Source organism: Dromiciops gliroides, chromosome 2 (genome assembly GCF_019393635.1).
Source record: "Dromiciops gliroides isolate mDroGli1 chromosome 2, mDroGli1.pri, whole genome shotgun sequence".
Lineage (NCBI taxonomy): Eukaryota > Metazoa > Chordata > Mammalia > Microbiotheria > Microbiotheriidae > Dromiciops > Dromiciops gliroides.
This window is the reverse complement of record NC_057862.1, coordinates 350,281,710-350,353,727: the sequence shown is the minus strand read 5'-3', so window position 1 is coordinate 350,353,727 and position 72,018 is coordinate 350,281,710. Positions and strand designations below refer to the sequence as shown.

General features: G+C 37.6%; 1 protein-coding gene and 1 pseudogene across 2 annotated transcripts; one reads left to right on the top strand and one right to left on the bottom strand.

Moving 5' to 3' along the window:
• Positions 1-22,177: 22,177 nt before the first annotated feature.
• On the bottom strand, positions 22,178-64,228 carry SFXN1 (sideroflexin 1). Of its 2 annotated transcripts, none has more exons than XM_043984163.1 (12): positions 64,148-64,228; positions 42,632-42,707; positions 41,670-41,837; positions 40,797-40,967; positions 39,894-39,992; positions 35,977-36,052; positions 34,435-34,520; positions 33,246-33,373; positions 32,147-32,196; positions 26,276-26,325; positions 25,872-25,919; positions 22,178-24,475 (listed from the first exon to the last, which is right to left on the bottom strand). In XM_043984163.1, exons 3-12 carry the CDS (start codon positions 41,831-41,833, stop codon positions 24,379-24,381), a joined length of 969 nt encoding a protein of 322 aa, XP_043840098.1. In that variant the 5' UTR covers positions 41,834-41,837; positions 42,632-42,707; positions 64,148-64,228; the 3' UTR covers positions 22,178-24,378. The 2 variants fall into 2 exon arrangements, with proteins under 2 accessions (XP_043840098.1, XP_043840097.1); XM_043984162.1 differs by lacking the exon at positions 64,148-64,228 and adding an exon at positions 63,123-63,259.
• A 6,622-nt stretch (positions 64,229-70,850) lies between these two features.
• Positions 70,851-71,636, top strand: LOC122739832 (annotated as a pseudogene).
• Positions 71,637-72,018: the final 382 nt, after the last annotated feature.

Below are 72,018 nucleotides of genomic sequence, written 5' to 3'. Positions count from 1 at the left end.
TCTTATATTGGATCCTTATTACCCTCCAATGAACTTTGTTCTCGCATTGACAATGATTCCTCTTTTAAGTAGAGAGATAATCAATGGAACAGAGTAAACATACAATTTAGAGCAGCAAATACATGTAATAATTTTGTATTTGACAAATGTAAAGACAAGATTTGGGATTGGGAATTCATTGTTTAGTGAAAATTGTTGGGAAAACTGGAAAGTGATATGGCAGAAACTGGGCATAGACCAATATACACCAAGATAAGGTCAAAATGGATAGATGATCTAGATATAAAGAGAGATATAACAAGAAAAATTTAAAAACACGAAACGTATTACTTATCAGACTTATGGAGAGGCAAACACTTTATGAATAAACAAGAGACAGAAAGCAAAGTTAGGTGTAAAATGGATAATTTTGATTACATTAAGTTAAAAAGTTTTTGGGGCGGCTAGGTGGCACAGTGGATAGAGCACTGGCCCTGGATTCAGGAGTACCTGAGTTCAAATCCGGCCTCAGACACTTGACACGTACTAGCTGTGTGACCCTGGGCAAGTCACTTAACCCCAATTGCCTCACTAAAAAAAAAAAAAAAAAAAAAAAAAAATTTTTGTACCAATAAGACAAATTTAGCCAAGATCAGAAGGAAAGCAGAATATTTGGGGGGCGGGATTTATGGATCATTTCTCAGATATAAGTCTCATATCTAAAATATGTAAAGAACACATCAAATCTATTAAAATATGAGTCATTTGCCAATTGATATATGATCAAATGATATGAACAGGTAGTTTTCCAATGAAAAGATCAAAACAATTTATAGTTATATGAAGAAATGTTCCAAGTCATTATTGATTAGAGAAATGCAAATTAAAACATCTCTGTGATATCATTTTATACCTATCAGATTGACTAAAGTGAGTGAAGGGGAAAGTAACAAATATAGAAAAATTGGGACACTTTCATTGTTGGTGGAATTGTGTACTGCTCTAACCATTTTGGAGAGCAATATGAAATTATGCCCAAAGAGTTATTAAACTGCCTATACCCTTTAAACCAACAAAACCACTACTGGGTCTATTTCCAAAGATGAATGTATATGTTCTAAAATGTTTATAGCAGCTCTCTTTGTGGTGGCAAAGAACTAGAAATTGAAACGATGTCTATCAATTGGGGAATGGATGAATAAGTTGTGACATATGATTGTGATGGAATACTACTGTGCTATAAGAAATTATAAATTCAATATTAGAAAAACATGGAAAGACTTTTATTAAATGATGAAGAATGAAATGAGCATAATGAAGAGAACAGTCTCTACGGTAACAACAAAATTGTTTTAAGAATGACTTTGAGAGAATAAATCATTTTGACTCATAAATATCCAAATTAACTAAAAAGGACATACGAAGAAAGATGCTAACTTCATCCAGAGAAAGAACTGATAAATAGAAGTGTATAAAGAATAATTTTACATGCACACACATATATATGTATATGTATGTATTTATATACATATACGTATACACACATACTTATTTGTGTATAATGGTAACTGGAAAAATTTAAATGATAACTTTATCACATATTTAAGAGGAATAGCAAGCTGTATATAAGAGATTTGTAGTTTCTTGTGCAATTATCTTTTTTAATATACCATCATAGGAATGCTTATTTTGTTCCATAAATAAATAATCAAACAAATTATAAATAAAAATTAAGTATGGAGGTACACATTGCCCTCATTTATGAAGACTTTGATCTGGTATTAATGATGACACAAAGTACTTCCCAAAACAACACTAGCTCATTTATAGTCTATCAACTCACTTGCCTTGTATGGACATAGTCCCTTTAATACCACATTAATACTGATTTGTTGATTCACAGTTAATACACCTCAGAGTTTCTTAGAGTTGGTCATTAAAAGGAAGCTGGATGGAGTCTACTACAGCTTTGGCTGTCCAGAAAATTCTTAATCAAGCAAGATAAGAGTTAGTGAGAAAAGATAAAATAGTTCATTTTAAATACATTTGAACACTACTTTCAGTAATTTTTCCTATAGACAAGAGAGCAGCTAGGTGGCAGAGTGGACAGAGCACTGGCCCTGAAGTTGGGAGGGTCTGAGTTCAAATCTTACCTCAGATACTTACTAGCTGTGTGACCTTGGGCAAGTCTCTTAACCCCAATTGCCTTAAACATCCAGGGTCATCTCCAGTTGTCCTCATGTATATTTTGCCATTGGAACCAGATGGTGCTGGAGGAGAGAGTGAGGTTGGTGACCTTGCTGCACAGCCCTCCATCACTTAAAATTCAATTTAGTGTGAGGCATGACATCACCCCAATGTCATGGTGCTCTTCATGAATGAAAGACAGACAACCAACCTATAGAAAAGAGATACTGCTACTGTAGCTGTATGACCCTGGGCAAATCATTTAACCCTGTTTGCCTCAGTCCCTCACCTGTAAAATGAACTGGTGAAGGAAATGGCTAACCACTCCAGTATCCTTGCCAGAAAACCCCAAGTCAGATCAGAAGATTCTGATATTACTGGAAAACAACTGAACAACAACAACCAAAACTTTAAAGGGCTTTAAAATCTTGGGGCTACAAACTGTATTATCATTTTAAGCAGGATTGAGGATGGGGATTTGGAGAAACTGTGAGAAAATGAATTTCTCTCACTCTTATCTTGGGAAGAAACAAAGAATTCCTGAAAGAGCCTATGAGGAGATCTAGTTTTAAGAGTTATTTGTAAAGAGTGTTAATTGTCCCAAAAAAGAGAAAAAGGCCTTTTGTACAAAAATATTTATAGTGGCTCTTTTTGTAGTGGCTAAGAATTGGAAATCGACGGAATGTCCATCATTGGGGACTGGCTAAACAAGCTGTGGTATATGATGGTGATGGAATACTATTGTGCTATAAGAAATGACAAGCAGAATGACTTCAGAAAAGCCTGGAAAGACTTGTATGAACTCATGTATAGTGAAGTGAGCAGAACCAAAAGAATGTTGTACATAGTGACAACAATGTTGTTTGATGAAGAACTGTGAATCACTTAACTATTCTCAGTAATACAATGATTCCAATTTTCTTATACAAAATGACTAATATGGTCATGTTTTACGTAAGTGTAGATGTATAAACTGTATCTGATTGCTTGCTGCCTCAGGGAGGGAGGAGGGGAGGAAGGGAAGGAGGAATAAAATTTGGAACTCTAAATAACATGTTTATTACTTTTTTAAAAGAGTACTAATTGTCATCTTTAAAAATACTATTTTCCCATTATGGTTGGAAAGAGACTGTGAAAAGACTAAGAGAAAGAACATGTTCCTCAAGAGGAAGAAATGTTAGCCTTATTTTGTGAATAAAACCTCCTAAACAAAAATTCTGTCACTCATTTATTTCACCTGCTAAATGGAGATAATACTCCTAACACTGCTAAGGTTATTGTTAGGAAAGTGCATTGCAAACCTTAAAGTGATTTATTTTATTTTATTTCATTGTTTTGGTGAGGCAGTTGGGGTTAAATGACTTGCCCAGGGTCACACAACTAGTAAGTGTCAAGTGTCTGAGGCCAGATTTGAACTCATGTCCTCCTGACTCCAGGGCCAGTGACCTTAAAGTGCTTTAAATATAGTTACTAGTTAATCATCATAATAATTATTAATACAGCATTGCATTTATAATAGGGGCATTTGAACCTAGATCTTTCTAATACCAAATTCAGTTCTCTTGTCACAGTAAGTATCATTACACCAAACTGCCTCCTCCCAACATTGTAGTATTAATATGTGCATAGCATGTGCGTGTGAAAGAAAGTTATGCTCTTTACTTTTGCCTTCTAGGATCAACAACTCATAGATTCAGAGCTTGAAGGCACTTTAGAGGTGATCTAATCCATCTCTTTCATTTTATAGATGGGAAAAATGAGGTACAGAGAGGGAAAGTGGAACTTGTCTCTAACAGGAATAAGATCAAGCATTTGTTTTGTTTTGTCTTAACTGCTTGCTTTTATTTGGGATTAGGCTTGCTACCGGGCAGCTTGGTCACACAGTGGATAGAGCACTAGAGTGAGGAAAACCTGAGTTCAAATCTGGTCTCAGACACTGAGTGTATGACCTTGGGCAAGTCACTTAATAAGCTCTTCCTTAATCCACTGGAGAAGGAAATAGCAAAGCAGTCCAGTATCTTTGCCAAGAAAACCCCATGGACAATATGGTCCATAAGGTCACAAAGAGTCAGATACAATTAAACAACTAAATAACAATAACAGGGGTCACTCCCAATTCCCTTCTCAAGTCTGTATTTGTATGTAAGGGTTTAGAAAACCAAGCAATAATAAATGTGTCAGGAAGGTGTAATGATTGGAATGACGCCACCTGCTGGAGACTTACTGTAAAAGAGCTTCGCCCATGAGGTGAAGGTCTTTGAGGGCAAGAACATGCGTCTTTTCTTTGGCGTCAGGAAGTGACATTTGCTAGTGGGAGGAAGAAGGAAGAGCCTGGGACTCTGACTGGGGCTTTTTCCTGAGGACTCTGGAGGAGAAAGGAGCTAGAAATGCGCTCTAACTTTAATAGATAGATGAATGTAGGCCTTTCTCTCTCTCTTTACCAAATTCTTATTCTCCTTAATAAATGCTTAAAAGTCTAACTCTTGCTAAAACTTGTAATTTATTGGCAGCCACTCATTAGATATTTTAGATACAGACTAGCTAGAATTTTAGCCCTTAACAAAGGGTATCAGAGCAACATCTTGTGTCCCATAATGTTTTCACCTTTTTGAAATGTTTTCATATCTGTCATTTCAAGTGAAGATGACTTTGTGCTTGGCATGAACTGAAGCCCCAAGTGGATGAATGGGCGAACTAGCACAAAAATTTCTTAGTGTGATCACAAGGTAATGGATTTAGATCTGGAAGAAACCTCAGAAGCCATATGGATCGATACCCTCATTTTATGTATTAGGAAATGTCATACCAGACAAGTCAAAGGACTTCCCAGGGTCACCCAGGCAGTAGGCTGGGATCTGAACCCAGGTGATCTCATTCCAAATAAAACACTCTTTCTATCCAACAGAGGGCCACTTAAGTAGAGAAAGGAAGATTCCATTTTCCTGGGAGGATCACTTAATCCTAGAAGGTGAAGACGAACACGGTTCTGATTTGTAAGGAGATTTAGAATAAGAATATCAATCAGCAAGGATTTATCATGCTCCTACTATATGGGTTAGTTGTTGGGGATACAATGACAATTGAAAATCTCTGCTCACAAGGAACTTAAAATTTAGCCAAATAACATACATAGATACTTATATGTAATCTTTCCACAAGATAACTTATGGGGTAAGGTGTTGACCCCTGGGAGAACAGGAAAAGCTTCACGTAGGAGGCAGTGACTGAACTGAGCCTTGAAAAAAACTAGAAATTCTCAGAGGCAAAGGTGAGGAGGGAACACAGAGGAAAAGAGCTGGAAGGGAGAACATCTGGTCTGAGTGACTCATCTTATAGATGAGGATATTCATAATACTATGGGTTGTGATCACACAATTGGTATATTCGTAGAGCCATGACCAGCTCCCCATACAGGGGAAAGTGTGGTGAAGAAGAAAGGATATAGGATTTGGAAAGTCTTAGCTTTCTATTTCTGGTTGTGCTGATTAATGCCTTTATGATCTCAGTCACTTCCCTTAGTGACCAGAAGTCCCTTCCTTCCCTTGAGCCTCAGTTTCCTCCTCTCAAAATAAGGGGGTTGATCTAAATGGTCCCTGAGGTTCTGACTAGCACTGGGTCTTCTTAAATCATTGCTCTTGCTGCTGTATGCCTCAGATTCAAGTCCAGGGTTGGAAAAGAGCTGCTTGCCATTCACACTCAATCCTTTTCTACAGCTAATGGGCTATTTGTTTGATTTTCATCTCTCCTCTAAGCAAGAAAGAACTCATTGAACAACTCCATCAGGCTGCTGGTCTCTAGAAATGTTTACTACTAGTAGCAATAAGAGTGAACTTAACAGCTCTGTGATTTTTTTTCTTGGATCTGAACTATAGCTGCACTTATTTAAAATCCCTACATAGCTTGTCTGTGGCTTATGGGAGGTTCAGTTCAAGCTTCATTTACATGAGGCCTCTCCTGATCTGCCCTTCTCCAAGCTAGGCCCCTCCCAAGCTACCCCACAATCACCTTGTATCTATTTTGCATATACCTACATATACCCATCGTGTCTCTCTAACAGAATCTAAGTCCCTCAAAGTCAGGGAATGTTTTACTTTTTTCTTTCTATCCTCAGCTCCTTACACAGTATTTGGCACATAGGAGGTACTTAAATGCTTATTGATCAATTGAATGTTTGCCACTCTCTGTGGTACACAACTCAATCATTTGGGGCAGCCAGGTGGCACAGTGGATAAAGCACTGGCCCTGGATTCAGGAGGACCTGAGTTCAAGTCCAGCCTCAGACACTTGACACTTACTGGGCAAGTCACTTAACCCCCATTTCCCTGCAACCCCTCCCCCAAAAAAACAAAAACCCCAAAACCACAACACAACTCAATCACTTACAATCCTAAAATAAATGAATTTTAGGGTAGAAGAATAATAGATTGAATCCTTGACGAATGCAACAAACACTTAAGTGCTTATTGAATGGAGAACACTATGCCTATATCTCCAGGATGTACAGAAAGACATAGCCTTTCTTCTCACAGAGATTATGACTTGGTAGGATATAATTATGAAAAACCAAATAAATGTAAAACAAAATAGTACATGGTAACTGTATGAGAAAAATACAGAACAGAGCGCTGTGTAAGACTGGAAGGACAGGGCAGCTAGGTGGTGCAGCGGATAATGCACCGGCCCTGGATTCAGGAGTACCTGAGTTCAAATTCAGGGAAAGTTTGTTGTAATGGTTGACATTTGAATTTGTAAAGGAGGGATAGATAGTAAATAAGAGGGAGCATGGTATAACATACATACACACCTAAACACATATACATACACATCTATCCACATACATATATATAGTCACATGCATGTGTATGTATTTGTGTGTAGATAACACATATATACATTCATATACACATACATACACATATATCAGTATAAAGCAGAGGTGTCGAACTAGCAAAATTCCTAACGAGACACTTAGAGTATATATTCTTGTATACATACGAGACCCTGCATAATGATGGGGGGTACTGAAGTGAAGGAGTGAACAGGCAGGTTCTATAACTACCATAAGTTTGGGGTTGTGTGATCAGGAAGAGCTCACTTTTTCCTTTTCTGTTTTTAATAGGATAAATTTGGGGGGGGCATGTGCTGCAAAGTGCCCTTTGATGTAGGGTGGTCCTTTATTTTAGGCTATACACATTCACAAGTGACTAAACCATGAAGCAAGAAGATCCATTTGGCATTTTGAAGCAGTTAGCATCTGGAAAACTCCAGGGAAAAAGGTTAGGCCTGCCAGACTTGGAAAAGTTGGGATAATAAGCACTGCGTTGTCTTTTCCTTAATATTGGGTATGAATTGTAATTGGGTGCAAGGGCATCTAGATGGCACAGTGGATAGAGCACTTGCTCTGGAGTCAAGAGGATTTAAGTTCTAATCTCACCTCAGACACTTACAAGTTGTGTGACCCTGAGGCAGTCATTTTACCCCAACTGCCTTAAACATCCACAGCCATCTCCAGTTATTCTGATCTGTATCCTGCCACTGGAGCCAGATGGCTCTGGAGGAGAGAGTGAGGTTGGTGACCTTGCACAGTCCACCCTCACTTAATTCCAATCCAGTGCAAGTCATGACATCACCCTGATGTCATGGTCCTCTTTCCGAATGAAAGACAAACAACAATACCACCACCACCACCACCAACAAACCCTATGTAGTTAGCACTGTATTTCTATTTCTGGTCCATTTCAAAATCACTGAATAAAGGCATGAGAAGATCATTTTGCTGTATATTAGGAGATACTATGCCATTTATTTTTCCACTTTTTTATTCCAATGACAAGTGTTTTGGGGGGTTGGGGAGAGGCTTTTGGAAAAATTGGAAATTCAGAGAAGGCTGTCACTGTATGTCCTGAACCTCCTCCTTTCAGTCTTCCATGTTTCTTTGGTCACTGAAAAAAGAGTTTAGATAATCTCATTTAAATTTCCCTGCATCTGGAATAGCAGAATTGTCCAGCTAGAAGTCACCTGAGAGGGTTAAGTAAAGAGAAAAAAATAATGTGGGGGTAGGTGGAAGGGAAAAAGAAGAGAATAAGTATTTACTCTGTGCTAAGCACATTTACAAATCATTCCTCTGATCCTCACAGCAGCCCTGCAAGGAAAGTGTTATTATGATCCTGGTTTTACAGATGAGGAAACTGAGGTTGGGTGATTTGCCCAGGGTCACACAGTTAGCAAGTGTATGAGGCTGGATTTGAACTCCGGTTGTGTAACCCTGGGTAAGTCATCCCTGTTTGCCTCAGTTTCCCCTTCTATAAAATGAGCTGGAGAAGGAAATGGAAAACTACTCCAGTATCTTTGCCAAGAAATCCCCAAATGGAGTCACAAAGAATCTGATATGTCCCCCCCAAACAAAACAAAACAAAACAAAGAATCTGATGTGACCAAAACAACTCAACAACAACTTCCTGATCCCAGGCCCAGTGCTCTATCTACTGCTCCACTAGCTTGCCTAAACGGATCACTTAATAGTATTATTTAGGAATAGAGGAGATATTGTTGGCGAGGGTAGTGTTTTCTAGATCTAACTTTGTGCTATATCTGTGATCGTGGCTCAGCCCAATTAAATGTGGAGAAGTTCATCATTAAGTGATGCTTTTTTTTTCAGGCATAGCAATTCATAAATAAGGCCATTTACTAAGCAGTAGAGAGGCTGAGATCTAGACAGGTGGAGAAAGATCAATTCCATATTGATTAAAGAACAAAACATTAGAGAACTGAATAAACCTCTAAAATCATCCATGCATTCATTCATCCAACCATTCATTCAACTAGCATTTATTAAGTACCTACTATGTGCCAGTTACTGCACCAAACCTGGGGCATGCAAAGATGTGCAGATGAGTGAATGCACAGTATATAAGTGTAACTGGGAGATAGGGCACTAGTAACTTTGAGTCGGGGCAGAGAATGTGGCATGGATCAAGGAAGGTTTCCTGCAAAAGGTCAAATCTGAACTAAGCTTTAAAAGAAGCTAGGAGGAAGAAAAAAGCTAGAAAAAAAAACATTTTTAAATAGGGCAGCTAGGTGGTGCAGTGGATAAAGCACTGGCCCTGGATTCAGGAGGAACCAAGTTGAAATCTAACTTCAGACACTTGGCACTTACTAGCTGTATGACCCCGGGCAAGTCACTTAACCCTCATTGCCCTACCCCCCAAAAAATAAATAAAAGAAGCTAGGGATTCTAAGAGGCAGAAGGGAGGAAAGAATTTATTTTAGGTATGGGATAGAGCTACTGCAAAAGTATAGAGGTTGGAGATGTACTGTTTATGGGAAATAGTAATAATACCATATAGGCTACCATCCTATAAGCTTGTCTATAAGGTCAGCCCTGCCTATGCCTTATGACATTCTAGGTCAGAACCTCAGATCTCCCAGAAGGGGTGTGTGTGTGTGTGTGTGTGTGTGTGTGTGTGTGTGTGTGTGTGCAGGAATACAAACTTGGTTTACATTTGGATCTTTCAAATATGTGTACCATATCCCTCTGAACCTCTCATCCCTACAAATACACAGTAAGGCATTAATGGTATTGCCTATATTTCTTTTCATTTCAATTTTTCTTCAACCCATGTACCACTTCCCCTCCAATAAAATATTTCAATAGCCTTATTTTAACTTCAGGTTTTCAATTTGCCTCCTTTCCCCAGTTAGCACTTTCTGGATCTCTTATCTACAATTTGTTTTCTACTTTTTCAGTTTACTGCTGTTTGTCTTGGGTCTTTACAGAGACTTGATGGGTTATAACAGATAGCTTCTGAGATTCCTTAAAACTTTGGAATTCCATGATCCTTTCATCTTTTGCCCCTGGAGCTATTTGAATACAAGATCAGGACAAGAACTACTGGTTAGGGTATATTACCGATCTTCCTGATTCTAGGTCCAACTGCCTAGACATGAGCTACACCAAAGCTTTAAAAATAATAATAATGGAGGCAGCTAGGTGGCACAGTAGATAGAGCACCAGCCCTGGATTCAGGAGGACTTGAGTTCAAATGTGACCTCAGACACTTGACACTTACTAGTTGTGTGACCCTGGGCAAGTCACTTAACCTTCATTGCCTCACCAAAAAAGACAAAAAACAAAACAAAACAAAAATCATTAAAAAAGAAGAAAGAAATAGAACAAGGGAGTAGGGGCTTGAAGAGTAGAGTTCAATTGATTAAAAGAAGAGTATAGATTAGGGAGGGAGAATAGATAGCCAGAGTAAGGAGGTAATATCCTGAATATGGACTATGAGGTAAAGGGACAGGAGGTCACAGGAGAATAAAGAATAAGTTTAGGAAAAGCATAGGAGAAATGGAATGTAATTACTGATTAAAGGAATTTTATATTTATTGATCAAGGCAATAGAACACTTTTGGGTGATATCCAGATCAAGGATGTGGCCATTACTATGTGTGAAGCTGAGGTGGAATGACAGATCATGGGAACTGAGTAGAATAAGGAACTGCGAACCAGATGGCATAGTGAAAGGTGGAAGGTGCTAGCTTATCTGGAGTGGGACATTGGAAGTCTATTGAAGTAGATGGAGATGAGAGAATAGGAAGTAGGGATGGTTAGATGAGTGGTTTACTCTTTTGTAACTGGGAATTAGTATGACTGGAATTGAGAGAGTAAGAGGTAGGATTTTATTAATTATTGGGGAGTAAGTCCAGGTAGAGGGGAAGCAGATACAAGCAGTTCCTCTACTTAATGCAAATGAGTCTAGGTTGTGGTTCTGCCTGCCTCCTGGTCTCTGATTGCATTCTTTCTTTTTTTCTTTTTTTGGGTCAGGCAGTGAGGGTTAAGTGACTTGCCCAGGGTCACACAACTAGTAAGTGTCAAGCGTCTGAGGCCAAATTTGAACTCAGGTCCTCCTGAATCCAGGGCCGGTGCTTTATCCACTGTGTCACTTAGCTGCCCCCCCCACCCCCTGTTCTATTTCTGCTTACACCTTGCCAACTCCCAAACCTGTAACACTCCAACCAATAACCAGCCTAATCATGTGCTATGGAAAAAATCTGGAGGATGTCATGTGTTACCCACAGCTGAGCCTATATTTAGAAAAAGAGTATGAACCACTAATAAAGGGGTCTGGACTCTGGGTTCACTTGGATCAGGTTCGGTCTTGCACAAGCTTTGATCCCAAGGACAAGGAATTAAACTCTTTATTTCCCCATTCTCTCTTTATCTTCCCTCTCTAAACTCACATGTAAAAAATCTTCTTAAAAAACTTTGGCATAACTACTAGTTCTATATCTCAAAGTTCATAAAAAATGGAAAGTACCTACATGTACCAAAATATTTATAGCAGCTTTTTTTATGGTGGCAAAAACTGGAAATTGAGGGAATGCCCATCAGTTGGTGAATGGCTGAACAAGTTATGGTATATGAATGTAATGGAATACCATTGTGCTATAAGAAATTATAGACAGGCAGATTTCAGAAAAACCTGAAAAGACTTGCATGAGCTGATGCAAAGTGAAGTGAGCAGAATCAGGACAACATTGTATACAGTAAAAGCAACATTGTATGATGAACTGTGATAGACTTAGCTCTTTTCAGCAATTCAATGATCCAAGACAATTTCAAAAGATTAATGATGGAAAATGTTCTCCACATCTAGAAAAAGAACTATGGAATCTGAATGCAGATTGAAGTATACTATTTTCACTGTGTTTTGTTTTGGGTTTTTATGGCTTTTCCCTTTTGTTTTGTTTCTTCTTTCAGAGCATGACTAATATGTTTACATGATCGCACATATATAGTCTGTATTAGATTGCTTACTATTTTGGAGGGGGTAGAGGGAGGAAGGGGGAAGAAAAAAATTGAATTCAAAATCTTATAAAAAATGAATGTTGAGGGGGCAGCTAGGTGGTGCAGTGGATAAAACACTGGCCCTGAATTCAGAAGGACCTCAGTTCAAATCTGACCTCAGATACTTGACACTTACTAGCTGTGTGACCCTGGGTAAGTCACTTAACCCTCATTGCCCAGAAAAAAAAATTCTATTTTCAAAAAATGCCACCTACCTCCCAGGGTTGTTGGGAGGATAAAATGAGATATTTGTAAATGTTTTGTAAATCTTAAAGTACTATATAAATTCTACATATTATTATTATTATTATTATTATTATTATTATATTTTGAGGGGTTTTGGTGGGCAATGAGGGTTAAGCAACTTACCCAGGGTCACACAGCTAGTAAGTGTCAAGTGTCCGAGGCCGGATTTGAACTCAGGTCCTCCTGAATCCAGGGCTGGTGCTCTATCTACTGTGCCACCTGGCTGCCTCCATCATTATTATTTTTAAAGCTTTGGTGTAGCTCATGTCTAGGCAGTTGGACCTAGAATCAGGAAGATCGGTAATATACCCTAACCAGTAGTTCTTGTCCTGATCTTGTATTCAAATAGCTCCAGGGGCAAAAGATGAAAGGATCATGGAATTCCAGAGTTTTAAGGAATCTCAGAGGCTGTTATGACCCATCAAGTCTCTGTGAAGACCCAAGACAAACAGCAGTAAACTGAAAAAGTAGAAAACAAATTGTAGATAAGAGATCCAGAAAGTGCTAACTGGGGAAAGGAGGCAAATTGAAAACCTGAAGTTAAAATAAGGCTATTGAAATATTTTATTGGAGGGGAAGTGGTACATGGGTTGAACAAAAATTGAAATGAAAAGAAATACCATTACCATTAATACCTTACTGTGTATTTGTAGGGGTGAGAGGTTCAGAGGGATATGGTACACATATTTGAAAGATCCAAATGTAAACTAGGATCTCTTCTACTTTCGTAGTTTTATTATTTATTTTTTTATCAATTTTATCATGATTTCAGAGCCCAGTCTTTAAGGTCATTTTATGAATGGCATTCAAGGAGAGACCAGATGACTGGTCTCTCCTGGATCCTATGGAAGGTATTCTTGCATTGGGTGGCTGATGATATCAGATGACTTTGAATGTCCGTCCCTATGCAAGCTTCTATGAGTCTTTGATTCTTTGATACTGAGCTTGAAGGCAAAAGATCCCTCAGAGGTATTCCTATATTGCAGACTATTCATGAATAAATAAAAAAGAATGAGATGTATAATTTATATAAAATTGTTTGTTTGTTTGTTTTTTTGCTGGGCAATTGGGGTTAAGTGACTTGCCCAAGGTCACACAGCTAGTAAGTGTCAAGTGTCTGAGGCCAGATTTGAACTCAGGAACTCCTGAGTCCAGGGCCAGTGCTTTATCCACTGCAGCACCTAGCCACCCCAATTGTTTGCTTTCTTAAGGAGGGAGGTTGGAAGAGAGGGAGAGAACTCGGAACTCAAAATTTTAAAGGACAAATGTTAAAAATTGTTTATACAGGAGCAGCTAGGTGGCACAGTGGATAAAACACTGGCCCTGGATTCAGGAGGACCTGAGTTCAAGTCTGGCCTCAGACAAACTTGACACTTACTAGCTATGTGACCCTGGGCAAGTCACTTAACTCTCACTGCCCCACCAAAAAAAATTGTTTATACATGCAATTGAAAAAGATTATATATATATATATGTATATATATAATCTTTTTCATATATATATATATTTAAATATAATGAAAAAGCAATTAAGAAGTGCTAAGTTCTGGGGGATGCAAAGGCCAAATCAAGATCTTCCCAGCACTGAAAGAAATTAAAATCTAATGGGAAAAATAACATGAATACATATGGGAGTATGCAAAACACATAGAAACCAGATAAAAAGTAACCTTGGAGGGAAAGGCACTGGTAGCTAGGCCTGCTACAAGGTGAATCTTGAACAGATTCTTGAAAGAAATCGAGGATTCCATGAGGCAGATATCTGGAGGGTAAGCACTCCAGGTATGGAGGACAACCAGTGCACAAGCATGGAAACTGGAGAAACAGCACAATGTAGTAAGACCACTATGGCTGGAGAGTGGATGTAGAGTTATGTGTAAGGCATAGACGATGTGGAATGGAGTTATGTTAAGGAAGCCCAAAGAAGTAGGAAGGGGTCAGGCTGAGAAGATTTCTAAGTGCCAAACAAGGAAGTTTATATTTGGTTCTAAAAGCTGATGAGGGAAAAAATGAAGAATCTGAGCTCATGAAACATCTTCATTTACCACTAACTCCAGAAATTCTACCACATAGAGAAAGAAGAAAGAGAAATAACTCTGGCATGAAGGGATTTTGAGGAGATGGGCATATTTATACTGGAATTTTGAAATGCCCTTTTGGAGTCTGACAGCACAAATGCAGCTAGACTATACCAAAATAGAGTAGTTTGAAAAAGCTGGAAGTTGCAATAACCATCATGAACGAACACATTATTCCACAATATTTGATAGTAAACATGAAAATACGTATAACCTGCACACAATGATACATTTTAAATGCTCTAGGGAGTATTTCAAATAACTTTAAGCATTTAAAGGAATGCTGTGGGCAATGTGAAATGAATAATCACCACCCATTCAGTTTATGTGTTTTTATTTTCATTTACTGGGTTAGCTTAAAAGAGGGTAGATTCCTGTCTTCAAAGGAAACCTTTTATAGGAGACTTTTCAGCAGGATACCTATTATGTTTAGGTTGCATAGGATACTGGAAGATAGATATGAGAGAAGTTAAGTTCAATTCAAGTCAACCCGATTCAATCCAACACAATGAACATTTTATTTTAGGAAGCTGGAAGGATGTTTGTAGACATAGAGTGCAGAGCACAGGAGCTCTGGTTTGACTTTATATAACATACAAAGGAACAGTTGGTTGTAAGGGAAATTCTAGTGTAGCCTCTACTCTCCCTAAATCCCCTTTGTGATTTGGAGATTTAGAGTAACCGAATTATTATTTCTTGGTCTAAGTTAACTCTTCTCCTACCCCCACATAGCAATGGTGGAAATCAATTACATTATAATATATCATGGATCAGTGGGGAGAGTGCTGGGCCTGAAGTCAGAAAGACTCATCTTCCTGTGTATAAGTCTGGCCTCAGATACTTGCTAGCTGTGTGACCTTGGGCAAGTCATTTAACCCTGTAAAATGAGCTAGAGAAGGAAATGGCAAACCACTCTGGTATCTTTGCTAAGAAAACCCCAAATGGGGTCATGAAGAGTTGGGCATAATACAACAACAACAACAACAACAACAGCAATAAGTTATGGGTAGTTCAATCTAACAAGCATTTCCTAAGCACCTACTGTATGCAAAGCACTGTGCCAGGCCTTAGGAATACAAATGCCAAAATGACAATCTCTATGCTCAAAGGACAGTTTTGAATGAGGACTAATTGATTTCAAGAGATATTTCAAGGACTTGGTACTGCCTAGTTCATAAGCTCCTTAGATTTAGAGTTGGAGGAACTGAGGCATAGAGAAAGTAAGTGATTTCCCCAAGTTCACACAGGTAGTAAAATAGCACAGCCTGGATTTGATCCTTTGGGTCTAAACTAGTGTTCTTTCTTTTCCCCCACCCCCACCCCCACTCCCAGTAGAACATTCTACAAAGATGCCATTACTCAAAAGCATAGTGCTAGAAAGGACCTCATCTGAAAGTCCATTTAGTCCAACTCTTCAATTTTACCTAGAAAGAGACTGGGGACACAGAGCAGGGAGGGGATGGTTTGCCCTAGGTCACACAGAGTCTGCAGCAGGAAGACTGGGACCCGACCCCAGCTCTACAGAGTTTGAGGCCAAGAAGAGCCAGTACCCATACTTCTTCCAAGGAACAATGGAACCAAATATGTAACAAGGAGAGGTTAGATGCAAAAGCAGTGGCAGACAGAGAATCCAAGGTCAAAATCTTTTGTGAGGAAGAAAAGCATAAGGATACAGAGCTCCAAGGGCAGCTAGATAGTGCAGTGGAGAGAGCATCAGGCCTGAAGTCAGGAAGACCTGACTTCAAATCCGGCCTTGGATACTTACTAGCTGTGTGACCCTAGGCAAGTCATTCACCCTGTTTGCCTCAGTGTTCTTCATCTGTAAAATGAGCTGGAGAAGGAAATGGCAAACCACTCTAGTATCTTTGCCAAGAAAACCTTCAATAGGTTCACAAAGTATTAGACATGGCTGGAAATGACTAAACAAAAAGGAGTCTGAACTTGGCCTTGTCCCAGAATCTTTCATAAAGTTTTGGCTCCTCAGTATTTGCCTTCTTTTTTTAATTCAGATCTCCTCAGAAGACCTAGGGACCAAATGCAAACTTCCTTGGGAAGCTAAAACTGTCTAACTAACTTTTCTTGTATGAGTGGGTAAAGGCGGAAATGGCCTTCCATCACCCTGTAGCATGAGGTCAATGATCTCACAGACATTGAAAAGTGTCTAGGATTATTTAACTGTATCATTAATTTTTGTGGCAATGATTTCATGCTATGATTCTGGCAAAGTCTCAATTAACTCTCTTTCCTACTTAGACTTAATAGTAGATCCCAGATAACAGCAAATCCTTTCCTTTACCGCCCCTCCCCCCAATGTTGTTATCTAGCTCTCAAGATATTTGATTTGGGGCACCCAAAATTCCATCACCTGAGGAATCTGACCACTTCTTTTATTTCAGTGAGGAGTGGTTGAGATTGTTGTGTAGATAGTAGAGAGAAGGAGGGTGGGTAAATTCTGCAGGCAATACTGTCCTCTGGTGGTTGCCTTCAAAGGTGCCTGAGGGAACTCAGGAATTTATTTAGGCGGTTTATTCTTACCAAGAACAATGAGGAAGAGGAAGGCTTGTAAGCAGGTCACTTGGAGATACAGCAAAGCTTTCAGTCCTGGTAATGTTGTTGTTGGTTGTTGTTTATACTTTGTTTTTGAAGAGGACCAATGACATCATGGGGTGATGTCTTGACTTGTGTGTGAATTGTATAGTACAAATGTAGGTAAATACACAAGAGCATAGAATTAGAGATGAAAGAACTAGATTTGAAATTTAAGACCTTAGAGGACATCTGATCTAATCCCCTCACTTTACATATGAGGACACTGAGGCTGAGAAATGAAGGGGCTTCCCCAAGGCCACACAGGTAGCATTAGAAGTAATATTTGAATCCAAGCCCTCTGATTCCAGTGCCAGTGTCCTTGACCTTGCATCCCCACTGCCTTAAGCCTTTTGCCTCTTCAATTTTGCGTCTTAGAGCTGGACTCACCATTAAGAAACATCAGAAATACATGGAATTAAAAACATTCTCATTCCTAAGGGACTTCTACTTTAAAAAGACACAGGTTCAGAATAATTAAAGCTGGATATGTAGGTGAGATATAATATAGGTGATTGACTATAGTTAAGAAATATTTGTTTAAACAGGATATAGTGTATAAGGACTTCTTCACAGATCAGCATGCATGTATGCATGTGTTTATGTGTGTATGCATGTATGTAATTTTCCTTTCCAGGCAAACTACAACAATCCTGTTAAAACCAAGATGGAGTTATTTACGTTCATAGTTAAACTCCATTTCAGTACCAATGAAGTTCTCTGTGGTAAACATGCCAGAATTCTTCTCAAATCAGAAATGAAAACATAGACATTGCCATTAGTATGACACCAATGCAACTGGACCCATAGTCATCTACCTGTTAGAGGGAAGCCTTTGCCACCAAGAGCTGTTCCCTCAGACCTCACTGGGGGCATCACTACTTTAACCACCTAGGTAGCAAGGGATAGTGCACAGCCCACTGGATTGGCAACCTAGAGACCTAGGTTCATGTTCTGGCTCCTCCATTTACCAAACGAGTCAAATTAAGTTCTATCACCTCTCCAAGTCTCAGTCTCTTCATCTGTTAAATGGTGACAAATGAAAACAAATTTATTAAACACTTCCTATGTGCAAAACACTGTGTTAAGCAAGGGGGATACAAACAGAAAATTAAGACAGTCTGCTCAGAAGAAACTCACATTCTAATGGGAGGGATACAACACAAATAGAAGGTTCTGACTACATGTCAGATGGAAAGGTTCCATGGGCCTTATGGTGCTATGACAAATCAGGAGGTAAAGCAGCCTCTTTAATGTCATTTCTACAGACACAATAATGTTAGTTTCTGATATTAAACCATTTCATAGTGCCAAAGACTTTGTTGATGAGAACTTTCTTTTCTAGTTCTTCAGGACAATAGTCAACAAGAATTTGTTGTTGAACTGATGGTCTTGACTCTAGAAGGTATTGCCATTCCCAGGATTATTGGGCTTACTCTCCTTGGTAGCAATTGCTTATGGTGGATACTTGCATTTCTTGTAGAGTCCTTGTGTAGCTCAAGTGACCTGACAGTTATCACAATTATTTTTCTAGGATGGCAAGTGGGAATGAATCCATTCCCATATTAACTGTTACTCATTAAGAACTTTGGGGCTTATGCTTTTCTTTTGGTCATTACAGATGGTTTTGATGTTTCTGCTTATCTGATAGGAATTCTTCATTGGACTAGAAAAATTCATAAATGAATTTCCCCAGGTATTCATCTGACTTTGGGTTAGTACATGGTCAGAATTTAGGAGCTTGAATGACTATACTTTAGACAGTGGATCAAAAATGGTTGGTATGGATAGATCATCTTTTTATTCTATTCAGAGAGAAAAATGCAAAGACAATACAGGCTCCTTGCTCAATTAAAAAAGTACTTCAGTTTTGTGGGCTATAAAATGGGGCGTCTGGATTGGATGACCTCTAAAGTCTCTTCTATCTTTAAATCCAAGAAGCAGAGATTTAAGTAAACCAAATAAACAGCAATTTAGGGTTGAAAGAAACCTTATAAATCTATCTAATCCAACCTTCTCAGAAGACCATAGATTTAGAAATAGGAAGGCCTTTAAAGATCATACTGTCAAAGCCTTTCATTTTAGATGTGTGGAATCTGAGGCATAGAGAAGGGAATAGGCTTATCTATGATCATACAGTGATTGTTGGTACTGAGATTTAAACCCATGTATTCTGACTCCAGATCTCAGTATATCATTGTGGTAGGAACAAAATCCTAACCTAACCTCCCCCCTCCCACAAGTTAGGCTAGTTTTTCCTTATAAGGTATTGAGGCATTGCTCTAGACTTAGTTGATTCTGAGGTTTGTTGGCTCAGACTGGTGATGTCACCTCCTCATTGCCTTAGTACAGAGTAGCTACAAGGACTTTCAGGGAACTTGAAGTTTGGTTGGTGGATTATGATTGAGGACTAATGGGTAATACAGGCAAGGGAACTTGACTCAGCCGAGTTAAAATTTGAGGTGTTCTTAATATTGATCTTTGTGGAATATCATTCTCCTACTAATGGCGAATTAAATCTTTTTGTTAGCTGTTGAATGACTTATGAGGGTCTCACTTTATTCCACTATTGAATCTAAACTACCAGGGACTAACCTGGGTCAGGCCCAGCTTAGAACAATCTTGGTACCTCTAACAACACATGAACACTGAAGACATCCTGAAATAATTTCCAAGAGTTTTGCACCGTGTGTGTGAGTGTGTGTGGAACTTGGAAAGTATGGTGGCTGGTGGTGTGGACCAGACCCGTGATTTAGTCAATGTTGGGAATTCCTGGTGAAGAAACTATGTCCTCATTCCCACTTCCCATCCCAGCTACCACCAAAAGATTTGATCTCCTTTGAAACTGTCTTAAAATGTTCAATGAGGGAAATGAGAATGTAAATTACTTGCCCAGGGGTACACATCATTAGCATATGTAAAGAGCTGGAATTTGATTTTGACTGAGACTGGAAGGATCAATGGGTTTACTGAGCAGTCATAGAGTTAATGAGCATTAACAGAAGTCATAGAATTAAATTAGGTCAAACTGAAGCCATTTTGACAGTTTTCTAGGCAGCAGAGGTGAATCATAGAACTTCAGAGATGGAAGGGATCTCAGAAACCATCCAGGCCATATCATTCATTTTATTGTATTTCATTTTTTTTTTTTTTGGCGGGACAATGGGGGTTAAGTGACTTGCCCAGGGTCACACAGCTAGTAAGTGTCAAGTGTCTGAGGCCAGATTTGAACTCAGGTACTCCTGAATCCACTACGCCACCTAGCCGCCCCCTATTGTATTTCACTTTGATCACAGGAGCATAGATTTAGACTTGGAAGGAAACATGGAGGCCATAGTCCAATCTCCTCATTTTATAGATGAGAAACCAGAGGCCCAGAATGATTAGGTGAAATGCTGGGTATTACTTCATTATAATATTTATAATTGTATTATAGTTACCTCAGTATCTTCTGGTACTAGAAGAACCTTTTAGTCACTACCTTATTTGAGTGCTGTGATCCACCTCATCTTTTGAGGTGCTATTACTATATGAATTGGCAACTAGGTGGCAGTGTCAATAAACAGAGCACCAGGCTTGGAGTCAGGAGGACCTGAGTTCAAATCTAGCCTCAGACACTTACTAGCTGTGTGTCCCTGGGCAAAACACTTGACCCTGTTTGCCTCAGTTCCTCATTTGTAAAATGAGCTAGGGAAGGAAATAGCAAAGCACTCCCATTTCTTTGCCAAGAAAATCCCAAATGGGGTCAGAGAGAATTGGACACAACTGAAATCACTCAACAAAAACATTGTTATGAATTTCTTCCTGTAGAAATATAGTTAAATGATGAATCATGTCCACGTGTGTGACTAGATCCATTTATCCTTGATTGTAACTGAAATTGCAAGAGCAACTCCCATTTTCAGAGACTTTTCTTACATTTGTATTAAATATTGTTTATTTTCAACCTTTTTGCTGGCACTGGGGTTGTTTTTATTTTTATTTTTTGAAGAGCCATGGGGCTCTCATATAACCTTATAATTAGCTCCAACTACTAATGCAGATGAACAACTCTTCTCTGAAGTCCTCTATGGCACTGAAGGGTTAACTGACTTGCCCCAAACCACACAGCTAGGATACATCAGAGGCAATGTTTGAACCTAGGTCATCCTACCTCGAAGTCTAGTGCTCTACTTACTACTCCACACAGCCTGGAATAGTTTTCTTATGAAACTGAAGAGGGTTTTCTCTTTCTGTCAAATGATGGGATTGGCCTAGAAGACCTCTAAAGTCCTTTGCTAATGTGATATTATATGACAATTCTTACAGGAATGGGAAAAAAACTGACTGATTCTGACACTTATGTTGGTTTTATGTTTGTTTTTTTCTTAACTCTTACTGGGATTTTTTAAAGTCAGAAGCAATTGAAATGCTACATTGGCATTTGGTCAGTGCACCCAGCACCCAGGTGGTACAGTGGATAGAGTAGGGGACCTGGAATCAGGAAGACTCATCTTCATGGGTCCAAATCCAGCCTCAGACACTTAGAAGCTATGTGATCCTGGGCAAGTCACTGCTTGCCTCAGTTTCCTCATTTGTAAAATGAACTGGAGAAGGAAATGGCAAATCACTCCAGTATCTTTGCAAAAAACAAAAACCAAAAAAACCCCAAATCGGGTCATGAAGAGTCAGGCAGGATTAAACAATTAAACAACAATAAAGCCGGCATCCCTAGAACATTTTTTAAAAAATCTTATGGGGGCAACGAGGTGGCTAAGTGGATAAAGCACTGGCCCTGGGTTCAGGAAGACCTGAGTTCAAATCCGGCCTCAGACACTTGACACTTTTTAACCCACATGGCCCACCCCCCACAAAAATCTTAAATAAGCATCACAAAATAGATGATAAGTTTGACCAAAGGAAAATATAACAATAATTCCCTTCTCAATTTCTTCACACTTAAGTTAATCTGGATTTGTTCTGTTAATGACCATGGTTAGGATACTGGCTTTACTGGAATTCAAACATTTAAAAAACTAGTTCTTTTCACAGACATTTTTTGGTCTAAGAAAATTTCATTAGGAAAGAAATGGGGAGAATTATTACCAAAAGCAGAAACATAATCTTCAAAGAATATCCAACACAAAGGTTTATTTCTCATAAGGAATTTTAAGCTACTGATAGTGATTTAGAATATTGTGCTTGAAATGTATGCACCATTAACTAAAATATAGGATTACATTTATCTGGAATACACAGTTAAAAAAAAAGACAATTTCATTTCAATCTGAGTTTATTTAATATTTTATCCAGTTGAATTTAAATAGTACATTGACTCCACCAACACTGGCAAGACATTGTGCTAATACTGAAATTAATAATATCAGTCACTGCCATTGCTTAAAATTATATTCCTCTTAAAGAGCATTAATAGAAATATTAATAGCCATTCATCTTTACCAGCTTTAGGATCTTATTGCACTTTATTTAAAAAAAAAACATTTTTTTCTATAAGACCAGCATAAACTGCCTGAGCTTTGCTCATTTGTTCTTCTTATTAATACCATGAAACTGTACAGATAAATGATCTGTAGAAAAGCATTAATAGTCTGAAGCTTCAATAAACTTAAAAATAGGTATTTCCATGATATTTGTCATCTTGATGTCTGTGCTTTGGTCACATTTTCTTGGTGTGTATAATTTATCAGTCTTCAAATGAATGTATGTCTCTTACTAGTGAAAGACATACACTTAATATCTGTTAGATTGCTGAAATGATGTTGCAAATTTATTGCCAGGGAGGCTTTCAAGGTCAGCTGAGGCAAATGTAATATATAAAAATGAGTTCATTTAAGTAGAAGTATATCATCATGAATATGTTAAAATGGGATTTCTTTGCATCTTTATTTGAGCTTATGTGTGTAACTAATTAAAGAGCCACGAAGCAAACTACAAAGGTCTGTAGGGAATGTCAAGGTTTTTTAGACATATTTATTGCAATAAAATATATCCAATGTCAGAATGCACTGGGGAAGCCATTTTTCTCCATGTAGACAGTTTTAAGACAAAAATGTAAGGTGAAAGAATGATGGAAGAGATATAGGTAAGGATCATTCAAAGAGACTAAAGCTTCAGATCTGTTAATCCTTTCAGATGAAAAACAGAAACAAGTAAAAAAAAATCTCATTTGTGAGAAAATTTACTCTGATCACAAGGTAAAAATATCTCACTATCCTACTTTTTATAATTGTCTAAACATTAGCTATCTTTAGTCTCTGCATAACAAGAATCTACTTTCAGTGATATACTCAACCATCTTGTATGTTACTTTGAACACTCACAAACTCAAAGTTTAATGTCTAATCTTATACCAAATATATTAATCACAGCCAGTTGTTACAGATGATATAAACAGAGTGATATGCATACTGACTATATTCAAACAGAAGATGGAATGTAATAGAGAATATTCAAGTACAGTTTGTAAGGTCACTAACTAATAAATACACTGTTTCTTGGTCTTTCTCAAAGTCGAGAAGAGCTTGAAATAGAAGGCAACACAAGGAACTGGACACATAAGCAAATGCTTGCTGAAATACTAATTTTAGAAAATCAGACAATCTTGATTAAATATCATTGTTTTTAATACACTTTTAAAATATAGAACTGATAAACTGTAATAGTTTGATAGCTTTAAGTGATTTAAAATAATGTCATTTAAGTAATTAGTAATAATGTAATGTAATTCCAAATAATATCAACTATTCCAAAGGAAGGTGGATGTGACTCCTTAGGAATTTAAGAACAAAGGGATATACCAAAAGAAATTCATTATCCATGACTGTCAAATGAAAAAAAATTACCAAGAGGAGAAAGCTTACAAGTTTAGCCTTTATTTCATTAAATAAAAAGGCCTGCAAAGTATCTTTTGATTTTAGCTGAAAGAAAAAAAAAGTAGAAATCTGGGTCTGTACTACATGTAACTGAGGCGGTGGCAAGCTGAATGTCAAGAGTGATGATTTCAGCATTGTAGGGTCTTAATCTTTGGCCTTCTCTGAATCCCTTCTGTGTGTGGAGGTCCTCCTGACCATAGAGGGGGATGCAAGCTGGATCTATTTTTTAAATCACCTTTCATTGCTTGATATCTAATGTAAACATTTTTGAATCAATTGATCAACAAATATTTCTTAAGTGCCTACTACACGCCAAGTCTTGTGCTGGTTGTGGGCTGTTAAAAGTTTCTTCCAAAACGGCAACCATGAAAGCGACAGGATGGGTTTTCTCACAAGGATAACAAGATCCTTTGAATTAGGGTATAATTTTAAGTAACAGATTTAGTCAGTAAGGTAAATTTGGATACAATGGAATAATTAACTAGTGCTAAGAACACAGGTCAAAGAGTTCTCTTGACTGACACTGGTATAATGTGTTTGGGTTTGCATGATTATCCTTAAGGTGTTCAAGTCTTCTCCCAATTTATAATCCCTTGTTAAAGTACACACATTCTAATTCAGGCCTGGTCTCTTGAATCTTGGCTTTCAATTCTGGCTCCAAGCGTGTAACAGACATAGAACTGAATGTGAAAGAAATGGTAAAGTTATGAATTGACCAGAATGCAAGAAGTGAAATAAAACATTTATATAGATCAGGGAGTCAGGAATAAATTGATATAGGTTGAATATTATTTGATTTTTGGTAAAAAAAAAAAATCCTCTTTCCCTTTTTCCTGTTGAATTCCTACTCTCTTTTAAAGCCCAACTCAAATACCATGTTCTTCATGAGGTTTTCTTTCATTTCATGTGGTGATCTTTCCTCCCTCAGAGCTTACACACTACTTTGTTTACTTTCTATTGCACCTATGAAATACTGGATTTTTACAATTCCACTGTCTTTTCTCCTTTTTAGACTGAAAGTCGCATGAAATTAGGGTCCATGTCTCACCTAACCATTTTATTTTCTTAAGCACATGGCACAATACTATGTAAATGGTATCTACATTTTTTTAATCATAACTGGGTCAGAAACAAAGTATCTTGTTCCTACAGAGAAATAGAAACAAAAAATGGCTTCTTATAATTTCCAAAACTTATGTAAACATATTTAATAAAGAGCTTGACTTGGAAAGATTTCATTTACCCCCCAAAATATAAATTTTGTATGCAAGACATGTTATCCATTATAAAAGTAAAGACAAAATGCACTTTTGTGCACTTCAATTTCTTCAGTTATAAAATGAGCATCATAATATGTAGGCTGCTGCCCACACAACTTGGTCAAGGAGAAAGTGTTTTGTATATAAGGAGTTATTCTAGAAACATGAATTAACTGATTTGCTCAGTCACACAGCTGGTAAATATTTGAGTCAGGACCTTGAACTCAGGTCTCTTGATTTAAAGTTCAGTGTCTTCCTACATAAAATTATTTCAAATATCCATGATTTCAACAATGTCAAGACTATAGTTCTATTAGACTGTCTTCATCTGCTAATGTGGTAAAAACAACAACAACAACAACAACTCATTATCTGGTAACGAGCTCTTGAGTAAAGAATGAGTCTTTCTGTAGTTAGGTGGGCACTCAAATGGCAGACACAATCTGTCACCAGAACCATATCCAAAGGTTCCTAGATTATTAGGACTGCAATATAGCCTTTGAAACTCCAGGATCACCTTTTCATCATATGGAGATATCAAAAGAGTCTCTTGGTAAAATTATGATGATGCAGTTATTAGTTCCAATGAATTAAGGCACATGTTGACTTTGATTTAATTTAATTTATATTTTAAAAGCAAATTTGTACTTAAGTTAATGCATGCCTTCTTAATTTGGTCCCATTCTTTCATGATCCCTTCAAAACCCCGCACTTCCTTCCTATCAGAAGAAAACTGAACCCAATCCAAATTAAGACTCCAATATTCCTAAATTGATGTTTCTCCAAATAAAAGAGTCAGTAGTACTAAATACATTACCTTTTCTGAGGAAACAATGCACAGCATAGAGGTGTAGCAAACACCAAACTATAAAAGAACAAAGAAATTTTTGCTCATCATAGAAGACATAGGGTTTATTTTTCAGATACCAGTCAAAACATGCAATTTTCATTAGAAAAAATTAGATAAACTATGATTAAATAGCTATCTTTCCACTACTCTTTTCTCTAAATACTCTGCTTAAAATAAAATACTGTACAAAATCAACTAATAAAAAAAGAGGCCAAGTTATGCTAAGCTTCTCCTGTATGGTCCTGTACAGTCTTTATTCCACAATGGAAAACCCAGCTTGGTTTCATATTCTCTCTTCCCTCCTTATACTTCCTTATATCCCCTCATATACTTTATTCCTTAAAAAGAAATAGAATCAGATTATTACTCACCAGAAGCCAACTAATCCAACTTGAATAGGGGCACTCATCCAGGGGAACCTCTGCAGTAGAAGTAAATTACAATCAAAATTCTTTTGCAGCAGATATTTGTGGACAATTTCTCATGCTGATGAAAGACCTGACTTAGGGCAGCCACCATACAATTTTTTGTCTAATACTAGCAGCTGCCAACTCAGGCTTCCTATTGCCATCTAAAATCTTCAGATGAGTAAGTAATCAAAGGTCAAGTGACCTATTTTATTAATAGCACTTGTTAATTCATACTTGAATATATAATATCTGTGCTGCAATTCAATCACAAATTAATTTTGGTTAATTTAATTATGGTTGATGCCACCAGTGCATAAGTAATGTTCATACCAACTTTTTTGTCATTATTTGTTTTGTTAATGAGAACATGGTTAAGTGGAGTAAGCTTGCGGGTCTTTGGTTAAGGAAACAAAAGGTTGTTTGGATTTTACGTTAATAAAGGAGGCAATAAAAATAGACCTAGTTAAAGTATTTAAGAATCACTGTTACCATAACTACAAAAACATGAATCCTCAATGATGCACACTTGTGGACCACAGAAATGGCTAGACAAAATCAATTTGTTTTAATGAAAACAGTTAAGTGACAATCTATGCAACAGATGTTTTGAGATTCGGTCCCAAGTTTGGAGAGAAGACAAAGATAAAAAATTTTACAAAAGAATATTTGTGTGAATTGGCAAAGTTACTAGAGAGGGATAAAAATGAAAAAGATTAATTATTACTATGAATAATAGACACCAGTACCTCGCTTAGTGCCTGGCCCCCTATGTAGGGCCTAAATGTGTAGTAGGCACTAAATAAATTGTTAACCAAGTACACTATAAACTGAAATTAAAAAGTGAGGAAAATTTCCAAAAATCATGGAGAGTTGGGGAAATAATTAGACCTTGGTGAGAGTAAGGGCATTTGGTTCAAACTGTTTCCCAAACTGACTGGTTACATTATAATCTAGTTATTTAACTTCCCAGGGGATAATAATATTTGCAATTAACTATCTCATTATTATGAAGAAAGTGCTTTACAAAACTTCATGCTATAGGAATGTAAATTGCTATTATTCCCAAATTTCCCATACATATTATGCTCACACTAGTATTCCCTGTATGAACTTTCAGGATTGAGAGCTCTTCAGAATGTTTAATAAAGAGGGTAGAACTTGCAGATACATGAGGCAGGATAATGACACTTAATTACCAAGATGAGTTGATCCCAATGATTAGGTACTTGTCCCAGGTACTGGTAGTGACTTGGTCAGAAGACAATAAGAGACTATCTTATATTTTGTACAACTTGCCAAATGAATGTCTTAATGTACAAAAGAGAACAGTTAGGACTGATCTCAGAGAATTCTGAAAAAAAAACCAAAAAACCTCACTAATTGTGGTTGTTGTGTGTCTTGGAGAAAGTTAAGGACACTCATCATACATTTGGCCCCTTCTTTCTATTCATAAGGTCACCACCCCAGTTCAGATTATCATCTCTTGCCTAGATACTGTATTAGATTCCTATTTGATCATCCCTGCTTCCAACTTCTCCCTTCTTCAATTAATCCTCCAAATAGCTGCAGCTAATATTTTAAGGCACAAGTTTGACAATGACCCTCCTGTGATTACAAACCTTCACTGGATATTTATTGCCTCCAGGGTAAAATATAAATTCCTCAATTTGACATCTAAGATATAATATAAATTGACTCCAATTTATCTTTCCAGTAAAAATGGACTTCAGCTATTCTCATCTCCCACCTACAAGAATTTACTGAAGTGATACATGCTTCTTTCTGAACCTCATCTTTCTATATCCTTATCTTCCTCAGTGAAGTCTTTCCTAGTCCCTTGAAGTACAAAGTTCTTTCTTCTCACAATGCCTTGTATCTATTTGGATAAATATTATATACTGATATTAGATTGTTAAGTTCCTTTAGGGCTGCTTCATTTTTATCTTTGTATACTGGTTTAGTACAATTACTTGCACAGAGTTGGTACTTGATAAGGCTTTACTGAATTGCAGTTTTAATGCTAGACATTACTAGTGAGTAATATAAGATTAGTGAGTCTTATATGTCTCAGTATCATTTGAATTATAACTTTTTTCAAAGTTGTTTTTGAGTATTTGAAAGTATTTAAAACCACATTTGAAAGTTAAAATAATTTCTTTCTTTTGCTTTATCTAATTTGTCATTTTAATTTAATCAGCATCCTTTTACCCACTATCCCATTAAAAACCATAACAGAAGTGATTGTAAAGTTCATGTTGGTAAATAATCTGTGGTCTAAATCTTTAGGATTAAAGTATGTGTAATCAATAAACTTTCCATTTTTCCTAAATATAGAAGGAATGACATGAGAAATAGGGTGAATAATGATCACCGATGGGAGTAGAAATAGTAAGGGTTTTTTTTAGATCAAAGTAGTTTCTAGTCATTTTAAGAAGCATCATGGTACAGTGAAAATGGCACCATCCCTGGATTCAGATTTAGGTTCTAATCCTGAGGCTATCATGAGTTGGCTTTGAGGTGCGGATCAGGACAAAAATTTATTCTTCTCTCCCAATTTTCCTCTTCTATAAAATAAGAAGCTGGACTGGATGATCCGTAAGGGCCCTTCCAGGCCTATCTAACATTCTATGTTTTAAGGTGCCCTTCAAACTTTGACAATCTAAAATCCTATCTAAACTGAATTTAAATTAACTGTTTGGGGGCAGTTAGGTGGTGCAGTGGATAGAGCACCAGCCCTGGATTCAGGAGGACCTGAGTTCAAATCCGACCTCAGACACTTGACACTTACTAGCTGTGTGACCCTGGGCAAGTCACTTAACCCTCATTGCCCTGCCAAAACAAAACAAAACAAAAATAAGTAAAGAATTAGTTTACTTTGCTGAAGAAACTGGGGGTAAAGTATTAATCCAGGCAAGATATGATGAAGATGTGATGGCCACCTGAGCAGAAAGAAAGGGCCACATGAAATGCATGTTTGACAGTTTCCTCGCCTGGCAAATGAGGGAATTGGACTAGATATCTAAGGTTTCTTATAGCTCTAGCACTATGATCCCATGATCCAAGCATGTACTATGTGCTTTGCAGATAACAGGAAAACCTCCTCATTTTATTCTGTGACAAACCTTCAGGAAGTATAATATAAATGGGTTGAGAGGGATTCATAAGATCATAGAATAATGATCTAGTCTAACCCCATTTTACAGATGAAGAAACTGAGAGGTCTAGGAGGTTGTGACTTGTCCAGGATCACACAGGTAGTAAGTACTTGAGGTCCTGTCTGAGAATCCTTCACTCCAGAGCCAGCATTCTTTCCATTGTAAAATTTGCATCACTGGCCCATTTCTTCATACAGAGAAATAAAGTAGCTTCCACTGGCCAATGGAAAGAAATTATCCAAAGGATAGTTAAGTCCCATTTAATAGAAAATCTGCCAGAGTTAGAACTTTGGCATCAAGTCCTAGTTCTGCCACTTAGGACTTAATGTGGCAAGTTCCATATTTTCTCTGGGCCTGCCCTACCCGGCCCCCGCCCCGCCCCACCCCGAGATATTTGGATTGGATGAACTTTTAGATCTTTTGCAGCTGTGATATTGTAACAAAAGAGTAGACATTCCACTATTACCAAAACTCAGAAAGAACAAAACAATTTTAAATGTCATGAGAATAATGAAGTAATACTTGCTTTGTATGAGCCAACTGCCTTCCTACTCTCTGCCTTCAACTAGCCCCAAACCAAATTGTGCTGCCTTAAAAGGACTTGAAAAAAAAAGAAATGCACACAATCAGTCATGTACAGTGTTAATGGAGCGTGCCTGTTAGTAAAGCAGACTAGAAATACCATCACTGCACTGGAGCCAGGCTATAGGAAATGATGAGCTTCTGGAAGTCATGAATGGGCTCGTGCTGGTTAAATCAAAGCTAAGTGCAAATTCATTTCATAGCTAAACTATAGGAAACACTGCCAACCTGAGTAGCTTTGTTCACCTGAACTCACAGTTTGAGAAGCAGAGAGAAAGGATCGGGAGAGCAAAAACAACCGTGATGATGCCACTGAACATCATATGGCCTTGAAGAAATCACTTTCAATTTCATCTGTAAAATCCATAATATCCATGCATTGGTTACACTAGGTGATTGGTTGCCAAATTCAATCTTCTTCACTTCTTCCCAAAAAAGTTGAATTGATATAATAATACTGTTCCCATGCATATATTATCAACTCAGGTCTTACTATGAAAAATATATTTTATGAAATTTTTATTTTTGTGAGGGGAAGGGAGTACATGATTCTTAGCTATGTTTGGGGGCCTCCCTGATGCTTCCAAAATTGTGCATGGTCTTTTATTTCAAGAAATATTAAAAAAAGAAGTCCAACAACTAACTACTTGTAAATAAATGGAAGCCTGGATCAGAGAGAAAGAAAAGAGAAGAGGAGGATAGAAGAGAAAAGAGAATGACTATATTCATATATACACATATAAGCATATATGCAGAGACACTAAAATTTATATTATCTTCCCAAGCCTAAATTTATCTGAGGAAAATAGAAGCTTATGATGCCAAAAACTTTCCCAGTCATTTTGGCATCATATTTATTGATTACATTGGATGAACTCTCCCCTTCCCAAGTAGATGATTAAATACAAAAAAAGACAGGAATCCTGCAGTTCTTATTTTCTAATTCCTACAACACCTTGCACAGGATCCTGCCCAAAAAGAAACTGTGATGTTTGAAAAAAATTAAGTGTTGACATCCTCAATGTTGTTGTGCATCAAATGATCCTTTAGACACTTGAAGAGACAACACACTTCTTTAAGTGTCTAACTAGAAAAATGCCTTTAATCAAGATATTTACATAGTGATCAAACCACCACACTAACATGTATAAAAGGTGAAGCTTTTACGAATCCTCCAGATGCTAGAGGCTTCCCTCCTAAACTACATTGTATTGAATTACTCTGTACTTATTTGCTTCTTTTCTCCTTATATTTATGCAATACACACATATACACACACTCATTGTCTCCCCTATTAGAATGTAAGCTCATAAAAAGGAGGGATTGTATCATCTTTTGCATTTGTTTCCTCTATACCTGGTAGATAGGTTCTTAACAAATGCTTGCTGACTGAACTGAATATATTAAAAACAATTTTTACAAATGACACCCCAAGCAGATGGGGTTATCATGATAAGCGGAAATATTTCCTTTTCTCTGCAAGCATTCTAGTATTATAGCACTACCTTTATAACTGAAGTAGGATTTATTCTGCATCCTCATAAAATACTTGCTTTTCTTGAGCTGGGTCTTATTCTACCAAAGAATAAAACCTAGACAAAATAAATCAATTGATTCACATTATACCCTCTAGTATTGGGGTCACTGTTATCAAAATGGTCTATTATATTCATGATGGGGTCATTAGATAAACTATTGAGACATTAATACCGTATTTAAGGAAGAAAGGTATTGCTCATTCAGGATGTTCAGTAGAGTAACTTTTATATTTACTGGTCCAAATTCGAAACCCTCCCTTTCATTTTTACATAAACATCCACTTAAAGCTTAAAGATGAGTGTTCGGTAAGGTCCAATAACTCATCAGAAATAGTGGCCTTATTACAACTCTGGAAGCATTTCAAATCTCTGAAGAAAATGTACTTTGGAAATAAGGAATATCTTTTTATTTTACGAGGAATATTTTATTCAAATACTTTTTATTCTTTCATTAGTCTGCAAGTGAATAAGGGAATCAACTGAAAGGAGAAATACTGGAAGGAGCCTGAGAAATTTGACCACAAAAACAATTGAAAAGATGCCATAAACAGACTTACCTTTAAAAATGCTTTCTTCTCCAAAGTGTTCATTATAAATGGAGGGATGGCTATAAGCAAAAGCAAATGTTCTTAAAACTTTAAATATATTGATTACATTTAACATTTCTTTTACAATCTTGTAGCAAATTCATGTCACTTTTAGGTTATCTAAACATGGACAAAAATGAAAAATAGCTCAAAAGATCCTCTTATGTGTAAAAACCCCACTGATCCCATTTGCTTATAGATGTTAAAGTCCTAAAAGTGCTTCTGTTTGCAGATGATAGTGTATTGGTTGCATCAGGTCCTGGAACCTTGCAGAATCTCCTGGGAAAGTTATGTAACCACTAAAAAGTTTTTGACCTAAAGATCTACAAGGGAAATACCAAATAGATGAAGAATGTCTATTTAGAGTGTGGCATTCAGTTACAAATAAAAGACACACACACATATATAGCATGTACACACAGACATAGATAGCATATATCTATATATGTATGTATATAGCACACACACATCTATATATACATATATGTATGTATATGGAAGACAATACAATGGACAATGAGTTGGACTTCGAATTAGGGGACAGTGTGCTGGATTGTCTTCAGGAAACCAAAAGGTTTCTTTCATGATCCCATACTACTCCCAGAAAAAAAGGTCTCAACTTTTAACAGCAATATGCTACTCATATTGTTATAGAATAGATCCCTTATGCATCTCTTTTATGACTAGCAGTGGGCCTAGTAGTTGTACAATGAATTTCACGCTGTGATGTCATTGTGTTCCAGGCTTTCCTCTAGCTATACCTGGGGGTGGCTTTAAATATGGACTGACAGACCCCCCAAAGGATTAGTAATCAGAGCAGAGCCTCTTTTCTAGGTTAAATGGATTCCTAGTCTAAGGCAAAAACTGAGTACTTCTAGAAACCTTTAATAAACTGCTTGAAGAGAACTAGTTTGGGTCACAATCCTAGCCATTCCATGTGAAGCAAATAATTCATTAGAAGGCTTAATCCTTTCCCTAGGATTTAGACATTTCTATTAATGATAATTATTTAATACTATCTCTACCCTACCTCAAAAAAAAAGAAAAAGGATTAATGAACTGCACTAACCCATGCCAGGTGCTGCCATAAGAATTCTTGAGACAACCACTTGTGCAATAGCTTGTTGTGCAGCACTGACTGATTCACCTAATCGGTTTCCATTTTCATCTGTAACAGGAATACCAACTTTGAGCTCCCTGTAGAACAACAATAACAAAAAAAGTTTACATATACCTTTGCATTTCGTGAACTAACATTAATATATTCAGTAAATAACCAATCCTTTTAAGACTGAAATACATATTTATGAATTATCTGTCAGGAAAGTATTATAATTATTTTTCAAAATATTATATAATTTATTTTAGGTGGGACAGAAAGGAAAATAAAATAACACATAAGTACATTGTTTTTAAACTGTTACATCAGACCAAAAAGAATTTCATTAGTAACATGCCATATTAAGGCTAAGACGACATCTCATAGGAAAAACCTGAAATTAACCTTAGGGTAGGTATGGGGTGGTAGATAGAGAGCTGACTATAAAGGAAAGACCTGTTGGTCACATGTTGGCTATGTGACACTGGGTGAGTCCTTTAACATCTCAGTGCCCCAAGAAATTCTCTAAAGTTCCACACTATAAAGAAGTTCCCAATCTCCTTTGGTAAAGGGAGTTTCCTCACTGCAAGTTACCTATACCAATGAAATCACAAGTCCAATAAAAAAAAAATCTATTCTCAGCAGTAAAATGTAACCCATAGTTTTTCAAAAGAAATAGTAAGCTGGATTACAATTAAACTGATTTAGTCCTTTCCATACTTCTATAAAAGCTTATAAACTACTAGTGGATACAATACGATCCATTAACAGCTACTAACACTAAAGTTCTAAACCACTTTTACCCTGGTGCTTGTAATCCGATCCAAAATGCCTTTTCTTGTTCTTTCTTCTCCTTTAACTTTTGCCAGTTCTAAAAAAATACTTCCAAAGATATAAATTAATATTATTTTAAACCTAAAACAGGTGGTGCTCTAGGATTTTTAAAAAATTTTGTTTTGGGCAGTAGACTTTTTTTTTGCCTAGATCTAATGTCTCACATAACTAAATTTACGTCTCAAAACACCTTTATTGTTTGTTGTTTGTTTTTTTTTAATGAGGGCACCAAAACTGATTATTAAAAAAGATAGTGCCTACTACCCAACACAAGCTCAGGTACAAAAGGGACGCTTCTATTCCAAAAGAAATATAATAATCTTACCTTTGTCTCATTAGTGGAATATTAATGCAATTAGCAGCAGCTACAGCAGCAAAAGGAACCAAACGCCCTATAAGAGGTGAGACATGCTAAAGAAAAGAAAATTTCAAAATCATTTTAATACTTCTGTAATATTGAAGAAATACATTTCTCCATAAAAAACTATTTAAGATGATAATCCTACAAAGTAAAGTCAATTTAACTAACTCAACATTTATTAATTCTCTACCATGTACAAGGATCAGTCCTAAGCATTAAGGAAGATACGTACAGAAGAATAGGATAGTTCCTGTCGTTGTTGTTGTCCTAATTGAGTTTAAAAGCTAGTATGGATAGCAAAATGAATATAACATAAAATATGTAATAAGGCTATAAGTACATGTATAAAATGATTTTTTAAAAGGTCTGAGGAAGAATAATGTACTATTACCACAATTAAGGAAGCAACAAGGGTGAGTTATGGGACAGAAAGGCAGAACGTGTGCCAGCAGACCTAAAAGTTATCATACTCTGGGCAGCTAGGTGGCACAGTGGATAGAGCACCAGCCGTGGAGTCAGGAGTACCTGAGTTCAAATCCGACCTCAGACACTTGACACTTACTAGCTGTGTGACCCTGGACAAGTCACTTAACCCCAATTGCCTCACTAAAAAAAAAAAGAAAAAGTTATCATACTCTCTCTTACTCTGAGGCTGTCTTTGAAGATAAGCAGAACCAATCGACTAATGCCTGGATGCACTATATTGTGGTTGCAGAACTGACTGTCTGGGAAAGAAGGCAAGAAGAACCAGGTGAATACTTTATGGTAAAGCAGTATGGCTCAAATAGTTTGGCATTCAAGTGTGATTGTCTTTGCATGTCTATGTTTTTCTATGCTATGTCCTTGGGGATTATCTTTTGCATCAGACTGTGCTGTCCAAGAACTTGGGGCAGAGAGAACACTGAAAGGAGAATTGATGATGACTCTCTATTCCAATGTTAACAAGAGATGTGTCCTAGGAAACACTTTGTGAACATTTCCCTTATTCTCCTGGCTCTTTTTATTTCTGTCTGTGGCAGTCATGTAGCCAGAGACTGACATCACTCCTGGTTTTGTTTTGTGTCAGGAAAATCTCCATGGAGGAAATGAGATTGAGTGCTGGGCAGAGAAGGATATGAGATGTCAAAAGTCAGTAGTATATTCTGACATAAGGATGATGTACAGGATGAATTCAGGAATGATGATATATGTTAGAAGGGATCATAATTACATATTTTATGCTTACAGGAGAGCACAAAAAGGTCAAACTTTAGTTTTCACCATTGTTTCACTTTATGCTATTTTTATCATTTGGCACATATGTGGTAAAATGCACACACATGCTTAATTAAGATCTTTAAGTGACTCTCAAATTATTTGTTGGGTAGCATAATAGAAGAGAGAGGCCCATCAGGCATTAGGCACTGATTAGGGTGAGGAGGAATATGAAGACTTTTTGAAGGATAGACCTGGGGTAAAGTTACAGAGACAGATGGAAAGGAAAAGATATTGAAACATTTATAATACCTTGGTTAGTGCATTAAGTCCCAATGCAGTTACTACAGCACCTGTGGTGGCAGATACGTATGCTGTCCCCAATTGGCTGAAAAGAAGAACACATTTATCACACTCATATAAGAAAAAGTATTGGAATACTTTCTCCAATAATTATAGACAAAAAGAGTAAACAGAATCCAAATCAACAACACAGAACTCGTCACACTATATCAATAAACCAAAATGTATCAAGTTCCTTCTCTGTGCCAGGCAATGGGGAATCAAGAACAAAGAATGAAACGATCCTTACGGCAAGGACTTTATGTTCTAATGGGGGAGATAAGTACATCTATAAAAATATACGGACACTCTAAATAAATACAACTGAATAAAAAGTAATTAAATTCAAGGCCATTTGGGAAGGGCAGCACTAACAGTTGGGGGATGTTAGGAAAGGCCTTATGAAGTAGATGGTGCTTGAGCTGCCATCTGAAAGGCAGAGAGGAACTCTGTGGTGCAGAGGAAAGGAGAGGGTGACTCCCAGGCATAATGAATGGCATTCAAACAGGACAGTCTTATGTGAGGAACAAGAAGAGACAGCCAGTACAGAAACTGCTGAATCAAAGAATACAGGAGGGGAGAGATATACAGTAATACTAGAGATACAGGTAGGCACCAGGTAATAATGGGCTTTAAAACTAACCAGAGGAGTTTATAATTTATCTTAGCATCAATAGGAAGCCAGCAGAGTTTAACGAGTGGGGAGTTACATGTTTAGATAAGTACTTGAGGAAACCTACTTTTCCAGGAGTTTCTAAGTTGTACTGGAGTAGGGCATGACTTGAGACAAAGAGTTTCCCTGGAAACTTGTGAATAACTGGAAATTATTATTTCCAACAATCTGGTCAAGAGGTAGTGAGGGGCTAAATTATGATGGTAGCTACCTGAGTGGAAAAGCGATGTTATGGAGGTAGATGGTCAAGATTTAACATATGATTTGATACTTTGGCAAGAGAAAGTACGGAGTGAAGGACAATGCTGAGATTTATAATCCTGGGAGACTAGAAAGATGGTGGTCCCTTAAAGTGAAATAGTAAAGTTTAGAGAATTTGAGGGGGGACTATAATTAGTTCAATATTGGACATATTGAGTGTGAGATGTCTTCACGATCTCCAGTTTCTTTTTTTAATTAATTTGTATTTGGGGCAGGGCAATGAGGGTTAAGTGACTTGCCCAGGGTCACACAGCTAGTGTCAAGTGTCTGAGGTCAGATTTGAACTGAGGTCTTCCTGAATCCAGGGCCGGCGCTTTATCCACTGTGCCACCTAGCTGCCCCCTCTCCAGTTTCAAATATTTATTAGGCAATTAATGTTAAGGGAGTGAAGCTCAGGGGAGAGAAGGAATGGAGACATATATGCAGGGCATTCCAAAAGTCTTAGTACAGTTTTAAGATATGTATTGATGCAAATATTCACATACTTTTACATGTTTGTATACATAAAGAGAAGAGAAAAGAAAGAGGGGAAGAAATAGGGAAGAGATTAAGAAAGAGCAAGATGGAGGGTGAGCAAGTAATAGAGTGAAACTGAAAGTGAGAAATGATAACAAAAATTATGTACTAAGCATGACTGCAAAAAAAATAATCAAGGTTAGAAGCCCTGTCTTATTCTCCATTACCTATTATCAGGCTCTGAGAATAGCTGGCTATAATAAAGGGACATCTACCATCTAGCTGAACATTTTATAGTGCATTTGAAAAACCATTCAATTATATTATTAAGTAGTCAAGTTCTGCTGTGCTTACATTAAACAAAAATGTAAAAAAAATAAAAATTTAAATTAAAAAAATTAAAATGCAATAAATAAAATTTAAAAAAATTTAAAATTAAACAAAAGTGATTGCCTAAAAAATTTCAAAAAATGTATTACCTTTAAAAAACACTGATGGAATTGATATTCTCCAAGGTCCCTTCTAGTTCTAAACCTATAATCCTATGATTCTACCTTTAAAGGAAGGGCATAAGGTCAGAACTTATGGGGTAAAGGTACACTAATGGTCTAACTCGGCACCCTTCCTTCCACATTACTACAGGGAGCTAAACTCTGTCTTTTGATGGAAAAAATAGTCTCCTCTATAGAATGTACACATCTTGAAGGCAAGAAGCTTTTTTCCTTTCCTTTTTATCCCTACTGCATAGCACAGTGTAACTGGTACATAGAAAGTGCTTATAAATACTTGCTAACTCTATAATGGAAGTGTTTTCTTGAAGAAAATAAATGGAACGCTTTAGAGATGGCAAATATGAAATTGAGATTATACAAGAAATGAAACAGATTATATTTTAACAGAAATGAAATGACTTGTTACTAGCACCCCACTGAGATCCTCTTGATGTCAGAAAAAAAAAAAGTGGAGCTAGGCCTCCAGCACACTGGGTAGACCCCCTGTAGCTATCTTACAGGAGAGCCTTGACAAGGATCACAGTGGAAGAGCATGTATGGGTAGACTGTGACCCAAATCACTGGATGAGATACTCTTAACTAGAAGTGTCCACAAGTAGAACTGACTGCTATGGGAAGTCAAAGGATCATACATCTAGAGCTGATGGAACTTCAGTGAGTTTCCCATCGCTGTAAATCTTCAAGAGGGAGCTAGATGACCATTTAAGAGGGGTGTTGTAAAGGGGTACTGCTGAAGTACATGGGATTAGATCAGGACTTCTTAAACTCTTTCCACCCCAAACCCCTTTTCATCTGAGAAATTTTTATACAACCCCAGATATATAGGCATATAAAATAAATCTACATAATGTTTTACTGTTGTCAAATTTTTTGCAACACCCACATTCAGTTACATGACTCCATACGAGGTCACAACCCACAGTTTAAGAAACTTTGGATTAGATAACCCTCTGAGATCCCTTGAAGTTCTGAGTCTGTATGATCGTGTTTCTACAACAAGCTTCAAAAAGAACAATCTAGCAAAATATGGCAGATGATTGTTTGTTTACCTTCTACATTTTATATATTTCTTAGCTGACCTATTTAAATAATAAAAAAAGATATAAAATTACATCATCATGGTTTCACTAAGCCTTCTAGAGATACCAAGCCGGATATTGACTCAACTTTGTTCCTAAGATCACCATTCTATATGGCTTATGATGGGAGAGTGGATATATTTGGCTAATGCTCACTGGTTATATTCAATAGGGGTACCAGGCCAGGGAGAGATGAGCAAGAGGACATAGTAGAAAAGCATCAATACCGTCATAACTCTGATAAAAGCTAAATCTGCAAAGGAGCTTTTAGGTAATTCAGTGGCTAGAGTACTGGGCCTGAAGTCAGAAAGATTCATCTTCCTGAGTTCAAATCCAGCCTCAGACACTTCTTAGCTGTGTGACCCTGGGCAAGGCACTTAAGCCTGTTTGCCTCAGTTTCCTCATCTGTAAAATGAGCAGGAGAAGGAAATGGCAAACCACTCCAGTATCTTTGCCAAGAAAATCACAAATAGAGTCATAAAGAGTTAGACATGACTTAACAACAACAAATATATAAGGCATGTTGACAAACTGTTTTGACATAAAATGGTGATTTACTTTCTTTCTTTCTTTCTTTTCTTTTTTTTGGTGAGGCAGTTAGGGTTAAGTGACTTGCCTAGCATCACACAACTAGTAAGTGTCAAGTGTCTGAGGCCAGATTTGAACTCAGGTCCTACTGAATCCAGTGCCAGTGCTTTATCCACTGCTCCACCTAGCTGCCCCAGGTGATTTACTTTTGTAGAAAACTTTTATTTAATATTATTCTAGAAAGATATTCTGAAAAATCTAACAATATAAAAGGGTTCTTTGAAAACAATTCATATAACAAACTGATACACAAATTAGCTAGTTTTTAGGTAGAGACTTAAAAACTAATATTTCTTGCAAAAGATTACATATTCTTACCTAACAGTAAGAGGGGCATCACCACTCCTGTTTGTATAATTCACAACAGCATTGAAGGACTGGTTAATCCATTGCCAGAAAAGCACCGCAGGAGTAGTTCTGAGGGTATTGGGAAGTAGGGAAGGAGAGAGAGTGTAAAAATATTCAACAATACTTTTTTTTTTAAAGAAAACTAAGGAATCAAGATCCTGAAAAAAAAACAGTAGGCTAAAAAGATGATTTCAATATTTATTATAGATTTATAAATTAGTGGGTTTGGCCTGATGGACAATTGTAAAACTTATCTTTGGATATTTCAATTCTCCCTTCTGTGTTCCTTTGTCTCCTGAGGCCTCCAATTCCCACTTAGGCTATCTTCTTTCCAATCAAAGCCTGCTCTTAGTTAAGGACCTAGCAAAATCACTCACACTAAGATAGAAAAGAAATATAACACAAAGTATTACTCTACCTAGGGGTATTCACATTTGCTTTGGGAATCAATGCTTTAAGCCACTAAAATTTATACTTTTACAATGTTAGAGTTTTATTGATCCATTTTGTGGGCTCAGAAAGCCCAAGAAATATTACAAATTTATTTCGCTTTTATGTAAATACAGGTTTATAAATGGGGGGAAATGTGAACAAAAAATGATGATTTTCTGGTAGATTTTTCTTTTTCTTCCCCTCCAACTTTTCCTTTATAATAAGATTAGATAAAATTCTATCTCTCTTCATTGAATGAGATTCAGTAAAAAAAAAAAAAAAGGAAAGGAAAAGAAAAGCATTCTTTGGTTGCAGAAGTTATACAAAAAAGGAACCCTAAATAAACATTTAAAAAATAATACTTTAGTTTCAATTAAATTATATTTTATCATTATAGTTTATATCAAACTAACTTGAATAAATGAGTGCTGTATAACTTACCTATAAAAAGTCATCATACAGCCTGTGATTGTCATGTTCATAGGAACCTGGGCTGACATTCTTCCTATCAAAATCATCTTTTCACCAGTGTCAGGATGAAAAGCTGAATCATAGACATACTTTGCTCTCCATAACTCATTTTCTGTGAGCCCAGGGGGTACAATTCCTTTTCTAAAAAAATTTCACATAAACATCATGAACATGTTATTAACTTAAAATCAGCCACTTAGTAATCACATTTTTGTGATATGATTTGGCAGTTACCACATCCACTGCTTTCCAGTTTTTCCCCCCTAAAAAAGTACTTGTGATACATTTGCATCAGATTTCTGTGTTGTCTGCAAGACTTTGGCCTCAATCATTCCTTATTCTTACAGTATCAAAGATAATTTTTGTCATCCATGTCTATTCCCACATTTGTATTAAAATCACTAAATACCAAAGTTTATATTAATTTAATTTGGAGGATCTTAAAAGATCTTTGTAGAAGTTTTTTAAAAGGATAAATCCTTTGCAATTCATTCTGGTATATAAGCTATAATAATTTTTATGATGGCTTTTTATGTAGCATCTCATATATTTTATACATTAATAATTATTATCTTCATAGTTTTCTTACCCCTAAAAGATGACAAGCTCCTTGAGGTCAAAGATGATTCTTGCTGCCCCAAACTCCCATCCCAGGTATTTCTTTCATCAGACAATACTCAACAAATATTTAAATTGACTGGCTGAATCATAACTTTTAGATGATGAACATGAAACCCAAAAGGCAGCAAACAAAAAGAGAGGACTTCTCCAAATCAGATTTAACTATATACTTTTTTACATAAATGTGACTGTGTCAAAAAACATTAAGGCTATAAATGTTACCTGTAATCATGAACAATTTGTCTTGCATTTTCTAGTTGTTCATTAGTTAACAAAATGTTTCGTGGATCTGTTACAGTAAAAAAATGACTGGCTCTTCCAATAAATGTGCTTTGATCCCATCGTGGTTCCTTGATATTAATATTCAGTGGTATTTCAGCTGACATTGTTCTATATGAAATTTAAAAAGACATTTCAGTATTTAAAAATAATATTGTTTTTAAACTTAAAAAGACAGTAGATAAATTAAGGGATATGTCCCCTTGCTAGTTATGAAAATGATTATGGCTAGAAATAGTAAAGTTTACTAATATTTCACCCAAAAGATGTATAAAAGGTTAAATAGCCAAAAGCTTAAATAGGAACTTAAATATTCATGAAATTCAATTGTTTTTAACAAGTTCTCCAAACCACCTTTCATCTTACAAACATTTCTATTTATAGTGGCATAAATTTTCAAGGTTCAAGTTTGCAAACATAGATATAATCATGTAAACCTTGAAGTAAAAGGGCAAGAATCACATTATGTCAGAAAAAAGAAAGCTTTAAGCTGAAACTATAGCAGTAATAAATCAGATAAAATTATAAAACACATCAAATTAGCACTGCATTATATTTTATTTTAAAAAATATTTCCTGGCCCAGTATTATTAGATAAGCTTATGTAAAAGTTTATATATGACTTCTCTAATAATCTACAAATTAAGATTAAACTAGTCATGATTAGGACACAGATCATCAATTTAAATCAAATATGCTTATGATCTATAAGGATATCAGTGGGATAGGCCATAGGAAGTTCCTTGATTTGACCTGCATAAGCCAAGTGCATCTCTCTCTCTCTCTCTCTCTCTCTCTCTCTCACACACACACACACACACACACATACACACACACACAGAAGGAAAAAAGGGTAACTACTATAGTGAAGAATATAAAAAAGAGAAAGGACCTTGAAGACTTACAGCCCAAAGTATGAAACCAAGGAGTTCACAAAATTCTTGAATTCACTTGTAGTGTTTTACTTTGTCTTCCCACGTTCTATCACACACATACAAAAAAAAAAAGATATTAGTGTTATACTTCAGAATGAAAGATATGCAAACCTGTTCCATGTCTGTCATAAATCAACACCCAATAAATGTCCCTGTATGCATAGTAGAAAGAGTACTATGCTTAGAATCAGGAATCATAGCAAGCCACTTAACTACTATGTGGCTCAGGCAACAATTTAGGATTTTTCTAAATCAATGATGTTTGAGCTACAAAATCATTTATCCTAGTATTTTCATGTCTATGGTGCAATGTACCATACTGGCTCTCTACAAGCATATAAGACAAAAGTTATTGCCTCATAGGAGCTTACAGTTTAGAACCAGGCAACAGAAAAGTTTAAACATCATCTGATAATCCATCTGAAAACTGTCCATTGACAAACCATTTAACTATATTCTTGGACTTAAGCTCAAAGCAGATTTGGGTTTAACACGAGATTCTGCTTCATGCTAGAATGCTTATGCCTGGTCAGACTGGGAAATAACAAGCAGTTTTCTCATGCGCAATAATTGCAAGCAGGGAAAGTAGAAAAATCACAACAATTCCAAAGTAGATGTAGGTTTTTTGATCTATGTAGCTGAATTGCAGATATTCTATACCCCTATCTTTACCTCTACCAGTGTTTATCAATCATATTCCATTTAGGGATTGTAACTCTGAGGTCATTAAGAACACACTTAAGTAGTAGTACTAAGAATCTATACAAGAGGAAAATAAATTTCTTTTTCTGTATCCTAAACCTTACCACTCACATCTTCCCAGTTTTCTCTAAAACCATCATTATCATAGTTGCTTTCAGCACAACTGTACTCCACCACATAAAAGTTCATCCATTCCCCAATTGATGGTGCCAGTAATTTTTTTCCAAAAGCTGCATTACATAACATAGAAATATGTCTTGTATGACTGCACATGTATAACCTATATCAGATTGCTTGCCTTCTCAATGAGTGGAGAGGGGAGGGAGACAGGGAGAGAAAATGAAACTTTTAAAAACTTTAAAAAACAAAAGTTAAAAATTGTTTTTACATGTGATTAGGCATTATGAGCATTATGCACATACCTAGGCAAAAATGCACAAATTTGGGCAATATGCACATATCTGAGCAAAATGCTTTTATCTAGGTAATATGTGCATTATGTGCATATCTGGGCAAAATGCACATATCAGGGCTAATATTGCCCAGATATGTGCATATTGCCTAATTCCATGTAAAAAAACAATTTTGGACTGGCCCCACCCTGGTGTCACAAACCTCTCCTGTCCTGGGCTGGAAAAATGTCTTGTCCCAACCTTTTATTGGTTCTGCTGCTGCAAAATTCTATTTGATATGTTATTTAAAGTTGGTTGGAGGGGAATGTTAGGAGAGCTCATCTGGTTTGCTATCTGTGCTCTGCCATCTTGGCTCCACTGATCTTTATTTTTCCTCTGGTTGTGGGCCCAAATCCCTTGATTTAGGTCCACTTCTTCCATTTACTCTCAACCAAATGCTCCCCTGGGCTTAACTTAAGTAAAATAACAATTACAGAAATAGTTTTTCAAGCAAGGCAATAAAAACATAAACAAAACAGCAACAAGGGCAATAGCTGACATCTATACTATGCTTTGTTGTTTACAAAACACTTTACATGAACACATCATATTCAGTCAATCCATAATTTTATTATTGGGTCACAGGATGAAATAATTCCAGAGTGTCAAAGCCATTGTCTTTTTTCCCCCCTCTTTCACTTTTCTAATGTTGGTGGGATATTTTCTTGCTTAGGCATGGCCCTAAGCATTTTTAGTTTTTATGTCATCATGGTTAAAGTTGCTCCACTTTTCCCACCTCTTGTTCAGGTGTCTTCCTTGACCAATTTCCATTTCAAAACTAGAGCTGTATATTTCAAGTCACTTACAAAACAAATGCTGTGAGATTGAAGTTCTTTCATTTATTTCAACTGAAAGAACTGAGTTTGAAATGTTTCACTATTTAGGCACTTCTCAATTTATTTATAGCTGGCAAACAAATATATGGTAAAATTGAACTTCCTTTCATAGCTCATTGCCATCCTGCACTAATCAGCATTGTATGTCTCAGTGCTCTCAAGACCACCACCCACCCTTTCTACCTTGGAGATACAAACTTCTAACTTAAACCCTAGGAACTCTATCCTGAGGCTATGAACACCTAAGGATGATAACCTACTTGAACTCATACTTCAATGATTAACAAACTCCTACTGACTGATCCAGAATTCTCATACCCCTTCATATCCTCCAGCAATGCCTAAAGTGGCCCACCTCCTCCAATGTGTTCTTGAGAATGTCTCCTTTATAAGGAACAGACCTGCTTTCACCTTAAACCTTTTCCTTTCTCACTTCTTCAATCAGCTTACATTCACTAAGACCCACTTCCCTGGTCACCCTTTGTAGTACTGATTGCACTCCTACTCATTGGTCAAGGTGGCTGATTTTTCATAGTCCTTAGTCCCTATAGCCGCTACCATGTTCTCCTTCTCTCACCACCACTTAGTAAACTACTCTCCGCCTTTGTGGTTTATTCCTTCCATATCTACCATCCAATAAAAATCTGGTAGCTTTTATCTACAGATATTTAGCACACTCATTCTTTCCTCAATGAATTCAGTGCTTGGTCACAGTCTCACTCCTCCCCACCTCCTACTAGGAAACTTCAACACATAATATCTATGTATGTGCACATATACATAGATATGTTTTTATATATGTGTATGTGTGTATGCACATATATACATATATATCCTTTTTAACACATATATGGGGGGAGAAGGTGGAAGGGGGACGGTACTCTTTCAAATACCATAAACCTCCAAGTTCCTTTACTTACTAATTTCCAATGACCTACTCCCCAACCAAACCTAAGATGCACAAAGATAATCATATGTATGATCCTGAACATCATTTTGCCACTTATGTTGCTATCACCCATAAGTATCCCACTTCCATGTTCAAGATCTCTGAAATTTCTTTACCTGATAAGAAACTGTTATTATTCTACCTCTACTTCTTTCTCTTCTTTGCACTCTCAACCCTGTTCTTCATCCCTCAATTCTTTTCCCTGCCCTGTCTCCATGCTCCTTCCTTCCACATCTTGACCTTTTGATGAGCCAGTTCATCCTACTTTGTCCTCTTCTGGAAAGCTCATTGGTTAACTGATCTTGCCCGGTCAATCGTCATCCTTGGAGAACTCACACTACCTGCTGTCTTTCCTACAACTCATATGCTGCTGAACAGAACTGAAAGAAATCACAAAACTCATGCTGCCTTGGTCCACTACAAATTTGGTTACATAGTCTCAACTGGACCCTCACTATGATGATGCAATTCTTTCATACCTCTCTAATAATTCACCATTTGATTCACCACAGTGGCTTTTCCAAACCTTTTCCTCTCTCCTCAAATTTCCCATTGTTTCCCTTCTACCCACCTTCTCAAAAGAGAACTTTGCATATTTCACTCAAAAAAATTCACTAGGAGTCCCCCTCACCCCAACCCTTGCTTATCCCATGTTCCTCATCTCACATCACTCAGAAGCTGCCAACCACCATTTATTTTCTCCTTCATCCCTGTTTCACACGAATAGGTATTCCATTTAATTGCCAAGGCAAATACCTCTATATGCACAAGTGACCTCATTCAATTTTGACTTCTCTAGCAGTATCCCCATTTATAAATCCCTACTCTCACTAATCTTCAATCTCTCCCACTTGACTGTCTACAAAAATGCCTATGTCTTCTTCACTCTCAAAAAAAAAAATTAAGATTTCATCCACCCATCCTCAGTAGCTATCCTGCTACAATTCTCTTTCCTTTTAAAAGTGGCTAAACACCTCACAAAAGCCCTTTAGAATCAGTGGCTCCACTTCCCTTTCTCTTATCCTCTTAACTCTAGTCTAGCTTCATTACTCAACTGAATTTGCACTCTACAAAATTGCCAAGGATCTCTTAAATGTCAAATTATTCGACATTTCTCAATCCTTATTCTTCTTGACCTCTCTGCAGACTTTGGCACTGTTGATCATCCTCTTCTCCTTGATATCCTCTGCACACTAAGTTTTCTTACACTTGGTTTTCCTCTTACCTGTCTGACCATTCCTTCTCTGTCTCTTTTGCTGGATCTTCACCCAGGTCATGACTATTAACTATGGGTGTCACTCAAGGCTCTGCCCTGGGCTCTCTTCTACTATTTGCAAAGGTCATCTTAGCTCCCACTGATTCAAATATCACCTCTATCCTGATGATTCTGAAATCTCCCTATCCAGCCCCCATCTCTTTACTGACTTGCAGTCTCCCATATTCAACTACTTATCTGAAAGCTCGAACTGAATAACCTATAGATCTTTTCATTTCAACATGTTCAAAACTGAACTCATTATCTTCCCTTTCAAACCTCCCTTCTTCCTAAGTTTCTTATTATTATAAGGGATAACACCATTTCCCCAGTCATCAGGCTCCCATCCTAAGTATTATCCTCAACTCCTCACTTTCTGTCTCACTCCCTCTCCCCATATTCAATCTGTTGCCAAGTCCTGTCAAATCTACTTTCACAACATCACTTGTATACTCTCCCTTTTCTTCTCTGACACTGCCACCACCCTAGTGAAGACCCTCATCACCTAACATCTGGACTACTGGAATAGCCTGCTGGTTTATATCCCTGACATAAGTCTCTCACCACTTCAGTCCATTAACTTTCGACTCAGCAGTCAAATTAAGCTTCATAATGTACAGGTTTGACCCTGACAGCTGCTGCCTCCTCTCCCATCAGTAAACTTTAGTAGCTCTCCATCACCCCCAGGATCAAATATAAAATTCTCTGTGGCTTTCAAAGCCCTTCATAACCTGGCCCCTTCTCCCCTTTCCAGTCTTCTTACACCTTACTCCCCCCTTTGAATATTCTGTGATCCAGTGACACTGGCCTCCTTATCCAGTGACAGTGGTCTCCCATATAACACTACATCTCCTAATTCTGAGTGTTTACACTGACTACCCCTTATGTCTGGAACATTCTTCTTCACCTCTGGCTTTCAGTGTCCCTAGCTTCCTTTTGCAACAAACTTTTGTCATTCCTCTTTAATCTCAGTCTTCCTTTTGACATTACACCCAATTTACCCTGTATGTATCTTGTAAACCTAGCTGTTTGCATGTTGTTTCCCTCTGTGAGAGCTTTGAGAGCAGTGACTGTTTTTGCCTTTCTTTCTAAGCCCAGCACTTAGTACAGTGCACACCACATACCAGGTGCTTAATAAATGCTAGTTGACTGTGAGACAATGTATACATATATAGGCATTGTAAGGAATTAATTGTGATTTGGGGTTTCTATAACCCCATCTTTGCTTCATTATGGTCAGACTGAAAAGATGTAATCTTGAAAAGCCTAAGAGAAGATGGGTGTGTACTTGAAGAGGTTATAGAACAAACAAAAGGAACTCTAATCAGATTTGTCATGTATATTAGGTGGGACTTAATAACACAAAGAACATTTATTGAGTCAAAGTGTCCAACAAGATACCTAAGCCCCACCTAGGAGTTCCCCCTATGCCCCCACAGGCCTGGTCAAATTATAAGGAGGACAACCCAGGGGGTATGTTGAACCAATTGGAGACTCAACATGGCTAAGAACCTCCCTTCCTGTGGGAGAGGCAGGAAGGGGAAGAGAGAACTCTGGGAGGAATGGAGAAGAAAGGTAGGGAGAGAGAAAGAAAGAGAGAGAAAGAGGAGCTGGTGGTAGTTGACTTTCCCACCAAACCGGGAGACACTGCACAGCTGATTCTGCTTGGAACAACAGATTCCAGGTGGTGGTGAGTTTGTGTTATTGAAGCGAGACTGGCTCTTTAGGCCAGCTGAGCTGGAAGCAAGTTTAGGGTTTGAGTCAGTTTTTGTTCCAGCCAAGCTGTTCTGAGTAGCTGAGGAAGCAGAGCTTATTTGAGTTACCTGGGAGCCTTTTTACCCTAGAGATTTAGATTCTAACCATCTGTGAAGCGGGTCATATTTTTTTCCTTTCTCTATCCCCTTTCCCATTGTCCCTGGGTCTATTAACTTCACTTGTGTTGTAAATTGTGTTTCCATTAATAAAACCTGATTTGTTTGTAGAAAAGAGGCTGTTAATCTCCTTTCTTATCAGTCTGTGAGAAATAACTAAAAAAAATCAGTTTGGAAGAGAGGAAACTCTGGACCTAGAGGTCTCCCATTATTTTCTGAACCCCAATATTACAGCGAGCTGGCCAATTAACTCCCTATACTGAATTTGGCCCAAACAGCATATACAATATATACAAAACAGATGCAAGACAATTTGAGGGGAAGCACTAGTAGCTGGGGGAAAAGGAAAAGTTTTATGTCATTTTATTGTTAGAGCTGTGCCTTGAGGAGGCTAGGGGATGAGTGTTCAAAATGATTTTACTGATGGGTAAACACAATCAAAGTTTAGAGAGCCCCTTCTTTAACTAGCACTGGATTAGATGCCTTAGCTGAAAACAATCATTACCTGGTCCTGGTATGACAGATATGTAGCTTGTCACCAAATTCACTATTTTCTGTGTCTTGGAAAATCATACCAAGTAGAATCAATGATAGTAATACAATTCTTATATATTGGGTATGCTCAGGTTTTGTTTCTTTGGTTCATGTTTTCAAAATTATGCTCTACCTTCATATATCTATCACCTTTTCTTCACAGAACTATAAAAGATTCTAATCAACAATTAAATACCTACTATATGCTATGTTGAACTAGAGAAACAAAGACAAGTCAGGAAGCATTTATTTTTTAAAACAATTTATTATTTTTACTTTTCAAGTTACAAGTATTTTTAAAGTAATCAGTTCATTAAAGTCCACCCCAACCCATAATTAAGTAAATTAAAACAAGGTCCAGGCTAAAGTCAATGGATCTATTACAAACAGTGTTCTTCAATACCATTAAACACTATTCCTTCTGTACCTAAAGCCTCCCTAGTAGTAAGTTAGAAACAGTATTACTGCTGTGAATTAAGATGCATTAATTGAGCGAAAAAGTTAAGCTCTCCTTATGTATTTAATTTTATTACCAGAGAGTATTTAATTTGAGGAGGAAACTGGGCTCTAACTTCTGGAAGAGAATGTGAATTTTTTTTTTTAAAGGAAATATTTAGCTGTATGATCATGAAAGAGGGTAGAACAAATAAATGAAATAAAGTACAGATTCTTAAAATAACACTAGTCATTAATTACAAACTTTATCAGTTACATTATTCAAACTGTTTATAGGAAGCAAAACTCTCATGGGTCACACCTCCTGTCTCCCCTCTCCCCAAACCTACATTATCTAAGGAAGGCATTTAAATAGTTAAAATGGCTAAAGCTAGCAAATAGAAAGTTCTTGAAGCAAGGGTCCTGAATAACTCACAAACAAGATAAATGAGAACTAAGATCCTATGAGTTTAAAAAGGAGAATTAAGTATAGTAAATATAATTTTATAATACATCAGTTTAAGAATGTATAGACATAGCTGTGTGACCCTGGGCAAGTCACTTAACCCCCATTGCCCCGGAAAAAAAAAAAGAATGTATAGACATGCTTTTTAAGAGAATCAAAATAAAAGAGTATAATTCTAATTAAAATGTCTCAAAAACTATTAAAGCATTCAGAAAAAATCTAAATTGTATTAGCAATGTGTTTTTTTCTAAATCTGAAAAAAATTGAAATATAAGCACACATTCCATTCTTACAAACCCAGATCATTCCAAGTAGGCTAAAGCTTAATTAAACTATGACTCCCATGTTTTAATTACAGATTCTTTTCAAGAGGAGACTCACCACTAAACATATAAATGCTCTTTCCCTCAGCTCTAATCTAGTGTTTAACAATCTTTTGTACATGAAAAGCACTTAATAAATGTTTATTATAAATAAGCTTATTTTTTCCCCCTCTGTGATACATAAAGGCTTTCTGTAATTGGTTGAGAGTTACTATGGTAAAGTAACAACATTCTTAATTAGATTCAATGTCACTTTAATGTCATTACAAGTAGGTTACATTTTCGTTTGTAATGGTTAGCAGTTATCTAGTAGATAAAAGAAATACATTCAAGTTAGCTTTCTCTGAGACCAATGTCATATACTATGTTTAAATAGCCTCTCTGGGGAAAAAATTTACCTTAGAGACTGTATATGTTCATCCAATAACTAAAACTTGCAAGTAGAAGTACAATTATCTCTAATTCACAAATGGGAGAAAGTTAGCTCTAACAGACTTGCTAAGGATTGAGTGGCTTTTTCAAATGAATGCCACAAAAATTTGGAAACAGGCAGTATTTTTAAAAATTAATTTATTATTTAGAATTTTCTCCACCTTACATGTAAAAACAAGTTGTAACATTGATTTTTATAACTGTGTTCCAAATTCTCTTCCTCCTTCCCTACCCCCTATTAAGAACTCAAGCAATTCAATATAAGTTATACATACACGTGCAGTCATGCAAAATATATCAGACCAAAGAAAACCCTTTAGAAATAGGAACTAATGAGTTCCTTTATCTGAAGTTTTGTTTTTTTCTGTTTTCTTTCACAACTTGGCTAATGTGGAAATGTTTTGCATGACTGCTCATGTATAGCTTATACTGAATTGCTTGAGTTCTTGTGGGTGGGAGGGGTGGGAAGAGAGGAGGAAGAGATTTTGGAACACAAAATTTTTTTAAAAACTGAAGTCAAAATTTGTATTTACATGTAATTAGCGAAAATAAAATTCTAAAAACAAAACAAAAAAAGAAATAGGAACTAACAACAACACCACAATATACTTCCATCTGTATTCAGATACCATCAGTTCTTTCTTTGTAGATGAATTGCATTTTTTTCAACTCCTTAAGAGTTGTCTTGGATCACTGCACTGCTGAAAATAGTTATTCGCAGCAGATCATCCTATAATATTGCTGTTATTTTGTATATAGTACATTTTACTTTGCTTCAGCTCATGTAAGTCTTTCCAGGTTTTTCTGATAGCATCCTGTTCATCTTTTTTTTTTTTAAATAGTGAACTACATTTATATAGTACTTTAAAGGGAGATTTCCTTACAAAACACTCATGAGGTTGATTATTGCAACAACAATAATAACCAACATCTATATAGTACCTTATACCTGACAAAGAATTTTCTTCACAAAAGCCTAGCAAAGTACCATCACCATCACTAGCACCATCATCCTCCTCATCTTACATTGTTCTTGCTTCTGCTTCAAACTTTTTCCTCAGTTACTGTTGCAGTGTTTCCCTCCATCCTATTCACTCCTCATGATATTCACTCCATTTTTATCTTCTTTTACTCTATCCCTCCTCAAAAGTGTTTTGTTTCTGATTGTCCCACCTCCAATCTGCCTTCCTTTCATTCACCCCACCCCCCTCATCTCCTTCCCTTCCCACTTTCCCACAGGGAAAGATACTTACTATACCCACTTGAGTGTGTATGTTATTCCCTCTTTGAGCCAATTCTGATGAGTGTAAGGCTCATTCAATCCCCCCAGGCAGTATTTTTCATGTAGGTTCCCCCCACCCAAGCACTAAATAACAAATAAAAATGAAAATAAGAACAAATTTTACTAAATAATTCAAGGCAAAATTAGCCAAAGGTGTGGTGTAGGAGTCTAGGGTATAGCTTAACAAATTTAAATTATCAAGTTCATCCCTAGTTGGGAAAATATCCTAAAGATAAGGCATATGCAGAACCATCACTGAACAAACCGGCATAAAGTAAGGGTTTTGCTTAAAAAGGCAAAGAAAATATTTTTAATACTACCAAAGCAATGGATAATTAACTTATGTCTTATTAGCATCAGATATTTGATTTCTAATGCTCTGTAATATAACTTTATATTCATTATTTCAATGGATCTAAAAGTTGATATATCAGACTTCATTCATTTGAAATCTACAATTCAAATAGGTATGTAAGATTTCTATTTACTTAACTCTTTTGAAACAAGGAGACTAACCAAAGTAATGTTTTTATATTTTGTGTAGACCTAGTATAAATTAGGATTTTAAGACAAAACATCACATTCCATTTATTCATGCCCATTCAAAAATCATTCATTCACTTAACAACTATTATGTGGGAAACCCTTTGCAAAACACTGGGTTAGGAGCAGCATCATTCTACATGACACATATAGAATTTTTGCACTACATAGTTTCTAAGATCCTTTCCAGCACTGACATTCTGTTTTAACATCCCTTTCCAACTCTAACATTAACAACAAAAACAACAGCATATTAATGACCTATTCAGTGCCCATTCAGGCAAGACAATGTTCCTTTACAAATGGGGGAGTATACCCAGGTTACAAATTTCCCCCTCTACTTAGATTTAACTTTTCCCTCCTCACAGAATATAAAATAAAGAACCCCAGGCTGAAGCTAGAAACAGGAGTAAAAGCTAGTATATAAGATGTGAAGAAAAGGATGGGCTCCTCTCAGGGTGATTGAAATCCTTTGGGGACAATCCCAAGTGAATGTCTGGGATAAATTTAGATTCATCTGGAGGAAAAGAAAGAGGTACTTGAGAGACTGATGTCCACAGGTGATGGGGATTAATTTCTCATAGAAAAGTTGAATGAAAGGGGTGGGGGGTGTCTACGGGCATGCCAGCACCTTCACCCTGGGAGTTAGAATGCCAAAGTGGCCTGTGAGCCTGCATGTTGCTCCACCCACTAGGGGCCAAGGCCCATTTTCTCGAAGATGTAATAATAAAGCATTTTTCCTTTCTTCAACATCCCAAGCTATGTGTCTCAAAGAATCTTTAAAACACTGTTTCTCACACAAGATCAATACTAATAGTATCTAGGAATGGTCCTAGAATGGATCCAACCATTCCGGAGAGCAATTTGGAACTATGCCCAAAGGACTATCAAAATATGCATATACTTTGATTCAGCAATACCACTGCTAGGGGGCCAGCTAGGTGTTGCAGTGGATAAAGCACCAGCCCTGGATTCAGGAGGACCTGAGTTCAAATCCATCAATTAGGGAATGGCTGAACAAGTGGTGGTATATGATGGTGATGAAATATTATTATGCTATAAGAAATGACAAGCAGGATGGTTTCAGAAAGACCTGGAAAGACTTGTATGTGAATGACTTAACTACTCTCAGCAATACAATGATCCAAGACAATCCCAAAGAACTAATGATGAAGGATACTATCCACCTCCAAAGAAAGAACTGATATTGATCGAACATAGACTGAAGCATGTTAGTTTTCACTTTCTTTTTTTCCTTTTATTCAATTTTTTTTACACAAAATTACTAATATGGTAATGTTTTACATAATTACACCTATATCTGATTGCTTACCACCTCAGGGAGGGGAAGGGGAAGGAGGGAGAGGAGAGATAAAAAAATAGATATTGATCCAAGCCCAATAAAAAAAAAAGGAGTGATCCTGGAAGGTCCTAAATTCTACTCAAGAAGTGTTCATTACTGAGGATGAGGGCTCCTTGAGGACAGGGACTGTTTCCCTTTGTTTTTGTATCCCAAGCATCTCACACACTACTTCACATATACTAGGCAATTAATAAATGCTTGTTAATTGACTGAAGTTCAAAAGGCTTCCATTTTATGAACCTCAAAGACTGAGTTAAATTATGATAATTTTTTTTTTTGGCAGGGCAATGGGGGTTAAGTAACTTGCCCAGGGTCACACAGCTAGTAAGTGTCAAGTGTCTAAGGCTGGATTTGAACTCAGGTACTCCTGAATCCAGGGCTGGTGCTTTATTCACTGTGCCACCTAGCCACCCCATGATAATTTTTTTATTGGAGCCTTAAAAACATTCCAATTCTAAGAAAGAGAATAAGTCATTCATAAGCTACAAATCCAACTTTAAATGGTATAATGGAAAGAACACTACATTTAGTCAGAATAACTTGGGTTTCAATTCCTAGAAATGTCAAAGACCAACATTTGACCCTGAAAAAGTCTCTTTCCCCTCTCTGTGGAAAATCCTTCTGTAGAATGAAGGGGCTAGATTAAGATTGCTTCTGAAGTATCTATGTTCTAAATTCTATTTCCTAAAGTCTCTTTAAATTCTAACATTCTATGTTCTATGGTCCCTAAAATATTCTATACTCGAGTTTCTAAAATGCCTTCCAATTTAATATGTTGTAGATCAGGTTAATGTTTAGTGCCCTTCATAAAGGACTTGTGTACGAAAAGCCTAAGAAAATCTTTAACTTGGTCCTTTTACTGCCCACTGGTTCGCTGAATTATGCTGAACTTTCATTTAAGTTTATAAAGCCCGAAGAGGTAAAGGTAGTAATTTGTTTTAAAGCCTAAGATGAAGGAATATAACAATCCTTGTTAGGGCCTTTTGGAGTAGAGGGATGGCATAATGAGGAGTAAGCGTGGTAGTGGGGAAAGAACAGTGGACTTAGAATTCTGCCACTTACTAGCTCTGTGACCTTGGGCAAGTCCCTTCACTTCTCTGGGCCTCAGTTTCCTCATCTGTAAAGTGAGGGAGTTGGACCAGATGATCTTTAAGGTCCATTCCAGTTCTAACATTCTTTGAGTCTGTGAAATAGGTAAACAGACATTTCAGATTTTTAATAATGCCAACTAAAAGGGTTTTTTCTCAATGAAGACACAATGTAATTATGGCAAAAATTAACATATTTTACTGTTAAGTTTCATTGAAAATTATATCTTTGTAAAATGCTCCATTTTGTGTTAAGACGTAAGAAAAGATATCTTAAATAAAATGTAACTTAAAAAAAGCTAGTTCTATGCTTTCCTCAGTATAAGGAGCTCCCCATTAAGAATTCCTCTCCCTGAGCAGACTGGCATTTTCTCTGCAACACAGTCTTAGAGAGTTTCCTAGGAGTTAAGTGATTTATCCAGGGTCAAATAGCCAATTTATCAAAGAGTCTCTTAAACTCAGGTCTTCCTGATTCTGAAATCAGTTCCCTATTTGCTATGCCATGCTACCTCAAAAACTTTATTAGAATTTGGAAAACATTCTCTAAACTTACAGACTCATCAAACTCATACACTTGTTTCAATTTTAAACTTATTTTTTTACTATCATAAGTAAGAGAAACATATGTAGTCCATCATTAAATAACTGTGTGACCTTGAGTAATTTGCTTTTCCTCCATGGGCCCCCAGCTTCCACCTCTGAAAAATGAAGGAATGAAGGAAATGAAGGAATAGGTGACCTCTTACGTCCCTTTCAGCTCTAAGATTCCAGACTTCATTTGACTCCTTTCATGAATAGGCAAATCTACCATCAGTTAGATGGAATGTCATAATATAAAAGATGACTAAAGGGCTTATCGTATTCACATGAGGATAGAAGTATACATTTTAGGGAGAAAATTAAATGGGCTCTGTACCTAACAGCAAAAGAGCAAAATGAATTTCAGTGAGGTCTCAAATTATAACTTTTCCATATTAAAATTGCATACATTTTTCATCTTAAAAGAATGCTTCCAGGGGCAGCTAGGTGGCTCAGTGGGTAGAGCACTGGCCCTGGAGTCAGGAGGACCTGAGTTCAAAGATGACCTCAGATACAACACTTACTAGCTGTGTGACTGTAGGCAAGTCACTTAACCCCAATTGCCTCATCAAAAAAAAAAAAAAAAAAGAAAGAAAGAAAAAAAAAAGGAATGCTTCCAGAGAGATTTCTAGCTCTCAACATACCCTCAAACCCACTTCTCTCCTTAGAATTCCAGTCCCTTATTTTCAATTTTCTCCCATCTCCATGATTTCAAGGTCCTGATGGCACTTTAAAGCTGAGATGTTGTGATCTAAATTCCTCACCATAATCCTCTAACTTTTCTATTTTTATGAGACTATTTCTAATCACCCTGGCTCAAAAACTCAGAGTCAAATAAACTAATCAACAATTATTTATTAAGCATCTGTCTTCTGGGATCTGGGGATCCAAAGACAAAAGCAGAGGTAGGAATACTGAAATCTGGTAACTTGGTAGAAATGTGGGGGGAGTGAAAATGAGAAATTGAAAATGACAGCACAGTATTAATACAGGTCACTGGAAGGATGGTAGTGCTGCCCTTGACAAAAACAGGGAAATTCAAAAGAGGAGCAGTTTTAAAGGAAAAAATTAATACAATGACTTTTGGACATGTTGAATTTTAGGTGTTCTTGACATCTATTTCAAAATATCTCCTGGGTATTTGGTGATTTGGATCTAAAGAGAGATTAGGACTGGATAGATAGCTATGATAACCATCAGCATAGAGGATAAATAAGTCCATTGGAATGGATGAGATTCATAAGACAGAAATTGCAGAGACTGTAACAAGGTCCACAGTTAGAGGATTTACTGGGGGAGGATGATCCAACAAAGGAGATCAGTCTGATAGGAAAACCATGAAAAAGTCATGCCATGAAAACCCAGAGAGTAAAGAATATTCACAGAGGATGATAGACAGTGTGAAACTTTACATATTAAGAAGAGATGAGGGCATCAGGTTTGGTAATGAAGAGATCTTTGGTTTAAAAAAAAAAGAGAGATCTTTGGTGACTTTGGAAAAAGCAGTTTCTGTTGAATGACAAGGTCAAAAGCCCTACTGTGGAGGGTCTAGAAGAAAGTGAAAGGAGAGGAAGCAGAGGTTATGATTGAGAACTACAAATTTACTGAGAACTGACTGATTCCCTCACCCAGTCCCCCTACCCAGGCAGATGAATTGCCTGGGGCGGACTGTCTTTGCCATTTCCAGACTCTTGATGGACTTATGGACCTTCCCCCAAGCAACTTATCCCCCCCCCCCCCAGCTGTGCAATACCAAGAGCTATAGTTCCTCTGCCAAGATTAAAGACCTTATTTTCTCCTATATTGATTGTTTCCTTAATTTCCAGGTTAACGTGATTGAAGTAACTTTTTTCAAGAAGTTTGGATGAAAAGGGAAGGAGAAATAAAGCTTGACTGTATTCAAGGATTACAGGGTCTACTGAGGATTTGAGGGTATGGTAGGGGATACTTAGGCCCACTTGTAGGCAGCATGGAAGAACTAGTCGATCAGGATAGACTGAAAATTAGAGGTGTTATTATGATAGGACTATCTGTGGAAAAGACAGGAGGGAAAAGAATCTAATGTACAAGTAGAGGGGTAGACATAATTCCCTCTTCAGAGAACAAATTAAAAGGGAGAGTAAGGAATTATGTCAATTAGTTAGAAGATGAACAGAAGAGGGTTATAATGAGGGGCCCTTATTTGGAAGGATCAGAGAGGTGGGTGGTCTCTGGAGAGTAAAATAACCACAGTGGAGAATAGTACTAAGAACAACTTTGGGAGGCAGAAAAGAACAGCCTTGTAAAGAGGCTACAGACGAAATTAAATAAGCTCTATTCAGTAGCAAGATACAGATAAGAAAGACTGGAGATGACCAGGGGAGGCTAGGTGGTGCAGTGGATAGAGCACAGGCCCTGGATTCAGGAGGATCTGAGTTCAAATCCAGCCTCAGACACTTGACACTTACTAGCTGTGTGACCCTGGGCAAGTCACTTAACCCCAATTGCCTCACTAAAAAAAAAAAAAAAAGAACAAAGGTCTTTCCCAGACCTAAGCCAATGCCTATTCAGTGATTAAGGCTAGGTAATTGTACCTATTCTATTCAATATCATAGAATGAGAGAGGGAGATGGTAGGATTTATCCAAGATTGGGTTTGGAAAGCTGGGGTGGGGGTGGGGAGAAGGAAGAGATAGGAAAGAGAAGTCAGGAGTTCAAGAGTAGAAGACAGTATAATGTTAAAACAGTCGTCAACTAAAGGGTTGGAAAGGCAAAAAGTTAAGCCAAAACAGGAGATACCACCTTATACCTATTAAAAATGTCAAAGGCTAGAGGGTATGAAGGAAAATAGTTACATTAATGAACTGTTGGTGGAGTACTGAACTGGACTAACCATTCTGGAGAAATATCTAGACTATGCTCCTTTGACTCAGCAATCCCACTACTAGATCCATACCCCAAAGAGATCAGAGAAAAAAGGAAAAGTATACATACACACACACACGTGAATATGTATATATGTACATATGTGTATACATATTTATATTTATAGGAGCTCTTTCTTTTTGGCATCAAAGAATTAGAAATCAAACAGATGCTCATCAATTGGGGAATGGCTGAACAAATTGTGGCATATGATTGTGATGGAGTACTATTGTGCTATAAGAACTGATGGGGGCATGGTTTCAGAAAAAACAAACAACTCAACAACATTACAAGACCTATATGAACTGATGCAAAGTGAAGAGAGCAGAACCATTGTACATTGTAATGCTAAACAACTGTGAAAGACTTGGCTGGGGAAGCTAGGTGGCATAGTGGATAAAGCACTGGCCCTGGATTCAGGAGGACCTGAGTTCAAATCCAGCCTCAGACACTTGACACTAGCTGTGTGACCCTGGGGAAGTCACTTAACCCTCATTGCTCCCATCCCCCCCCACCCCAAAAAAAGAAAGATGTGGCTACTCTGATCAACACAATGATCCAAGACAATTCCAAAGGACTCATGATGAACCAGAGAACTGAAAAACTCTAAGTGCCAATTGAAATATAATTTTCTCAGTTTTATCTTTTCGCTTTTTTCCATTATACCTAATATGAAAATATGTTTTGCATTATTTCAGTTGTATAATTGATATATTATCTATCTGCCTTTTCAGTAGGTGATGGAGGGGTGGGAGAGAGAGAATCTCCAACTCAAAATTTAAAAAGAAAAGAATGTTAAGAAGAAAATAAAAGAAAACAGGACATTTAGGGGGGTGATGGGAAGATCAGGTGTATAACCATTTCTAAAGAAGAGACAAGGAATAGGTGATGGGAGCTGAATAATATGAGGAACTGGTGTTTGAGAAAACAAAAGTGCTTTGGTCTTCTAGAATAAGGCTTTTTTCACTTTTTTCACTTGTGACCCCTTTTTTCCAGAGAAATTTTTACACAATCCCCAGTATATAGGTATATACCTTTTACTGTTACCAAAATTTTGTGACCCCCACATTCAGTTACCCACAGTTTAAGAAATCTTGTTTTAGACTATAGTAGCTACTGGTTTTATAACCTATATTCCTCCCTTTTGCATATTCTTTCTTTACTTCTTCCTTTGCATCACTAACAATGATCATCCAGCTTTATCTTACTGTAAACTCAAGCTCCTACTACATGTTAGGCACTGAGAACAAAAATACCAAGTGAGACAGTCCTTGCTCACAAGGCTCTTAGGTTCTGCATCAGGAGAGGAGGGTGAGGGGGTTAAAAGCCATTATTTCATTGGTGGAGGGAGTCACCGGGTGAGATAAAAACTCTGTCTACCAATGAAGGTGCTCGACAGTCTGTAGTTTTAAAATTGTATATGGGACCACAATGTGAAGTGACTTGACCAGAACTGCATAACCAGCATGTAAAAAAAGGATGGATTTGAATCTAGTTCTTCCTGACTCTATGGGAAACTCTATCCACCATCCCACTATTACCTCTCTGAAGTATTCCACTCAGTACTTTAAATACTTGACAAATTCTGCAGTTCTGTCTCCCTCCCTTCACCAGACTTCATCCCTTTGCTCATGCCATCTCCCAAGCCTAGAACATATTTTTGATGAAGTCCTTCCCCTTTCTTCTTCCACAAAGACTTTTGTCATCCTCTTCCTTCCTCAGGGGAATGTTCTCACCTTCTTCAAATCTCTCATAAAAGTTTGCCTGGATTATTCCTTTGCTTTTCCCTTATTTTCATTAGTATTATACTTATTTGTATACATGCCTTTCATACCTGTCTATAAGATTTTGAGCTCTCTGAAAGCTGGGACTGTCATATCTGCCTTCCTTTGGGTTATGAGGGGTCTAGCATTGTGACTTACACATACTAGGAATTTAATAAATGTGGGATTTAACTGAAACCACAACAAAAAGGAGCAAAATAGCATGGAAGGAAAAAATGACTCAGTTTGAAATGCTGTACACCATGATCTCTTTGGAGAAAAGGAATTTGTAACATTTAAACTCATTGTATGTAGACCTTATATCTATGCATTCTGTTACTTTGTGTCAGGTGATGCAGGCCATTTTATTGTTCTATAGTATCAATGTTTTGTAGATTTTTTAAAAAGTTACTTTTGTTTCAATATTTCTGCAATATGTTGTTACTGTTATGCCAATACTAATACTCCTTACTGTAGATATTTAACAGTAGTACTACTGAAAAATTATAAAAGGTAGAGCTGAAAAGGACTTGAAAATAACTCATTTGCCACTTATACTTTATAGGAGAAGGTTTAACACATTCCAACTCATGAATTAATAATAACCTAGATGGTCAGTAAAACTTCTCCACTTTAAAAAAATGATTACTGTTTACTGCTACATTAAAAATCCAGGGGGGGAGCTAGGTGGTGCAGTGGATAGAGCACCGGCCCTGGATTCAGGAGGACCTGAGTTCAAATCTGGCCTCAGACATTTGACACTTATTAGCCTTGTGACCCTGGGCAAGTCACTTAACCCCAATTGCCTCACCCCCCCCCAAAAAAAAAATCAGGGATGAAGCTGATTTTATTCAAAATTAGGTCACTATTTATTGACATTTGACTACAAGAACAAAGATATAATCTTATAACCGGAGGCATTAGACTTTACAGTAAGTGAATTCTTCCTGAAACTAATTAGGGCCTCCCAGAAACAAAAATTCTAGTAATCTACAACTTCCACAAGACTAATTTAGGATCAAAGGATTTTAGGGCTAAAAGGGACCACAGAGATCATCTAATTCTTTGTAAGGTTTAAGGTAAGAGATCCAAGCTGACACATTTCAACACCTGCTTTTCACAACAGAGATATCTCTTTCAAGGGTAACATAGATAAAGGATGTTCTAAAACTTCCTACCTTTTATTGACCTACATTGGCTTTATAAGGCCTTCAACTTTCAAGCACAGTACACAATATAATTCTTGAATTATAGAATGTGAGAGCAGGAAGGGGTCCAAGGGATAAGATATTCCAGTCCTCATTTTATTTCTAGAGAAACTGAGGTCCAGGGAGATGAAATAATTTGTGCTGGCTTATCTAGCTAGCTACTTAGCAGAGCAAGTGAGGTACAGTGGTCTTTTATCAGGAGACCTGAATTTCTATTTTTGGCTCTTCAACAAACCTACTGTGTAACTTTGACCAAGTCTCTCTGGACTTCAGTTACTTTGGGGGGGGGGCAATGGGGGTTAAGTGACTTGCCCAGGGTCAAACAGCTAGTAAGTGTCAAGTGTCTGAGGCCGGATTTGAACTCAGGTCCTCCTGACTCCAGGACTGGTGCTCTATCCACTGCTCCACCTAGCTGCCCCCCCTTCAGTTACCTTTAAAATGAGGTAGTTGTGCCTTCCAGTTCTAATATTTTAAGATTTCTGAGTCTTAAGTTCCTTTATGGCAGAGGATTTACACTTTTTAAAAAATTCTGTTTGTCTCTCTTAGAATATTTTTTAAAATTCATAAAATGCATAGGATTACAAAAGAAAACAATTATGCTGAAATACACTTGTCAAAATATTAAAACACCAATTCCCAGTTTACAGCTTCTGCTCCAAGCACAAAATAGACAGTACATAAATTTCCACTAAATGAATTCTAAGCAAGATAAATGATCAGCTGACTTTTATATAATGCAATAAGGCTTAAAAAGTGCTTTCCCACAACAATCAGGAGAGATCGGTAGTGCAAATAGCAATACTCCCACTTTATTGAAAAACTTGGGTTCAGAGAGGTATTTAGGAACACTGGGTCACATCGCTCGAGTGTTAAACCTCCGCCTGGAAAGAGGACGGGCGACCTGGGCTCCGACCCGAATTCTGTCCCTTATAACAGGTCGCCTTTGCGTGTCATATATTGGACACTTGATAAATGTTGGTCGAAGTGAAATCACATAGCTTCTCCAGACCTCAGTTTCAACTGCAAATGGAAGGTGTGGGGCTCTGGAGTTCGGGATCCCAGGGGGCTTTCCCCGGGGTCCATCACCTAGCAACGCTTCGCGCTGTCCCCTCCCGGCGACCGTGCGGGGGACCCCGGGGCGGCCGCCATCTTGGATACCCATCTGGATCCAGGCTTCGTCCTGCTATTCCGACTCCCTAGAATCCAGCAGGGTATTAGTGGGAGCCGGGAAGGGGAGGGCGGTGACCTCGGTCTCCCGGCAGAAGGGCGGGCTCTCCAGATGGAGCTGTCCCCTCCCGCCATACGCTAGGTCCAGGGGCCACCCGTGGGGTCTATCAAAGACAGCAGAGAGTGCAGTGGTGAAGGGGGACGCCCCCGCCCCGGACCTCTGGCTGGCCACAGAATGCCCCAGGCCCCTGGTGCCTCCCTCCTGCCTGTCCTCCCTGGCTCTGTCCGACTCGGCTCAGGGCGCACTCACCGCTAACTTCAGTGGGGACCGCAGCTTCTTCCAGCGACTCCGCTGCTCCCGGAAGAGAAGCTCCCGCCAGCCCCACGGCCTAGCGCCCGCTAGTCAGCCCCTCCGCCCGCTCGCGCCTGCGCGCTCTAGCTTAGCCCACGCCCGTGCCACAGCGCAAAGCCACCCCCCTGTCCGCTGGAGGGCATCCAGGCCAACCACAGCCCTTTTTATAGTGGGAGGGAACCCAGGACCAAAAAAGGTTAAGTAATGTGTTCAGGGTCACTTAGGTGGTAACCAAAGGACTGGGATTTGAGCCCAGGAGAATTTGAGTTCAAATCCAGCCCTCCTTCCATTACCAGGAGTGTAGTAAGGTGGAATGGAGTCCTCGCTTCGTATTGTGATTGAATGCGGATATCTGAGGACCTTAGATGATTTAGATCTAGAAGAAACTCAGATCATCCACGCTAGAACTCCCTAAGGCGTGGGAAAGCATTTCTCTCTCCCCAGGTAAGCCTGGCCGTCTCTTAGAAGAGTGCCTGCATACTAGGGACTTAATAGATACTTCTTGGTTTGACACATTCCCAGAAAGTGCTGGAGCCCTAAAGATTCCCCTACTCTTTCCAGCAAAATTGGATACCCACATTTTCAATTTGGTCCTCATGTCCAAGCTCAAAAGGAAAGTTTGAGGAGGGAAGATACAAAATTAACAGGGGAAGAAAAGTCCCTCCCCCATCCCCCAGAGAGATCCTGAGTCATCTCCGCGCGCGGTTACAACAACCTTCCCCCCTCCCCCCCTCCCCCCGCCCCTGCAAACCAGGTCTAATTGTGGGCTGTGCATTACTAATACAAGATAGCCCAGAAACACAAATGCCGTCTGTCCAGGGCGTGAGACACACTGCTATACCCAGTAAAAAAAAAAACCCTGGAAGGGATGGGGTGGGGAGAAGGAGCATCTCCCTGGGTCACGGTCTAGGTCTCTGTTCGTGTCAGCTGTTCCTCCCCACTTTTCAACTAGTCAGTCCCCTGAATTATGACTTCTTCCTTACCTCTCTGTCCAAGAAATCTCATGAGACAATTTAATATCTCTCCTTCCAAGACTATCAGCTTCCCCTAATCACAGCTCCACACTTTACCAACACCTGATCTTAAAGGGATACAAGCCTCATCCTTAGCTATTTCAATTTCCCTTTGTTGTTGTTGAGACCTCAGTAGTGTCTGACTCTTTCTGATCCCATTTGGGATTTTTCTAGCAAAGAGAATGTAGTGGTTTGCCATTTCCTTCTCAAGTTCATTTTACAGATGAGGAAACTGAGGCAAACGGGTAAATGACTTGCCTAGGGTCAAACACAGGTAGTAAGTGTCAGGTCAGATTTGAACTCAGGAAGACCTCAGGGCCTAACACTCTACCCACTGTATCACCTATTTCCCTACTGAGGGACATTTTTTCTCCCTGTATTTGAGCATCTCTATTCTGCATCAGAGTCCTTATCACCCTGCCCTACTAAGAGCTCTAGGGATGATAATATTTTCATTACCAAACTTAAAGAGTTGTGAGGAAGCCTTTTTGTTAACTTTAAGGCTATAGATATGTGAGGCATCATTGTATATAGTTTCTTTTTTTTTAATTTAATTTAATCCCCCTGCCCCATTACATGTAAAGATAATTTTCAACATTCATTTTTGGAAGATTTTGAGTTCCAAATTCTTCTCCCTCCTTCTCTTCCCTCCCCCCTTCCTGAAGACAGCAAGCAATCTGATATAGGTTATACATTTACAATCATGTTAAACATTGTATACAGTTTCTAATGGCATTCTTTTTTGTTTGTGGAATTTCACTCACTGTTTTCATAAACATCTTATCTGATTTTTCATCTTTCCATTTAACAGGAACAGGCAAGCCAGTACTAGCTAGCCTTGTTCTAACAAATGAGGCAAGTACTTGTGTTTGAATATAGAACTTAAATAATTTTTGATTAAAAAAAAAATCTAAAGCTTAGGTCAGCATAGAAGAAAGGGCATTTCTGAAAAAAATAACAAGTTACTGATCTGAGATAAGATCTTGCTGACTGTTAAAATAGAGGTGTTTCCCACCCTGAGTTACAGAGCCATTATTAAATCCAGCCAGCTTTTTGTATTTAAAAACAAAAACGAACATCAAACAACAAAACAAAACAAAAAAACAACTACTATTTATTTCATACTATAAGCCAAACACAATTTTTAAAAATTCCCACTATAAAGAGTGAAGTACAAGTCAGGGTGGAATAGACAACATCTTTTGAGACCCGAATATACTTTTCTAAATGTATAAAAATCATGCTGGGAGGTGCCACCAGGGTCTTTGAGTTGAACTAGACCTTAAAGGTCATCTAGTTCGACCCCTAGTTCATTTTGCATATAAGGTACCTAAAACCTCCAAGATTAAAAGACTTTCCCAAGGTCACAGAGGCACCAAGTATCAGGGATAGTATTTGAACCCAAGTCTTCTGATTCCAAATTTGGAGCTATTTTTCTTGCTGCCTAGTTGCCAAAAAAGAATACCAGGGAAGACATGATGGCTCCAATTATGGCAGAGCTAGATCTTACGAATTTGACCTTGAGAGAATTGCTTCACTATTATGCACCTCATTTTGTTTTGTTTTCATCTGTAAAATGAGGCAGTTGGTCAAGGTGATCTCAAATGTCCCTTCAGGACCTTAAATCCCATGATCCTAAGAATTCCTGCAAATTGAAACACTATCTAGAGCAGTAATCCTTAACCTTTTTGGGTGTATGTCATGGACCTACATGGTCAAAGCTATGGACCCCTTCTCAGAATAAAGCTTTTAAAAGCACAAAATAAAACATGTATTATTATGAAGGAAATCAATTTTATTGAAATATAGTTATCAGAAATTTTTTAAAACCAGCTTAAGAATAGCAGAGCCACCATTGAGTCTTTTCCATCCCAGATATTGAGGCATGACTCTGCTCTGACTTTGTGCACAGGAAGACAGTGCTAAGGGTATGATAAGAGGTTCTATAGCTCTTTGGTAGTACAGTAGCAGAAAAGACACTGGTCTTGGAGTCAGATCTGTTCTTGCTGTGAAACTTATAGCTATGCAAATGTGTGCAACTTACCTTGGTACTTTGGACCTGCTTCCTTATGCATAAAATAGGGGTAATAGTATTTACCTACTTTACAAGGTTGTTTGAAGGAAATTACTTTATAAACTTGTTTCCCCTCCTATCTGTCCAATTATTCCTTAAGGTTCTTTTTCTGATTTTACATCTATGTTACATCTACTATATGTGTATGACAAAGCCCAAGGTTCTGTTCTGGTACCTCTTTTTCTTTCATTCTATTGTTGTTCAGTCATTTGTCATTTGTGACTGATTCTGTGATCCCATTTGGGCTTTTCTTGGCAAAGCTACAGAGGTGATTTGCCACATTTCCTTCTCTAGCTCATTTTACAGATGAGGAAACTGAAGTAAACAGTGGTAAATGACTTGCCCAGGGTCACAGCTAGGAAGTGTCTGAAGTCAGATTTGAACTCAGAAAGATGTCTTCCTGATTTCAGGCCCAGAAATCTATCCGTGCCACCTAGCTGCTCCAATTTTCATTATATACTTTTCTATTATATGATCTCAACCTTTCCCAAGCACTCACTTATTATCTATATATACTGATGATTCCCACATCTATTTATTCAGCCCTATTCTATCTCCTGAGCACTAGGCCAAAACAACTTTTTGGATATCTTGATACAGATGTCCTGTAGGCACTCAAACTCAATATGTCCACCATAGGACTTAATATCTCCTCACCAAAATGATTCCATTTTCCCAACATTCCTATTATTTTTGAGGGTATCATCATCCTCCCAGTTACTCAGGCTTGCAATCTGGTGGCATCCTCAACTTCTCATTTTCACTTATCCAACATACCCAATTTTTTCGCGAAAAGTTGTCATTTCTATCTATACAACTCTCTTGTAAAGATCTCCTTCTCTCTATTCACACAGCCTAGTTGAGGCCCTCATCACCTTTCACTTGGAATATTGCAGTAACCTTCTAGCTGGTTCCCCCTTTCTCTAGTATCTCCACTCCAAATCATTCTCTACTCAGTTGCCAAAGTGAATGTTTTTTTAAAGTGTAGCTCTAACCATGTTACCAGACCCCACCCACCCAGCCATTGTTCAGTAAGTTCCAGTGGCTCCCTATTATCCCCAGGATCAAATACAAATTCCATCATTTGGCATTTAAAACTCTTTATAACCTGACCTCTTCCTACCGTTCCAGTATTCTTATACTTTTTTATTTTATAATATTTTATTTTCCCCATATCAAATCATTTTTAAACATTTTTTAAAAGTTTTGAGTTTCAAATTTCCTCTCTTCTCCCCTGCCTAAGATGGTAAGCAATCTGATATAGTTTATGCATGTGCAATCATGTAAAACATTTCCATAGTAATCATTCTGTATGGCAAACAAGCAAGCAAGCAAGACAGAAAGAAGGAAGGGAAGGAGGGAGGGAGGGAGGGAGAGAGGGAAGAGAGAGAGAGAGAGAGAGAGAGAGAGAGAGAGAGAGAGAGAGAGAAAGAAAGAAAGAAAGAAAGAAAGAAAGAAAGAAAGAAAGAAAGAAAGAAAGAAAGAAAGAAAGAAAGAAAGAAAGAAAGAAAGAAAGAAAGAAAAAGAAAGGAAGGAAGGAAGAAAGAAAGAAAAACAGCATGTGTCAATCTGTATTAAGACAGTATCAGTTCTTTCTCTGGAGGCAGGTAGCATGCTTTATCATGAGTCCTTTGGGATTCTTATACTTGATTGACTCCCCTCCATACACGCTATGATTCAGCCACACTAGCCTACTTACATTCTCTTGAACTTTTGAACTATTTCCCATCTCCATTCTTTTGCACTGACTGTCCCCCATGCCTAGAATTCTTTGCCGTCTCACCTTCTCTTGGTTTCCCTGGCTTCCTCCAAGATAGATAAAATGTCAGTTCTGTAGGAGACCTTTCCCAGGCTCCCAACCTGCTAATATTTTCCTTTCTCAGATTTCCACCTGAGATTTCTATCTTCTCTATATAGCGTGTATGTGCCTAGTTATCGACACATTGTCTCCTGGGGCAGCTAAGTGGTGCAGAGGATAGAGCACTGGCCCTGAAGTTGGGAGGACTTTAGTACTTTTTTTTTTTTTTTGGTGGGACAATGAGGGTTAAGTGACTTGCCCAAGGTCACACAGCTAGTAAGTGTCAAGTGCCTGAGGCTGGATTTGAACTCAGGTCCTCCTGAATCCAGGGCTGGTGCTTTATCCACTAAACCACCTAGCCGCCCAAGAGGACTTTAGTTCTAATCTCACTCAGACAGTTACTAGTTGTGTTGACCCTGGGCAAGTTACTTAAGCCCAATTGCCTTAAACATCTGGGGCCATCTCTAGTCATTCTGATCTGTATCTTGCCACAGGATCCAGTTGGCTTTGGAGGAGAGAGTGAGACTGATGACCTTTGTCAAATATTAAAATATAGCTTTTGTATCTGTCTGCCTCCTACAAACAAATCAGAGAAATAATGTTTAATCTCTCCTACAAACTAATAAACAGATCAAAGAAATTATGTCTTATATCTCCTACAATGAACCAAACAGATCAGAGAAATAATGTTTAATTTCTCCTACGAAAACAAATCAGAGACAAACAGAAAAAACATAAGTATCAATTTAATATTTTATTGTCCCAAGAAGAAAGTTGACAAAACATGATCATGTGGATACTTCCCTCCTAAGAGAGAAGCTCAGAGGACTCCCCATTTCTGAGGGTATATATGGTTTTAGTCCACTGATTACAGGGTGTTGTCAGTTTCAATCGTATGATACAGAAATCAACCCAGAAGCAAAAAGAAGTTGAACAATTTCAGTTATTACAAGTATGCAGGAAATACAGAAGCATCATAATAAGACTATAGGATTCCAAAAAAGGGTTTGGCAAGGATGAGGACACCCAGATGTTACCATAAGATAGGGACTTACTATCCTGAGGGAAAAGAAGTCACTAGGTAAGGTCTTTTATCTGCTAGCTATATGGGTTTAGGTTTGGAGTTCAGTTGAAGGACATTTTGCTCCTATTAATCCTATTAATCCAGGGTTTCATAAAACTCCCCTTGGATAATAAGGCACCTCCATCAAATCCAGGTGATCCATATATTCATATTAACACCTTACACAGCCTTCCCTCATTTAAATCTAATTCAGTACAAATCATGACATCACTCTGATATCATAGTGCCTGGCATATATTAAGTACTTAATAAATAAATGCTTGCTGACAGAATCAACCTAATAGCACCACAGAAATATAAGCTGACTGACCTGGTGGCCTCTCCTGGATCAGACACTAGCAGTGTGATTACAGACAAATTTTTTCTTCTTTCTGATCCTCAGTTTTCTGATCTTTAAAAGGAACATAGTATACTTTGATAGACTCTGTTATTCTTATTCATCATTCAATAACTTCTTCATAGTGGATATACCCATTTTAGTGAAATCCTTTGTCCTGTTCTTTAAATGTTTGTTTACTTTTGGTTACCAAGACAATAGGCTGGCTATCTGTAAACCCTAATGCTGCTGACCTCCTTTTCTGCTAATGTGCATATTTGTTATCGTTTATTCTACTCCTCCATACAAGTCAGAGTGAGATGAATAATAATTATAATAAACAAAATCATTAATATTAATTCTTATTTCTATGCTACAGGAGAAGAACCACTCCTGTGGGATTGCTGAGAAGGAAGACTTCCCTTTGGGAGGCTAACAAATTCTAGTTCCTATAAAGCTATTCATTACATTGATTCTGTTTTCTAGCATTTCCTTTATCTTTGCAGATTCCTGTTCAGTTTTCTCCAGATTCTCTCCTTCCAGCTTGACCCATTGTTCTGGTACCAAAGCAATTTAAAATAGCAGTCCTTTATGTAAACTCCATCTGAATTGGCTGCCAGCTGGGCTCTGGGCTTAGCTTTGCTCTGGTCATAAGAAGATACTAGCCTGATTTATACATGGAAATGTTCTTGCTGAGACATACACAATCAGGATACCTCAGGCCCTCAGGCCCTTTATGAAAGCAATAGCAGTAAGTATTCTAGGCCCCAAATCAAGACATTAACTTTAGGTCTGAGAGAAAGTTTGGGGAGAAGAAGGGTTGTCAGAGGAGAGATGTTTTTAAAGGGTTTAAAGGGAATCTGAAGGTTTATTTTTCTTCTTCTTCTTTTTTTTTTTTGGTGAGGCAATTGGGGTTAAGTGACTTGCCCAGGGTCACACAGCTAGTAAGTGTCAAGTGTCTGGGGCTGGATTTGAACTCAGGTCCTCCTGACTCCAGGGCTGGTGCTCTATCTACTGTGCCACCTAGCTGCCCCTGAAGGTTTAATTTTACCTATTTGATACATACTTATTTGTTCAGCTCTTTGGGGTAGGGATAGATCTTTCCTTCTGACTTTTACATTAATAGATATTAAACATGATTCTACTCTGTGTGTGTGTGTGTGTGTGTGTGTGTGTGTGTGTGTGTGTTTGGGGGGGGCAGGCATAAGGGGAGAAACTGCTAATCCATCCTGGAATTTCATAGAAATACCAGCCAGTGGTTGTAAACAAGAAACTATAAAGGAGAGGCAGTATAGAGGTGTCACAAGCTGCAAAACTCCCTAGTGCAGCTAAAACTAGATTAAAATGTAGTCAGGAGGGTAACGGGGGAGGCAGGAGGAGGAGGAGGAGGAGGAGGAGGGAGTCGGCGGGAGGATGGGTTTACTCTCAATCCTGTGCAAATTGAAGAGTGCACCAGACCAGGAGGTGAGAATTCTTCTCCTGGGCTTGGATGATGCTGGCAAAACTACACTCCTGAAGCAGCTTGCATCTGAAGACATCAGTCATATTACACCAACGTAGGGCTTTAACATCAAAAGTATACAGTCACAAGGTTTTAAACTGAATGTATGGGACATTGGTGGACAGAGGAAAATCAGGCCATACTGGAGGAATTATTTTGAAAATACTGATGTACTTATATATGTTATTGACAGTGCAGACAGAAAACGATTTGAAGAAACGGGTCAGGAACTAGCTGAATTACTGGATGAAGAAAAGCTAAGTGGTGTCCCCGTGCTCATCTTTGCTAACAAACAGGATTTGCTCACTGCAGCCCCTGCCTCAGAGATTGCAGAAGGACTGAACCTCCACATGATCCGAGACAGGGTCTGGCAGATCCAGTCTTGCTCAGCCCTAACAGCAGAAGGAGTACAGGACGGCATGAACTGGGTCTGCAAAAACGTCAATGCTAAGAAGAAATAAAATCTAGATGAATGGAAACACAGGAGCCGCGGGAGCTGAGTTCTGTCCTGAAAACACTCATTTGCTGCTTTCTGACCATCTGTGTACAGCTCCAGCTGTTTAAAGAGAAGGAACAGCACAGTTTAAAAAAGAATCCCTATTCCAGCAGTAGGTTTAACTGATCTCCAAGGTTCAGTATCATTTTTCAAATAAAGGAATTACATTATTTCCTCTGCAAAAAAAAAAAAAATGTAGTCAGGAAATGTTTAACAAAATAACTAAAAATACAATATAGCATATATGTTGCTAATTTGTAGTTTTCTGAAGTCAATATGCCAACTGCAGGGATCCATTTTTATTTGAATTTGACGCCAATCAGATAAAAGATTCCATTAAGGATTGTATTATTGAAAAGTAAGACAGGTTGGTTATGAGGCAAGTGAAAGACAGCTAGAGGACAGATCATGGGAGTTTCCTTACTGTTATAATACTACCAGTAGAACTTGAAGAATGGGGCCCTGGAGTATTGGCTATACTTTTGTGATTAACTTGTGTGAGAACAGGGCCAAGAGTTATGCAGGATTGGCAGAGATGGATAGGTTGTGATATACATCATTGGAGCACTTAT

Excerpts from the sequence above, each read along its gene's own strand:
- SFXN1 (XM_043984163.1), bottom strand. The coding sequence starts at position 41,833 with ATGTCAGCTGAAATACCACTGAATATTAATATCAAGGAACCACGATGG. Across the intron at positions 33,374-34,434 it reads ATTCCACTAATGAGACAAAG|GGAGCTCAAAGTTGGTATTC; the intron begins GTAAGATTATTA and ends GTTGTTCTACAG. Across the intron at positions 32,197-33,245 it reads TATGGCAGCACCTGGCATGG|CCATCCCTCCATTTATAATG; the intron begins GTTAGTGCAGTT and ends TTTTGCTTATAG.